Below are 55,732 nucleotides of genomic sequence, written 5' to 3' on the forward strand. Positions count from 1 at the left end.
CAGCTCTCCTTTACTTTTTTCTTTCCTAAACTTTTTCCTGCACTGCTGAACTCACTGGAGCAAAGCAATTAGGGCTTATGACATGTGCTGCTGCCAATTACTTATTTTAAACCCCGCCCCCAAGCTTTCTGCTTCAGATATAAATAAAGATAGAAGGAGGTTTCCCATTATCTTCTATAAAAAGTTACTCTCCCTCTGAGAATATCAGAGATCAGAAATTCAAGAAAACCCTATACCCAAACAGAAGCTTTGGAAAATTCATGAAGTAACCTTTCTGGAGGTAGTAAGTAAGGGTTCTTTCTTAAGTACTGCTGCAATCTGAATTGAAATCAAAATGGAATAGGATGCTTAAAAAACAGGAAAAAAAGATTAACAAAATTGTATGAAAGTGCTTCTCCAATCCTCTTCAGCCAGCAGTTTCTTTCTCCAAACTGTAGGTCTCTGCAAATGTTTAACGATTAGGAGGACATCTAATTGCAAAGTTGTAATTTTTACACAATGAAGCATACAAGAAACTTAGCCTTGGAAGTTGACAAGATGATATTAGGGTCTGTCACTCTGTCCCTTACACATCTTACAGGGTTGTTGTTGCAGGGGAGGGGAGAAGGGAAATTAGCTCTTATATTCACTTCAATAACAAATAAAAATAGTATCCTATAATGAAAATAAACGTACAAGCCTCGGATAACAGGTCTATTAACTGGTCATTAGATGGTAGCAAGAGACAATGAAAACACTAACACATGTCTCCCATCTAGTGGTTGTCTCCATTTTTACACCCCAGCCCTCATATGTGGGAGGCATGTTTGTTTGTTTGTTTGTTTGTTTGTTTGTTTATTGGAATTTGTCAAACAAAAACGAGAACAAGAATAAGAGAATAAAAATACAATGACAGGGATGATAGGCCCGTTAGTGCACTTATGCACGCCCCCTCTACTGACCACTTAAGTATGAAGTAAGGTCCACGGAAGTCAATTTGTGACTGAAACTGTGAAAATTTGTAACTGAGACAACTGAATCAGGTAGGACATTCCAGACTTTGACAACTCTATTACAGAAATCATATTTTTTACAATCAAGTTTAGAATGATTTACATTGAGTTTAAAGCGGTTGTTCGCGCGTGTATTATTGCGATTAAAACAGAAAAAGTCATTTACAGGTAAAACATTACTATGTATAATTACTATGTATAATTACTATAAAATACTACGTATAATTTTGTATGCAATATCAAGTTCTGACCGCAAGTGATGCAGTTTTAAGTTATCCAAACTGAGAATTTCTAGCCTAGTAACATTTGGTGAAGAATTAAGCATTATTACTTATTTAATGTATGCACATATCACACTAAGCAATGGGATTGCAAATTGTTTTTAAAAGCTAAGAGGGACAAATGGAAACAAATTATAACCTTGTACAAAGATTTTGGCCCTTTTAAAATTGCTCTGGTTCTTCTTGTGCCCCCCTCCCAAAAGACGGTATAGACAGATATAGAAGTAGGATACAGCCATATATCTCTAGCCACGTTTCTGGAAACAGACACTGCACATTCAGTTTTTATAAATAAAGAGTAAGAATGTCCAACAGCCTATTTAGTGTAGGCTCTTGGTTCAAATCCTTTCCTTTACCGTTCCCACTGAAGTTAAAACTATTGTTCACAATATAAAATTTGAAATTAGTTCTTACGTTCTCTCAGCATGTTAAAAATATTGTATAAAGCAATAATCATTCTATCTCTCCTAAGAATTCAAAATATTATGTTTAAATTTAAAAGGTCTCTTCCTGTACCACTATAAGTAGGTCAGTATCATTAAAACAATTAAATGGGATTTGGGCATGTCAGATTTTTTAACAGTTTGTCATGCCCATGGCCTATTGCAGAATCTATTACTTTAGAATATGCCTAAGACTTAAACCAAAGCAATTTTTTTTAAAAAATCACATCTTTTTTCTCCATTCAAGTTTGACCAGTAACTATGTCATTCTTCCCTTCACACTCACCCATATAATTATATCAATTCGCCATCTGATTTGCTAGAGATGTTCCAGTTTTTAACAGAGTGCATTTAGTTGCTTTAAGAGATTAATTTGTATTTAAGGAAATCTGAGTCTACCAATTAGTTTTGCTATTTTTAATCTTAGTTAACCACTAAGTTCAACAGCCGTACAACTTGCAAATGGTTCAACAAGCAGAGCTCTTTCCTGTCACTGCACACCACATGAAATATTGCTTCTTGAATGCAACCCGCCCAGAGTCACCTCAATAAGGGAGATGGATGGGATAAAAATTTAGTAAATAATAATTTAATAATAACAAATAGTGTCTCCATTCCAAAAAGCTCTAAGGCATCTGCCAAGACCCTATAGGAGCCACTAATAAATGAGGAAGAAAAAGCCATCCATAACCTTTCCGCTACACAAGTTTATTCATCCAAGGCCCTACACATTTTTTTCTTAAAAGAGAAAGTAAGAATATAGCCAACAACACTTCGAGCGAAAGTCCTTTGTAGATGCAATCCTGTGGCTAATAAAAGGATTCATCTGGAGACTAAAATCAGTGAACAACGAACCCATTCAGCACATGCCATTTTTTTCCAGGGTCCCCGCCGAATTTCTGCCTGCCAAGTAGCTAGGAAAAGCTAAGAATTCTGAACCAATCAATCATAATAGAGCTAGAAGGGACCTTGGAGGTCTTCTAGTCCAGCCCCCTGCTCAAGTAGGAGACCCGATACCATCTCAGACAGGTGGCTGTTCGGTCTTTCCTTAAAACCATCCAGTGATGAAGCAAGCCAAAAAAACCCAATCAATCAATCAATCAATCAATCAATCAGAATAGAGCTAGAAGGGACTTTGGAGGTCTTCTGGTCCAACCCCTACTCAAGCAGGAGACCCTATATTCTTTCCTTAAAAACCTCCAGAGATGAAGTCCCTTCAACTTCTGAAGGCAAAGTAGGTTTCTGAAACCCTGCCTGTCAAAAAAAAAAGGTTTATGTGAAAGTCAAGGGTTAGCAGGTGGGAGCTGCCAAATCCGGGACGCCAGTAATCTCTCTTTTTGCAACGGCCAGGATTTCCGCAGCCCACCTCTGGTCCCCCACAACAAAGAGCATCGTCCGATGACACACACACACACACACGCACCCACCCAGCCCTACCTGACCCTGAGAGCGGCGCTCGGAGCAAGGGACTCTTCCTGAGGGTCCGGAAAGCGGAGATGTCGCTCTGGGTGCGGCCTCTGGGTGCGGCCTCGGTGGGAAGCGGCAACCGGCGAGGCGAAGGAGCCGCGGCTTCGGCTTGAGGGCTCCCTTCTTTCCCTTCCATCGCTCCCTCCGTCTGCTTTCCTCCTCTCGCGGTCCCGGAGCTGTCTGGGCGCGCTTGGCGCCTTCTTCCGCAGCAGGTGCAGCGCCTCCCTCGAGCAGCCGCCCGGAGGGGACCCGCGCGAGAAAAGTTTTGACAAGAAGGGACCGCCCCCACTCGCTCAGTTCCCTCGCCGTCAGCCCAGCCGCCGCCGCCTCCATTGCCCGGGGTTGTTGCCGCTCAGCCATTCTCAAGCGGGAGGTTCCTCGGGGGCAGGGAGTCCTCTTCCACCCCCCAACTTACTCAGGACTCGGAGCCGAAAGCCAGAGCCCCAGGCAGGGCGGGGAGTGGGGGTGGATGGGTGGTCAAGAGAGACTCCCGACCGTCCCAACTTAGCAAAGACATCGCAGGGAATGGAAATGGGGACTTTTTCCCTTCCTCGCGCGCCGAGATGGGGGCCGCGTCCATTTATTTGACAAGAGGCGTGGTTGCCCTTCGGTGACCCTTTGAGGATTTGCACTTGGAATCCCACATGTTTCAGGGGGAGTGGGATGTTTTTAGGCAAGGCATGAATTTTGAATGCGGTGATGTGCTTTTTAAGGGAAATTGCTTCCAGGAAAGTATCCATGAGCAACACATAACATAGATAGGTTTGTGTGTCTGTGTGTATGTCTGTGTGTGTTGGCCACCTAGCCAAGTCCCTGCAGTTTTCTGTACAAGATGTCAGAAGCGGCTTGTCCTTGCCCTCGTTTTAGGGCTGAGAGAGAGGGACTGGCTAGCCCAAGGCAGCTGGCTTTGGGCTAAGGCGGAACTAGAACTCGCAACCTCCTGGCTTCTAGCCTGATCAGAGGTGGGTTTCAGCAGGTTCTGACCAGTTCTGGAGAACCGGTAGCAGAAATTTTGAGTAGTTCAAAGAACCGGTAGTAAAAATTCTGACTGGCTCCATCTCCATTGATTCTCTGCCTCCCAATTACCAGCTGATTGGGAGGAAATGGGGATTTTGCAGTAACTTTCCCCTACCACCCCCACCAAGCCACGCCCACCAAGCCATGCCACGCCCACCAAGCCACACCCACAGAACTGGTAGTAAAAAAATTTGAAACCCACCACTGAGCCTGATGCCTTGGCAGCTACCATACCTTGCCTGGAATTAAGTGTCTGGAAGAGATACAAGCAGCAATTTAATGGTTTGTGTGCTTTTTGAGGTCCTGTGGATCTACCCGGAGTCAGAAATATGGCAAGGATTTTCAGGATAGGTTCTTTCCGGGAGCAGAATGCTGTGCTTCTTTTATGGTCTTTTTGCTTTAGGTTTTATTTGTCCAAGCCTTTTAAATATGGCTTTTCTCTGTTTGACCCCAGCTTCATTCCATTTTAATATCTATTCTTCTTACGTTTATTTTACACAGTCTGCCTTATCTGGTTTTTTGGATTGAATGTGATGCACTGTATTACTTTTTTAGGGTTGAAGAGGATAGAGAAAGATTGCTAATAAATAGATCAGGGGTATGAATGTGTGTGTCATACCACAATAGAATCCAGAATGGTTGACTGTACTCATCTATTGTTAGTTCATTAAGGAAAATGGATCTTATTGCACACTCACTATTTTGTCCAATAAAAGCAAACCTGCACTTCTTTGAAAAATTGTGACATACTATACTCACTGAACTGAAATGAAGGAGGGGTTAAGTTGAACTTCATTCATAAAAATCTGACTCCACCAGAATGTCTTTCCTCAAAAACTGATTATTTATTTAAGAAATATATTCTAGCAATTTAAGGTAGCTGACAATAATAAAACTTTTACATATGAAATAGCCATAAAATAATAAAAGGAATATTGAAATAGAAGCATGTTTTCTCTCTATTGTATATTTAAATATATTATAAATACTGCTATAAAGTTACTTTTTGTCCTAAACTTGTGAACAATAACAATAAAAGTTTCAAAATGAAAAATACATTGATTCTGTGATACAAAGCACTATGGTCCTGGCCATAATCAAATCATGAACTTTAGTACAAAGATGTGCAATATCTCCTAGAATTATAAGGCTGAAAGGGATCCTGTAGGTCTTCTAATCCAACCCTCTGCCCAAGGCAAGAATCCTTATATACCATCCTTATCCTTATATACCATCCCAGACAAATTAATGCCCAATCTTTTGTTAAAAATCTCCAGCGATGGAGCAGTCATGGCAAGCTGTTCCATTGGTTAATTGCTCTGCAGGAAATTTCTCCATAATTCCAGGTAGGATCGCTCTTTAATAAGCTTCCACCTGTTACTTCTTGTCCTGTCCTCCAATGCTTTGGAGAATAAGACAACCACTGCATCTCTGTGACTACCCCTCAAGTACTAGAAGATAGCTATCATGTCACCCCCTACTCCTTCTCTTTGTTAGGCTACACATATCTAGTTCCCTTAACCATTGTTGTTTACTTTGTCAAATGCCTTAGTGAAGTCCAAGTATACTATATCCATAAAATTTCCTTGATCTTCCTTGATCTACAAATTTAGTCACTTTATCAAAGAAGGCAATACATTTGTTTGGCACAATCTGTTTTTAACAAACCAATACTGGCTTCTATTAATCACCTTGTTCATTTCTAGGTTCTCTGCTGCTTGATGATATTCTGCTGCTTGATGATATTTTCTAAGATTTTCCCAGGTATTAATGTCAAGCTGACTGCTTTGTAATTTCCTGATTCCACTTATTTCCTTTTTTGAAAATCTTCTGCAAGAGAATCGAAGATGGCTGATTCAACGTTTTAGTTTTGCTAATGACTCTGAATATATAAGTAAACTTTCTAGTATCGACATATGATATTATAATGTCTCTCTTATGTATTGCTAATGTATCTGACACTACAATCTTTGGATAGTGAATATAAAATCAATGGTTTCATTAAAATTGCATGGAAAGTGCTTTAATGTCCATTTCCAGAATCAGCAGTTACAGTATAAAATACTTTTATTCTTTTATTTTCTTGTCTTCTTGTCTTGTATTTTGATAACATAGAATATTAGCACTCTATTCACAATCTATACTACTGGAACATAGTTCGCCTATATCTGTAAGTTTATAAATATTGGGCATCTAGAACTTATCCCAAAGGACAGGATATCTTTGAGTAATCTCATATCTCATTTAGTATTTTTAAAAATATATTTTGAAAGAAATCAAAGATCACAACTTGGAAGTTCAAACACCTGTGGATATGTGTTACCTCCCTCTTCTCCTGTGGTTTTCCCAATAGGAATTGCTGTCTACCCACAACTGATACTTACCTTGTTATGGAAAACCATAAGGAAATTAATAACATCTTATGTAGGATCAGGCTTAGCATTTATTTTTTAGTCGATGTATATACAGTTAAGTGCATGTCACAAAATGTGGAATGTAACCAGTCTTTTTGCTTAGTCAATGTTTCTGGATAACATTTCTATGATGGGTTCTAATTATGATAGCTGGTTTCATCTGGGAAATTTCCTCTGCAATTGTTTTTAGGATTAGCAGTGCAGTCATAACACAGAAATAAATCCCAGAGCATCCAGGGCAGTCACTTCTATGTAAGAATGCATAGGATTGGAGCCTAAATATGTCATAGATGATGGCATTTTGCTTTATTTAATTTGAGATTGTCAAGTCTTGAAATTTCCAATCTTTTATAAGATGGCTACAAAATAAATTATTCTGGCACAATTGCATATTTGTATATCAGTCACGTTTCTTACCCGTGGTCTCAAGTGCTGAAGAAAGATAAAATGGCACTCTTAGAAACAATATTATGCCAAGCAGAGTATTTCCTTCGGTCAGCATTAGAATATGCTAAAATCAGTTACACACTCCCAATCAGAGGTGGGTTTCAGCAGGTTCTGACCACTTCTGGAGAACCAGTAGCAGAAATTTTGAGTAGTTCGGAAAACCGGAAGTAAAAATTCTGACTGGCCCCGCCCCCATCTATTATCTGCCTTCCAAGTCCCAGCTGATTGGGAGGGAATGGAGATTTTACAGTATCCTTTCTCTGCCACGCCCACCAAGCCACGCCCACCAAGCCACGCCATGCCCACCAAGCCTCACCCACAGAACCGGTAATAAAAAAAGTTGAAACCCACCATTGCTCCCAATTAATTGAGAAATTAGACAATTGACATTTCTGAATTATGTGTTTTTAGGAGTTACATGGAAACTCTTTTTCCTTATAGTAGATGAAGACAAATTTGGCCTACAACTTCTCACAGGGATTTTTCTTTTTAACCATCTTATATATTTCACTATGAATAAAATTTGAAAATATTCTTTTGAACTGTTGATATCTGCTTACTATTTTCCTCTGAATTTTTATGTGTAACATAACAATCAGTCCACACCCTTTACAAGGAGAGCTAAAACCATTCCCCCCCTCTGGATGTAAACATAAAATCATCAATGAGAAGATTTATCCATGTTGCTTCTAACACTTGACACTGACTTGATGACACATTATCTATTTATCTATTTAAGAATTATTCAAATAGTAATCTTGCAGTGTAGAGACTCCAATATATTTCTTCCCTAACTGGGTTTCTTTCATCCTAAACTATTATGCAGCATATGCAATATCTAAAAAATAAATCACTTTGAGCTCAAAGTCACTTCCACCCAGATAAGTGTTTTCAGTTTGCAGCCTTTCTTATTTCTGATGATCAAGAAGAATCTTTGGCTATTCTTTCATTCAGCTGAACATCTCAGAATTGGGCAAGATAGCCATGTCATGCTAGCTTAATTTATTTTGCTTTGTCCTACCTCAATTTTGGAGTCTTGAAACTCAAAATCATGGTTTATTCAAGTGGGTTTTTTTTACCTCAGCAACACTAATATTATCAAAAGCTGCAGTACAACTTTTCTGTATTTCCTTAACAGACATTTGTTTGTTTATTCATGTCAAAAGCATCACAATTAAAATAAGGCATATCATAAAATTTAAAATATAAAATATAAAATACAAGATTAAAATGTGTACGAATTAAACAGATCTTGCCCAGAAACTAGCAACATTGTGTTCTGTCATGTTGTCATGAGGCCTTCAATTGTACCCTGATTGGGACACAATGAGTAGGTATACAGGTATATAATTAACAGGTTATTTTTTTTATAAAAATATTGAACATTTATTTATTAGTAACATTTATATCTATCTTTCTGCCAATTGGTGGGAAGACAGGAAAGTTACAAAAGGAACACCAAGTATTAGGACTCCATTAATGGAACATCATGAATGTAATGAGACTATTAAATAATAATTGAATTTAAATGAATATTTGGCCAAGTGTGATTAGACATACATGGAATTCATCTCCAATACAGAAGCACTCAGTGTACTTGCAATTTAATAATAAAGATGTAATTAAAGATATACAGGATCCAGAAAACACTAAGATTGAATAATTATTAAATTATGCTAAGCTCACAACATATAGAACAACATCAATATAACATATAAACAATAAGTCCATATAGTTACTACTCTAGGTTGACTAATAAAGAAGACTACTGATCTACTCTTTCAGGAGGCCTATTAGAAACAAACGTTTAAAATGAAACCTGTCAGTTGGCAAAGGAGAGGCTGGTCATCATTAGGAACTGCTGGTATCATCTTGATACTCACAACGTATTTGAGTACCCCTGAGCTACCTTTTCTGCAATAGTAGATCATATAAAGAACTACAGTCAGGTCCATAAATATTGGGACATTGACACAATTCTAACATCTTTGGCTCTATACACCACCACAATGGAGTTGGAATGAAACAAACACAATGTGCTTTAACTGCAGACTGTCAGCTTTAATTTGAGGGTATGTACATCCAACTCGGGTGAACGGTGTAGGACTTACAGCAGTTTGTATATGTGCCTCCCACTTGTTAAGGGACCAAAAGTAATGGGACAATTGGCTTCTCAGCTGTTCCATGGCCAGGTGTGTGATATTCCCTCATTACCCCAATTACAATGTGCAGATAAAAGGCCCAGAGTTCATTTCAAGTGTGCTATTTGCATTTGGAATCTGTTGCTGTCAACTCTCAAAATGAGATCCAAAGAGCTGTCACTATCAGTGAAGCAAGCCATCATTAGGCTGAAGAAACAAAACAAACCCATCAGAGAGATAGCAAGAACATTAGGCATGGCCAAAACAACTGTTTGAAACATTCTCAAAAAGAAGGAATGCACCGGTGAGCTCAGCAACACCAAAAGACCCGAGAGACCACGGAAAACAAGTGTGGTGGATGACCGAAGAATTCTTCCCCTGGTGAAGAAAACACCCTTCACAACAGTTGGCCAGATCAAGAACACTCTCCAGGAGGTAGGTGTATGTGTGTCAAAGTCAACAATCAAGAGAAGACTTCACCAGAGTGAATACAGAGGGTTCACCACAAGATGTAAACCATTGGTGAGCCTCAAAAACAGGAAGGCCAGATTAGAGTTTGCCAAACAACATCTAACAAAGCCTTCACAGTTCTGGAACAAGATCCTATGGACAGATGAGACCAAGATCAACTTGTACCAGAGTGATGGGAAGAGAAGAGTATGGAGAAGGAAAGGAACTGCTCATGATCCTAAGCATACCACCTTATCAGTGAAGCATGGTGGTGGTAGTGTCATGGCGTGGGCATGTATGGCTGCCAATGGAACTGGTTCTCTTGTATTTATTGATGATGTGACTGCTGACAAAAGCAGCAGGATGAATTCTGAAGTGTTTCGGGCAATATTATCTGCTCACATTCAGCCAAATGCTGCAGAACTCATTGGATAGCGCTTCACAGTGCAGATGGACAATGACCCAAAGCATACTGCAAAAGCAACCAAAGAGTTTTTGAATGGACAGAAGTGGAATGTTATGCAATGGCCAAGTCAATCACCTGACCCGAATCCCATTGAGCATGCATTTCACTTGCTGAAGACAAAACTGAAGGGAAAATGCCCCAAGAACAAGCAGGAACTGAAGACAGTTGCAGTAGAGGCCTGGCATAGCATCACCAGGGATGAAACCCAGCGTCTGGTGATGTCTATGCGTTCCAGACTTCAAGCTGTGATTGACTGCAAAGGATTTGCAACCAAATATTAAGAAGGGAAAGTTTGATTTATGATTATTATTCTGTCCCATTACTTTTGGTCCCTTAACAAGTGGGAGGCACATATGCAAACTGCTGTAAGTCCTACACCGTTCACCTGAGTTGGATGTACATACCCTTAAATTAAAGCTGACAGTCTGCAGTTAAAGCACATTGTGTTTGTTTCATTCCAACTCCATTGTGGTGGTGTATAGAGCCAAAGATGTTAGAATTGTGTCGATGTCCCAATATTTATGGACCTGACTGTATATACAGCTTTAGAAATTCTAGTTACAGGAATTTGACTAGCATAGCTAAGTTTACTTCTCAAACGTTTGCTATATGGGCTTTTTCATAAACAGTAGGCTGATTATAACTTTGGGGGAATACAGTTACAAATTTTTCCTCCTTTGAAAGGTATATCTCGTTATTTATAGGTAAGTAGTTACATTTAATCCTAAATCACATAAGGAACCGATGCTGTGGTATAACTCAAACTTGAAAATAATGGGGAAGTTGTCCTGTTGGAATGTTTGCCTTAAACAAGGGATAAAGATAAAAATCTATTGATTTTTCACTTTGTTTTAAAGATTTTGAGAGATTGCATTTTGACTTATCACATATATAAGTTGGCAATATATACAAATGAAGTATATGCTAACTGAACAGTATACCCTGTAGGCTTTAAAAATTTCCATGACACCTGCAATTCTAACTTATTTATTTCCTTGATTGGAAACCAACAGTTCAATTTTATAAAAGGTGAAATAAAAATGTCATTTTTACATTTCAACTGTGAAAAGAAAGATTGGAGTATCAAATTTTAAAGAATAAATGGGTTTATTCATTAAAATATTAAATTTACTTAATATGATTTTTTTTTAATGATCTAAATTATTATGTTAGGTTTGCTGAAGCCCTCAAAGAATATTTAAAAATAGATGAACATTAGATCCTTGTTTATTTCCCTCAAATTATATCTTACATCTTATTAACATTCTTATTTGGAGAATTAAACTGAATTGAATGGCAGATTATAATTTTTTAAAATAAGAAACAAAAATACTTCCATTCAATTGTGTCTGATTCTCAGAGATTGCCTGGAGAACTCCCTGCAGTTTTCCTTGGCAATGTTTTTCAGAAGTGGTTTTCCATTGCTCCTTTCTAGGGCTGAGAGTGTGTGACTGGTTGTGTGGCAGGCACCTGGGCTCATGGAAGGGCTAGAACTCATGGTCTCTCTCCTGGTTTCTAAACTGCTACCTTAATCACTGCACCAAATTGGTTTTCAAATAAGAAAATAAGTAAGTTAATCGCATAAAACCAAAAGACTGAACCAACTGATTCATTGGTCGAACAATCAACATTAACTACCTGTTGTTGTTTATAAAAGAAGCCAGAGGTCATTCTATCATTATTTGAATAATTGCATTTGATGTTATGATGAATTAGTCATTGGGTCAGTTTCCCTTTTTGATACTAAATAATCAAGCAGGAGTCAATGCAAGCTAAGGTTAAGGAGGCAATCCCATCCATTAAGAAGCACTCTTCCTTTCAAAATGTAAGAGTCTGCCAATCATGCCTATAGTATTGTATAAGAAAACTATATTCAGACCATCAAAGGCACTTACTGATAAAAGGTACACTTATGCTGCATTAAACATGAGCGGCTCTTCATTCAAAGATAATTGAATGAGCAAGTAAATAGGCAAAAGTCACTCAGCTAAAGTTTCTGGCAGCATTCAAAGCTAAAGAATTTTCAAGAGATTAACATGAAACAGTTGCTTGATATCTGATAGCTGTCAGAACAGATATTCTTCAATGCAGATCGTTTATATACATGCATATGCTCCATCATATAGTTTATGTATCATTGTATAAAATTGAAAACTATGCAAAGATAGGACGGATTTAAGTCTTAAATGATCTGAAAAATCAGCCCAGCCTGTTGTGAGCTCCAGCAAGTTTCCTCTTGGGAAAATAATTGTAAGGAAAATGGTGTTCTCTAGGTATATAAACTGGAATGGGAAAGTAGCCATTTGAAATAGAGTCTTGTTCTGTCCCAAGTGCCTCTTAGTCTGCCTGTTTCTTCAGGCCAGTGTTTCCCAGCCTTGGCAACTTTATGCTGTGTGGGCTTCAACTCCCAGCATGCTAGCTAGGCAGTTCTGGGGAATTATAGTCCATACAGTTTAAAGCTGCCAAAGCTAAGAAACATTGCTTCAGGCCCCCAGCTAAACTATCCTGCTTAGCACTGGGTTTTTCAGGGTATAATAATGCCTGTGATCAATTCATATCTGAATTAGCCATGCATGGATACAAACTGATCACAAGATATCCCTAAGGACTCTGCAAAACATCAGCTATTCTGGGATCCTTCACTACTAAGATGCAATCACCAGGACTCAACAGCTGTGATGCCAATGAAGTCCTTCCTTCTTTTAACCTTGTACTTCCTTGCCATTTGTAGGCTCCTTATCATTATATCATCTCATATCCCTCTAAAATTAGCATCTGCTCTGAATAGAAAGGAACTTTGCTTGCATTTATACTTTACTGTAAGGTGTCTCAAAGGTGCTTTTTCCAAAAATTAACTGGACTTTCTAGTTTTTTTGTTTGAAAACTCTTTTGCTTCTCACCCAAGAAGCTTCTTCAGTTCTAACTGACTGGTGGGGAATGGAAGGATTTATATTATTTACTGTCATCTGGTCATCTTCAATGCATGTGAACGAGGCATCCTACATCACCTTATCTTACTTTTTTAAGCAGCATTGCAAGAAAACCTGGCCAGCTATGGTTTACACGTGTGAAACACTTGACATAGGTAGCACTTATCTGCTAGATTTATATTTCCTCCTGTTTCAATATCTGGAGGATAATATATTAAGTTAATTTCCATATTTCTTCAGGGACAGCTTGAATGGATTATAATTATAGCAAGTGCAAGCCAATGACTCTGCAAAAAGAGAAGATAAAACATTTGAAGGCGTGCTTCTGTATAATTCAGTTTATCAGCATGAATGGGCTTTTTTGTAGGATGTAGGTAATCCTTCTGAACGATCATTAGAAAGGGATGTGGTTTCAAGAAGGAGAAGTAAAAGGCAAGAGGTAGGAGAATAGAAAAATCTGACAAACAGGAACAGGAGGGACATTTAGTGCCACTAATATTATGCCATCCATGGCAATAATTTTTACATTTTTGGCCACTCCCTGGTGATTGGCCACCCTGCTTTCCAAAAAACTTTAAGGAAAATGCTCAAGATCAGTTGGATGAAAGGAATCTAAGCACCAAACTGAAAAACATACATACTTGGAGATCTCTCCTGAGATCAGAAGCAACTAAGATCAGATGCTACTAAGACTCATACAATTAGCTCACTATAGTTCTATCCTGCTGATCAGGTGGAAATAAACAATATAGCAAGAAACTATATGAATAGTATTTCTTTTGGATGGGACAGAAAAATGGATCTCAACCTGAGCAGATGATTCTATTAACTGTAGTCTGAGAGAAGCTCTCATTTTGTGGGCTGTGGAATCCAATAGAAATAAAAATTCAGGGCAGGAAACAGAAATAGATCATAGTTCTAGAAAAAGTGTGTTTAACAGATCATCCAAACTTTAACAAGAGATGTTTATAACAAAATTTTGCTGAGGAAGGTGGCAAAAACTTTAGGGCTATATAACAAAATATTAGAGACAAAAATATGCATGACAAAGAGAGTGGCAGTGAGGCCAAATGACCTTCAAATAAATACAATAGGGAAATTAGGAAGATGCAATATTCATAGCATCCGATACCTATATACTAATGCATGCAGGGGGGAAAAAAACCCAGGATGAAATTAAGATCTGAAGTCCTAATGGAACATCTAATGTATTCTTGTCTTGCTGATATGTAATTTCTGAAGAGATGGATTATATTATTTTTTAATACTAGATTTAATCCTGATCAATAAGAATGAATCCAATGAGCTTGAAATTCATGGGCTTGGTCAGAGATTTTTAGTATTAATATTAGATTTCCCGCCCCCGCCCCCATCCCCACCCCATGATCATGGGGGATGCTGCAACGTTTGTAAGTTGTAAGTAAAAAACGGTCATAAGTAACTTTTTTCAGTGCTGCTGAATGATCACTTGACTAAATGAACTGTTGTAAGTTGAGGACTATCTGTACATTAACCCCAGGCCTGGGACCAAAGCTAGGTCTTGAGGACTTTTCAGGAAAGAGGCTGGATCCTTATCTTGGAGTGGGGGCAACATCAGAGAAGGCACACTTTCTTAGTCCCACAAGATGACAATGTTTAATAGTGGGGAACCTGGGGTGCACTGCACATACTGTGGGGAACATATCTGGCAGGGAGAATTGATTGGAGACAGGCAGTCCCTGAGATATCCAGGCCCTATGTCATACAGAGTAATAGCCAACACCTTACACCACACTCGGAAGTCAACTAGCAACCAATGCAGCCTGAATAACAGTGGTGACATGTAAGCATGACAACAATACTATACTATATTGCTTGCACTGCTCTACCGCATTACAAGACAGTTGCTTCTTTCCCTTGACAGTTGAGATCAGTGTGCATGCTTAAGACAATGATCATCATTTAAAGTTAAATAAATAAAATAGTGGGAGAAATTAAAACTAGATTAAGAAGACACCTGAAATGAAGTTTTCCTCAGTATGTTTCGTTAAAAATAACTATTCAAAATTCCATACATTTTAAGATAGCTGTCCTTAGTTGCTGAAATACTTAGATGCTTATTTATTTTTTTTACCAGACTTGCATTTATTGGATTTATAAATCATTCACCAGGTTTTTATTATCTTAGAGAAAATTAAATATTAAAAGAAGAGCAGGCATTAAATCACAATAAGAGAACAGCATAAAAAACATCCTAGAGCCAGTTGCATAGTCAAGAAGGATCATATGAAAATGGCTGATGATGAAGATGGCTCACATCACAATCTTATACAATGGTAGTAGTATCTGAGTCAGTTTGGACTAGTGTTTAAGCACCATGTAGAAATTGGGAGACAGTGGGCATGAAGCCAACTGGGAGCCCTTGGGCCAGACATTCTCCCTCAGATCTAAGAAGCAGGCAATGGCAAACCATTTTTGAAAAGTGGCAGGATGTGTCCAGGAGAGAAGCAGCCTGGTATTGAGGAAACACCTCCTAACAATGAGGACAATTAACCAGTGGAACAGCTTGCCCTTCAGACATTGTGGGTGCTTCATCATTGAAGGTTTTTAAGAAGAGACTTGGCAGTTACTTATCTGAAATGGTATAGGATCTCCTGCTTGAGCAAGGGGCTGGACTAGAAGACCTCCAAGGTCCCTTCCAACTGTGTCATTCTGTTAAGATGGCACCTTTCTTTCCCTCCCACATCTAAAAGGTGGGATGAACTTGCCAATAAATGTCGAAGACGGCGCCTTAACGAACCTGCAGCCTTAGATAAACCACCCTCTCACAAAACACTTGTTACCCAACCATTGTGTGTGATTGCACAACCACCCGAGACCGGAGACAACCCTGTTCCGCAGAAAGGCAGAACTCAAAGCTTCACGGGCGGAAGCAGCAGGGCCGGCGTCCACAGCCGGTCCGGCGGCCATGTGACTCGGCGTCATATGATTCGAGGGAGGCAGAGAAGCGAAGCGGGAAACGTTGGGAGTTCAGTCCGGGTTCCCATGGCTCAGCCGGACGGTTCATCCTTTCTCCGGCGGGAGTTTCCTCGCTTCTTGCTGCCGTTACCCCCGCTGCTCATCTTCCTCCTGCTACCCTCAAGCGGCCGGGGCGGTGGCTACGATCCCACTTGGGAGTCTCTGGACTCCCGGCCGCTTCCGCCCTGGTTCGATGAAGCCAAGTTTGGGATTTTCATCCACTGGGGTGTTTTTTCCGTGCCAAGCTTCGGCAGCGAGTGGTTTTGGTGAGGTTCCCCTCTGCCAGCTCTGCCATGCGTTTTCTCTGACCTCGCCTCCCTGTTTTATTTATTACCCGCCTCGGTTACTTGCAACTAGCAGTGTGTGCTTTAAGGATTCTTCTCTGCTGGGAAGACGGGCATAAAACGAAACGGGCATGAGTTGCTCTGAATCTCATTGCAATTCCATCCCCACCCCCCCTTGGGGTAATGTGAGAATCCGTCTCACACCAAAGTACTGGCCCCCTTCTAATTCTATAGAAAAGCACTCTACAGACTGTCTTGGTCTGGAGGTTTGGAAATCATGGGTGTTTGCAGAACACTTTGAAGATTCAGGGAGAGACACCCGTAGGCATTGTATTGCCTATTCCCCGTTTGAAAATGAATATCTTGAATAGCGGGATTTCCCCTTCATCCTTTACTTTTTTTTTTCCAGCTAACGTTCTCAGCTGATTTCATTATTCTTGAACCTTTGGAGAACTCTGTCATTCTTAGTTCTCCTAGGCAACTTCTGCTTTTATTTCTATTTTTAATTTAAAGGTTTGTGTATGCTTGCATGCTAGGGAAATGCCTGCGTTTGACATAATTTTTGCTGCTTGTACTCGCAAGGATAAGCAACAAAATGGATTTTGAAGTGTATCTTATGTATTAATTTTAAGATGTGAATAACTCAGTGTGAACCCTGGAAGTGGGTCAAAGACAGAACTGGAGGTTGTCAAGCCAGGAAGTTGAAATCATTATCAAACCAGGCTTTGCTTGCCTTGAAGGATTTTCCTGTCTAAAGGGAACATTTTATAATAATATAATAAACACTGCTGTTAATTGCCCTGTCACTTTGCTCTCAAATATGTATAGTTTAAATCAACAGTCATGTCCATTTCTTCTGTACTTTATTTCCTAGAGGAATTACTGTTATAGCAGATTGGTTCTACATGGGGTATGAACAATATTCAGATACAGAATGCAATGGTACACAGTTTGCAATGCATCAATATTTATCCATATGACACCATTTTTGTACAAGATGCACTAGCTCCCTGTAGATTTCCAAATGCAATTGAAGATGCTGGTTACCACCTTTAAAATCCTGCGTGGCATAGGACCATCCATCTCCAATGGTTTCAACTATAGGACTCAGGAGACAGGCCTTCTTTGTTGCAATACCTATCCTATGAAACAGCTTCCCCCTGAGAGTGGATAGCCTGATCCTACTGGCCTTCTGGAAGGTTGTAAAAACCTGGTTTTTCCCTCAGGCATTGATAGATTGATTATGTGCCATCAACTCAGTATTGTCTCCTAGCAACCACATAGATAATTTTTCCCCATCCTAATATATCCTTAAAATGGTATTTCATGTCTTCCAAAGTTATACTTATCACCACTATAACTGAGTCCATCCGATTTGCTACTGATCGTCTTATTTCTTTCCATGTTTCCCAGCATCTTTTCTCAGTGTTCTTGGGAAAGTTAGCAAATTGAACCGAATTATACTCTGCTTACCTCAAACTTTAGATTTTTATATTTATCATCGAAAGCTATATTTCCAGAATTCTGTGGGCTATCAGGCTTTGAATTTTATTCATTTTATTTATTTATTTATTTATTTATTTATTTATTTATTTATTTATTTATTTATTTATTATTTTATTATTTTATTCAATTTGTATACCGCCCTTCTCCTAGTGGACCCAGAACTAAAACACATACCAATACAAAATTTAAAATTATTAAAAGAATTACATACTTTGGCCCCAAATTTAAAACAATTCGAATTAAAACCCATTTACAAATTAAAAGCTAAAAAACTAAAAAAGACTAAAAGAGGGGGGGTTCAGGCCAGCCCTGCTTGATGGAAAAGAAAAGTTTTCAGGGCACGACGAAAGACCCGGAGATCCGATATCCTTCGTATCTCCGGGGGCAAATCGTTCCAGAGGGCAGGAGCTGCCACAGAGAAGGCCCTCCCCCTGGGGGTCACCAGCCAACATTGCCTGGCTGACGGCACCCTGAGGAGTCCCTCTCTGTGGGAGCGTACTGGCGGTGGGAGGCTATCGGCGGCAGAAGGCAGTCCCGCAAATACCCAGGTCCTATGCCATGGAGCGCTTTAAAGGTGGTAACCAACACCTTGAAGCGCACCCGGAAGACCACTGGAAGCCAATGCAGCTCACGTAGGAGAGGTGTCACATGGGAGCGCCTCCTCGCTCCCATAATCCCCCGCGCGGCCGCATTCTGCACCAGTTGGAGCCTCCGGGTGCTCCTCAAGGGGAGCCCCATGTAGAGAGCATTGCAGTAGTCCAGGCGAGAAGTGACAAGTGCCTGAGTGACTGTGCGTAAGGAGTCCCGATCCAGAAAAGGACGCAACTGGCGATGCATTTAGAGAATGCATCTTGAGATTATCAGAAAAAATATTTTAAAATACTGGTTCTGCACTTGCACAAAGCTTGCACATATAATACTATGTTCAAGATATGTGTAAGAATTTGCTTTAGTCTTATCTTTGTTAGTCCTTCTGTCATTGTATGCAGATACATGGGATGTTGTTCCTTTGCAGGTGGTATTGGCAAGCGGAAAAGAAGGAACCTTATGTAACTTTTATGAAGAAAAACTACCATCCTGGATTCACTTATGAAGATTTTGGCCCTATGTTTACAGCTGAGTTGTTTGATGCCAAGCAGTGGGCAGATATTCTGAGTGCTTCAGGTGCCAAATACATTGTCTTGACTTCAAAACATCATGAAGGTAAAGTGGCCACAGTTCTTTTGGATCTCAATTGGCTCAGTTTAGTTATTTTACCAGATGAAAGGCTTGGGTAAGATATCCTCATTATATTCCAAATAAAAAGAAAAAGATGACTGAAAGTAATGTTATAATGCTAAGCCAGGTTGATGAAGATGATTAAGATGAAGAGGATGCAATGAAAGAAATCAGGCAGCAGATAGCAAAAGTAGATAGCCCTATCTTAGAAGCTAAGTTGAATTGGCTCTGGTTGACATTTGGATACAGAATTACTGGAAAATCTCAAAAGTAAAAATTAATGGAAGAAAGCAATGGCAAGCCATTTCTGTAACCCAGCCAAAAAGGATTCCAGTTCAATATCTTTACACCCTTCTATAGAAAAAGCCAAAATGGTTTGGTTTGTGTGCTAATCTGTAAAGGATGGAGTTATATGTCATGCTGGGCTCAAAATAAGCATATTGTGTGCTTGGTATGATGTGTTAATAATAAATCACATCTTACACTTTCTCCTATGATACTGCAGAGAGGGTCGAAATAATGTAGGACAAGCGATCCTGTATTATCTAGTGATAACTAAATTTAGATCATCTTGTTGAAGATGCCTTATACAGTGCAGTCTCATTAGTCTCATATCAGGAGATAACAATGGCAAAAAAAAAAAAGCGTGAAACAAAGGTTTCCAGAACATATACTGTACACACCCAAAATAGTTCATTCCTAACCATTTTCTTTCTTTGACCAGGTTTTACTCTGTGGGGGTCGAAATATTCCTGGGCTTGGAACAGTGTGGATGTGGGACCAAAACGGGACCTTGTGGGAGAGTTAGCTACATCCATTAGAAACCAGACAAGCTTACGTTTCGGGCTATATCACTCATTGTTTGAATGGTTCAACCCTCTCTTCTGTGATGATGCTGCTAGCAAATTCAAGAAACAACAGTTTCCAAATGTCAAAACTCTCCCAGAGCTTTATGAGATTGTGATGCGATATCAGCCAGAGGTTCTGTGGTCAGATGGCGATGGGAATGCTCCAGATACTTACTGGAATAGCACTGCCTTCCTAGCATGGCTTTATAATGAGAGGTATGTGTTATTTTCGTATTGAAATAGTGCATTTCACCTAAATATTTAGAAGGAAATTGTGCCCTAATCATAATGTTGTATAATTGATTGCTTTAAAGCTGCAGTCCTGGTTCACGTTGCTCCCTTATTTTTAAATAGTACTAAGATTAGAGTATTGCTTCTAAAATAATTTAATTGGATTCTATGATCTAAAACAGTATCTTGATGGTGAGAAAAAAAATGAAACATTTCACATGTCACTTAGGAATATTTCTTGTGACCATCCAATCACAGTCAGCTTTGGAAAAAGTCTGGCCCTCTCTTCATAGAGCTGCTACATAGTTTAATCTTTGAGTTACTTGCATAGTTTATACTGTTGGTAATGAGTTAGAGCAGCTTCTCTGGGGTTTAACACTACTTTTTGGCATCTGTTGAAGCCTTATCTTCCCAGCCATTAATATTTCTTTTAGAACTTCATACCGTTTATTTTGTTGATAGTTTTACTCTAGTTTTATGTGTTGCATTTTATTACTACTGCATTTTTATTACCGTTCTTGCAGCTTCTTATCTTAGTTTTATGATGCTTTTTTCATTATTTCTTTATTTGGCATTTTATGTTCTCAATTTGTAGTGGCTACAAAGATGAATTCGGGTACAGGATGAATTAACAGTTTAATGCATAACTCCCTCCTTTCCTTCACCCTGCTTAAAGTCAGAGATTTAATCCAGAGCCTGCTGGGAACTATTGCCTAAATACATCATAAGATTGCAACTCCTGCATTTCAATTTTCTGCCTTCCACAAACATTGTTCTTTCTGTTTGCAAAGATTTGCAGTTCCACTGTGTTATGTTTATATTTACTGTTTTATCTCTGATTTTATATTTAATTATCTTGTGTTTAAAACATTTGCAATATGCTTACAAGTGGGCCTCCCAAAAATCAAGTATCAGACAATCGAGAACTGGCACTTCTTCAAAATTGATGGAGAAGCAATGGATTTAAAACTGGCATTTCTAAAAATTCTAACCCAAGAATTCATAATTGTTTTGAGAAACCTACGTTTTCTGGAAATGTGTCAGAATGAGAGTATATTATTTGGCAGAGAATTTCAGAATAGCAAATTGCATGTGTTAAGTTCTTCTGTGCCCTTTGTTAAAGTGAACCATGCACAAGATTATAGATAAATGCACTTTGAGTATTTTCAGTCTGAAAACTTCATGTATGTGATAAGTTTGCCTTCATTATTATGCCCCTTTGAACATTACTTTTGCTTGAAGAAAGAGAAGGGCCAAGACTAGTGGTATAACCACACTGCTCAGCATCTCTCACATTGCCACAGGAGCTGATGGGCAATAAAATTAAGGCCATCTGGCAGGTCACCGATTCCTATCTCTGCTAAATTGGTGCCACAGGCTCACACCACAGTGTTGTACTATCATTTTGCGAGTTCCGCCTCTTAGGGAAACTGTGCAACAGCACAACCCATGTAGAAAAAGAGCATGGCTTGCATCACCATGTGATACTGCTTGTGTTATTTTGATCCCTCTCTCCCTTTCCCTACAGACATCACTGCTCTGCTCTGCTCTGAAGGACCACTATATAGCAAGGAGGAAAGAATTAGACAATAGAAGTAACATCAGGCATTTATTGTTTTAAAATTCTGAAAATCAGAATGGAAGAAAAATTAATCTGACGTGCATATTCAGGGAACAAATAACATTAAATTTGACCAGGGACAATTTTAAGATTTTACCTAATTGTTAAAGATACGATTACAGTGAAAGCTTGATTTTTCCAGACCTCAGTACAACAGACTTCGCATGCAAATGAGATTATGTAAATGCCAGTTTGGGTCATTTGTGTAATAATATCATCTAAATAATGCCGATTATGTCATTTGTATTAGTTTGTATCAAAGGAATGACATTGGTCATTTGTATCATTGGCAGCATAATAGAGTTAGCTTTGACAAGATGGGCAGCATATAAATTCAGGGAGTCCCTGGGTTGCAATTGTTTGACTGTTCAATTTTACAGTGGCGCTGAATGAAAAGTACTTATGACTGGTACTTGGAATTCTGTCTGTCATAACATCCCAGTGGATACATGATTGCAGTTTCTTATATTCCTGTCTGCTTCCCACAGAGTCAATGGGGGAGGCGGTAGGGAATCAAAATCATGTGAGGTCCCTCTTAATGACCTTTGAGATGCTCAGGTTATGATGGCAACCGGGAATGCCAGAATTCCCATTACTAAGTGACACAGTTGCATGATGTTGTGCTTTACAACTGCATTCCTTACAATGGAAATTATGGTCCCGATCATCTTTGTAACCTGAAGATTACTTGACAGAAACTGATCTGACATTTGGGAATAATGGATCTATTCTTTTAGTTCAGTTGAAGTAAGTTTCCCTATATCCTACCTTTCCTCTCAAGTTTATTTTTTATATTCAGTGAAGAATATAAATGAAGAAATGTGCCTGCAGGTTTGAGTTGGCACCACATGCCAACAATGTGTTTTAATTTTTCAGCCCTGTTCAGAAAACAGTTGTAACAAACGATCGCTGGGGAGCTGGCACAATATGCAAACACGGAGGTTTTTTCACTTGTGCAGATCGATACAGCCCTAAACATCTCTTGTCCCATAAGTGGGAGGACTGTATGACAATTGACAGAAAGTCTTGGGGATACCGAAGGGATGCACAATTAAGTGATTATCTGACTATTGAAGCTCTCATACAGGTAAGGCAAGTCAAAATGGTACCTGTAATTGTATGGGGACTACTAGTTCTTATTTTTTCCGAAAACATGAATAGCTTATTTCAAAAATGTAACAAATTATATATTTAGTTAGAATAACTAATTAACAGAACACCTTACTGTCCTCGTGCATATCCTATACATAGGTCAGGAAGCAATAGTATGGACAGAATACAGTGAAGTAGTCTGGCTCTAGATTGGCAAAGGAGTGAGAGAAGGCTGTATCTTCTCCCCTTATTTATCAAACCTATATGCTGAATACATATTAAGGATAGATGGATTGGAAGAAAATGGCGGAAGACGTATCACTAATCTGCCCCAAGCTGATGATACCCTTCTGATAGGTGAAAACACAAAGGACCTGCGAATTCTAGTAATAAAAACCAAGGGCACAGTGAAAAAAATGAGACTAAAATTAAAAGATGACTGGTATAGAACCGGCCTCAGAATTGACAATGAAGACAGTGGATGGCTCCTGCCTTTTAGGATCAATTTTCAACTGTTCCAGAACCAGCAGAAATAAGTCACATGTTTGCATTTGGCAGAGTAGCAATAAAGACTTTGGAAAGTATATTCATATACTAGAACGTGTTTATATCTACAGTTAATCAGACTTGTGTAGGCAGTGTTTTTCTCTGTAAGAAATGAAGGTTTCTATTGGAAGTGAAAACTGTAATTTAAAGAAGTAGGCTAGGAGTATTGATATTTTTGAATTTTGGTGTTGTAAAAGACTTTAAAATTATGTGGTTAGCAAAGAGAACAAATAGATGGATCATCAAAAAAATGAACCCAAAGTTCCAGCTTGAGGCACAGATCACTAGTAATCCAAGATCTAACCCTTTGGAGAAATCTATAACGTTGGGACAGCAGTATGACTTGCAGTAAAGTGGATGGATTCATTTACAGCAGTGGCTTCACCATTGGAAGACCTGAAGGAGTAGGCTGAGGACAGATTATCCTGGATAAAATCTATTTATGTGGTCAATAAGAATCAACACAGATTATAAACTAATTTATAAACTAATTAAACCCTACAGTTTGTTATCCTAGAGTTGCAAAAAGTTCTTAAATGGGAATATTTCCCATCTTTTCACTCATCTTTTCTCCCCAATTTCACTCCACATTTTACTCTTTCTGTTTTGGTTTGTTTCTTTGATTTGTATGAGAAACTTTGCAAATACAGGATGTAGGTACTATACAATCTGATTTAGAACCATTATCTTATTGATATCATGTTACAAAATTTAAATCAGAGTACTATGTGATCTGTTTTCTCAAATACAAAGAGAAGCGAGAATATATTCAGTTTTTGCTAGCCAATTCCCAAAGAACATCCAGATCCATTCAAAACCCTGATCTTTTACATCTATCATGTCTTAGATTTATATGTTCAAACATTGCACTGAACCATAAATCATGGTACAAAAATTACAATCCCTTGGTTCATAAAATCAAACCAAATAAGCATAAATGGGCTTAGCTCAAATGTGTGATCCAGCTGTATCACCTCTGTTTGTATAAAGTTCTATGGTTTAAAATGCTGTACTAGAAATTTATTTTATGTTCAATCATCAGGTCAATTCCAATAAGAAACAAAGTTCTCTCAGCAGAAACCTTGAGGTTATCTCTTCGAGCAATTTGGCAATTGCTAGAAGCAGCTCCTCATAATCCTGAATATGTTATTCTGTAACTTCATAATTTCAGCCTTGGAAAAAGCTGTACAAATGCTTAAGTTTAAGATTACTTTATTGTCATTGCACCTCGTACAACAAAATTAAATGCCATTTCAATGCACATTATACATAAAAAATAAAAAAACACACATCCTTCACATTCTATGCACTTGAATTGAAAATCCCTGATATTGCATTAATATTAATATATTAAGTTAATATATATTAATATTATATATTATTTAGATAATATATATTATAATTAGTATTAAAATAATAAGTTTTAACTAGTTTACGTTTTTATGAATTCAGCGGATTTTAAATAGATCTAGGTATGGGAACTTTGCAGTTGTAATCTGTAAGTAATCTGCTAAATGTGTATCCCTCTAGAATGGGTGTCAAACTCAAGGCCCAGGGGCTGAATCCAGGCCCCGGGGTGCTTAGATCTGGCCCACGGGGCTACCCTGGAAACAGCAAAGGACTGGCCCACAGTGTGTCTGCCAGGGAAATGGAGCTTGGGAGAGCCGTCCCAGGCTCTGTTTTCTGCCACGACAGCCTCCTGCAGCTCTCTGCCAGCAAAAACGGAGTAGCACGTGACATGGAGCTCCCCCCCCCCCCCAGCACACACACCTGGTCCTGCATGTCAAATACAACCCTGATGCGGCCCTCAATGAAATCAAGTTTCACACCCCTGCTCTAGAACATAGACCTGTTCTTCAGTCAAATGAGCAAAAGGAAATACCAGGAAGTAAGAGAAACCTGACCTACTAGGTAGGTGAACTGAGCTTGCCAATGCCACACATAGGGCAAAAGGACAATGTAAAGTACAGAGCAGGATGTTGATGAGCTCATGAATAAGTTTGTAGTGATTCATAGAACTGGCAACTCCACTTGAATAGTTGTACTTTGCTTCAACCTACAGCAGTGCACTGGCAGCATTATAACAGAAATATTGATTTAGACCGGAAAAACTCAAAACACACGTTTTGAATTTTAGAATCTTGTGTTGATCATTTTTTAAAATTGTTTCAGCAACTTGTAGAGACAGTAGCATGTGGAGGAAATCTTTTGGTGAATATTGGGCCCACCCATGATGGTCGCATTCCTATTATATTTGAAGAGCGTCTGAAGCAAATGGGGACTTGGTTGGCATTGAACGGTGAAGCTATTTTCAGCACTAAACCTTGGAGAGCCCAAAATGATAGTATAACACCAGGAGTCTGGTGAGTTCATGAGATATTACAATATTAAAGTAACTAAGTAGCTTTAAACATGTTTAAACTGAACAAGATTTACTTGTGAGTAACCTGGGCCTTACATTGCAATCATACAGGTAGGGTTATATTGTTAAAATTGTGCAAGATTGCACCTGAATTTTTATATTTAGATGGCTGCAAAAGTGGGAGGAAACCAAAATAGATGCTCAGCTAAAGATGAACAGTTACAATTTCCTAATTATTCATATTTGGTTTGGCTTTGAACATACATAAAACTTGCTGCTCAATATTTCATCAGCGGAAAATGCTCTGAAAACATAACTTGCAGATAACATAGTTTTTAAAAATTCTGTCAGAAATAAGAATGTGCAGGGCAGTAATGATTAGATAAAAAGCTACATTTAAAATTGAGTGAATTAAAAGAAAACATACATTTAGATGTTTCCAGTAGGATTGGTTATATATGGATTGGTAGATTATTGGCTACAGACATCAATTGCTAATTCATACTTGTACATTGTTTGATCTCTAATATGTTTTGAAAGAAGTAGATACAAGATTTGAAAGAAGTAGATATAAGGGCTAAATATATGTGGGAGAGACGCTATTTATTTTGATCCAAATTAATCACTTCCTGAGACTGCTGTTTGCTTCAAGATGCGATTTCAAGATGTGCTTCCTTCCTGATGTTAGATAACAACCCTAGATTGCTATAATATGTTCCAGAATATGCCCTGGCTCCCATCACCTCCAATCTGCTACTTATTAGGACTTTTGGTACATATATTTCAGTCTCGGTGTTATTAGCATTTCTAAAATCTGCAAGCTATTAATGAACATTTTTTTTCTTCTTCCTTCACAAAAATGCAGTTTTAGAACATTTAATGACCAAGTATTGGTAGACTATTAGATATTTGTTGGTGGAAATAATCATCACAAAACTCAATCCTCATTTTATTCTCTCTTCACACATCAGGTGTCCCCATTTGGGATAACAAGCGGGGGGAGGGGATCTGCTGTTTTTTGCTCCTAGATTTTCCTTTCGCCCCAAAAAACTTTAAACTGTTTAAAATATCTGTTATAGTTTTATTACTGTAACTTCTCAGAGGTCTTGGAAAGATGTTTATTCTGAAAGACTAAAGATACATAATAGAATAAAATATCCCCATCAGGTACACATTCAAACCAAAAGAAAACATTCTATATGCCATTTTCCTTAAGTGGCCAACTTCCGGAACTCTGACGCTGGGTGAACCAAAAGCTATTCTTGGGAAAACAAAGGTAAGCAATTCTGATTATAGCTGAAGACATCAGAAAATGCCAATAGGCAGCCTCCTTGCAAACTATAGATCCTTCATATTGATCCACTTACTCTTCCAGTGAATAGGGGTTGTTATGTCTATCTTTTTGGGGTTTTGTGAGCATGGATTAAGGTTATTTTTATTGATGCTTAGATGTAACTTTGGAAAAATAGTTAGCACTAGCATACAGAACATGCTGTGTCAGACTGGACTATGTTAAGTACCACCACTAACTCTGATCTTTCAGTAAATCAGAAACATCTGATAATTGATGCAACTGCTCATCTCTATCACCATGTCCTACTCCACCCTCAAATTTCCTTTCAGAAATCTAAATGGGAAACTAGAATGTGTAATAAGTTTCAGGAACCAAATAGCCTAGGCATGAGTGGTTTCACAGTGCTGAGACAAAGACCATAATAGCACAGGGTAGCAATAACAAGTTTACATGATAGAATGACTTATTTTCAAGTATGCTTAAACCAAAGATGCATGATAACTCTTGTAGTCAAAACAAATTTTATTTCAGTGGAAGAAGTTTGAAGGACGGGGACTTCCTAGAACTTTATTTGGGTGTGTAATTTAGCAATCTCTCTGCATGAAACTTAAGTCACCACCAAGCATATGTGCAGAACGCTACTAAATTTACATAATGAGGTTTGGTGTTTTTTTTTTTTACTTAATATGCTATGTGGAAGGTGGATGAAAAAACAGAGTTTTAGACTGTCAAATCAAGATAGCCATTAGCTTACCACTACCACTGTGGCTGAGGATGATATATGGACAGAGATCCATAGTTTTAGTTCCTGGTTTGTTTTTGTGGCTCAATGTCTGTAGAGATCCTTAGTCATCCTGGTCAGTTGCCCCAAAGTTGCTTTCTTTCAAAAGGCAACTGGATTTTCTTGTTTTGCTTGAAGATGTTTCGCTACTCATCCAAGAAGCTTCTTCAGTTCTGACTGAATGGTGGAGAATGGAAGGATTTATATTCCTTGCAGTCATATGGTCATTAGCTCTTTCTGAAAGTTGTTGAAGCCACTTGGAGGTTTATCTGTGTCCTCAGGGTCACCTAAATCCTGTAGTCTTGCAATTCTCCATTCAGTCAGAACTGAAGAAGCTTCTTGGATGAGAAGTGAAATGTCTTCAAGCAAAGCAAGAAAGACCAGTTGCCTTTTGAAAGAAAGTACTTTTGGGATAACCATCACCTGGATGACTGAGAATCTACAGAGACATTTAGCTGTCTGTTTTGTGATGAACTCCCTTCGAATGTTGTGGGAATTTGAACGGTTTTTCAGGGGGAAAAACACCAGTTAACGTATTTCTAATTTAAATTGTACTTCAAACAAGCCATGATTTTATGTAATCCATGAAAGCAGCTAATTATTTCTTCTTATTACACATGAATCCATTTATCATTTGAAAAGCTTTCTTCCTACTTTCCTCCCATTTATAATAGCTTTTTAAAATTTCAGGTGAAACTAATAGGATATGAAGAATCATTGCCCTGGATTTCTACGGGAGAAAAAGGAATGATGATGGCTGCACCTCTGTTACCATTCAACAAATATCCCTATCAGTGGGCCTGGACTCTACAGCTTACTAATATACAGTAGTGACAGAATCTTGCTCTGCTGAATTTTTGTAACTGGAGAAATAAGGATAGATTTAAAATAGAAAATAATTCAGGCACCAATCTTCTTTTCTTCTCTTAATATTTTTAAAGCAAGGTTGATGGAAGAATGCATATAGCAATCACAAAAGCTGAATAGGAAAGGTTAAGTAAATTTATATTGTCCAGTGAATGCTGAGGTACTGAAATAGCAATAGCAGATTTATATACCACTTCACAGTGCTTTAGAGCCCTCTCTAAGCAGTTTACGGAGTCAGCATATTGCCCCCAACAATCTGGATCCTCATTTTACTGACCTCGGAAGGTTGGAAGGCTGAGTCAACCTTGAACTGGTGAGAGATTTGAACTGCTGGTAGCCAGCAGTCAGCAGAAGTAACCTGCAGTACTGTGTTCTAACCACCATGTCTCTTGATAGACATAACAGAAGTATTGAAGTTTATGGTGTTAAATACAGTTCTTAATACAATCTTGCTTTTGTGAAATAGAATACTGAATTCAGTAAAAGATGTTACCATGGAAGGGAGTTTCAGAATTGTTTTAAAATTGGGGCTTTAATCTTTCCCCCCACAATAAGCTTTTATCGTACTTATTTTGACTACCTCAGAGAATTCCAAAGAGGTTAAAACTTGTCTATTGGCGCTTAGATCTTAGTTTTGAGGCGATAAAAGTGATCTAGTACTCTGAATACACGTTTAAAGCCCCGCATGGGATGGGTGCAGGCTACTTGGACCGTCCTGATGGGACTGGCCTGCCTCACATACGCTGGCAGAGGGGTTATGATACAGATTCTGTCAGGCAAGGAATTCTGGCTGGTGGGATCCAGGAGAAGAGCCTTCTATGCCATGGTTCCTGCCCTCTGAACATCTTACTCCCTGAGGCAAGATTGGCTCCCACCCTCCTGACTTAGAGCCTTAAGTCCTGGCTCTGCCAGATACTTGGAGACCTAAAGAGGAAACTTCACACTGGATGTGTTTGACTGAAACCTAATCCCACCTCTCCCCATGCATCCTTTGCCATCCTGTGTTGATGATTTTATCTGTTGTGTTTATTTTATAAATGATGATTTTAATGTTTTTTTAAAATATTTTTATGTTACAAGCCACCCAGAGTTATCGGATATGAAATGAGCAGCAAATAAATGTCATAATAAATAAATAAATACAGTGGTTATAGAAAATCCTGTTAAACACAGCCCTGTTAAAATGTCAGATTTTTAAGATGTAAAAAAATCAAGACCAAGATAAATTACATCAGAATACCTTTAATATAACACATAAACTGTACAATTCATTTGAAAAGCAAACTAAAATCTTCCTGGGGAGGAATAAATAGCTTAACATGATTAATAACATGATTGCATAAAGGTACACACCCTCCTATAAGCAGGGATGTGGCTATGTTCAGAATTAACTGTTCACGTTCAAAATGTGGTTAAATAGTAGTACACAGTAGTGATTAAAATGATTGATCAAGCCCATTTTCAACTGTTCTAGTAGGATTTTTTGACATTTACTCAGCTGCCTCTTACAGCAAAATCCATGGTGTTTCAACAATTATTAGTTTAAAGGTGTGCACACTTACGCAACCACATTATTGTATGTTTTTTTATTTTTCCCCCCTGAAAGATTTCAGTTTTTCAATTGAATTGTACAGCTTGTATTTTCGATAAAAGTTGGAAAAAATTCTGAAGTAATTTATCTTGGTCTGATTTTTTTTCAAAAACCTGGCATTTTAATAGGGCTGTATAGACTTTCTATATGCACTCTTATTTCTAAGTGATCTAGTTCATACTTTAAAATACAGAGATTATTACCATTAAAAATAAGTTTTTAATTTAAATGTTTATAATATATGTCTGTGCAGAGCATCACTAGTGAAATTGTCTACAATTCACTAGCTTCAAAAGGAATAAATTCATTTTGAGATTTAGCTACTGTTACCTCCTATTGTTACATTAGATCTTTTATTATTTGTATTAACTGATTGCACTGCAGCTTTGCAACTATCTGATGTTTTACTCTATATTCAAAGAACTGGGGATACGTTCTAAACAATAAATTCCTAATTCCATAAACAGCACTGATCAGGACAGCATGTAATCTGTCAAAATATTTTATTGTGATTCAGATATTTTGTAGAGCTTCAAGTAAATACAAATTAAAAATATTTACAAAATGAATGTATACAGCAATAGCCATTTATAAACAGTGTAAACATAATTTTTGCTAGAAACAATACATTTCAACTCCAAACTCATACAGCAAGCTCAACATTGCACTTTTCAGATACCAACAGATCTTTAGCATAGTTAGTAGTCCCAGTTTGAAGAACCTAAAACTTTAAAAGCCATCTAAGCCCACTGCTGGGTTGCTTATCTGCTCCCCCAAGTCTTAAGAAACTTAAGACTTAAGAAAAACATTTCGGTGGTTAAAAGAGAGAAAAGCATAATTACTCATCCACCACCAGAAATATAATAGGAGTATATGATGATCTTTTGATCAAAGCCCCTTTTACTCAGTTGTAGAGCGAGAATTGTATAGTGGTTTTGTGGCAAGAGAAACTTTAACTAAAAGCCATTCTCATTTACCGAAGGAGAAAAATGGTGACATGTATACCAGAGCTGGCCTTGGTTATTCTTGTTCCATTTGCCCACTGTCAAGTTGTGTTTCTGATACAACTAATAAGTTGCTGAATTGGAGAGACTGCAGAAAGATTTTATTACTCCAGACTGAAAATCAACTGGACATAGTTTTCCCATCATACTATTTTTGTGGTAGTTTGCGCAATTATAAAAACTGCCATTAATCTTCAGAAACCATCTGTTGACACAGTGCTTATTGCACTGGTTTTGTTTTGTTTTTGTAAACAAGTTATTCAAAATTGACTGCCTCAATGCAAAGGCTTACAGCACAAAGATTTTTTTATATTAATAATTACTTAAGTCAGCTTTAGGAATTCCAGTATAAAAAATTTGGAAATGAACTTTTTAAAATGTGTTTGTTTTACAAGGATAGTCATTCTACGGCACTTGTTAATGAGTTTCATTATCAAAATGAATAGTCACAATAACTGGATACTAAATAGTATATTCTGTACATATTGAACAGCAGTTTACTTCTCTAGTTGTTGTGGGGTACTGAAGGCTTCATATACATTAGCAGCAAAGTTTTTCACTTGTTCCATCATTAATAAGTCCTAAAAAGAATATTCAGATCAGTTTTTGCTCTGCTTTATTATGGTGTACTATTTTTACCATGATATCAAGAACGGAAATTGAACCTTTGCAGTATTAGTATATCTACACTAAAGCAGTGCAAGTGCTTAAAATCAAAATTAAAATATAATGAATAGAAGAGATGTAAAACATTTAGGAAGGGGTGGGAATATAAAGGAAACCTAAAGACTTTTTTCTGTGTCAAAAAGATTAGGCTTTCCTCCTTTATTGCTGTCTAATCATGAGAATAAAGAATAGGCTGATAAAATATTTCACTTTAATTATGAATATCTTAATTTACTCATGATTTGAGGTAATGGTCCCTATTCCTGTTATTTTAATTTTGTTAAAACTCATTGGAATTTAGATTTAGCAAGGATGATATATAACTTTAAAATAGACTAAGTGCTAAACACACTTACTTAAGAATAAATCCTACCAAACTAAATCAGACTTATTTTCAAACAGTTGAATTCATTTTAAAACAAATAAAATAGAGGCTTTCTTACCTGAACAAAATGGCTAGGTGTTTCACTGCAGACTGAATGGATCTGTCCATTTATTATTGGGATTATCTTGGCTAGAGGAAGACTGGCACTGGAAAGACTAGGATAGGAAAAAAAATACAGAAGACGTTTGTCTGTTTAATTACTTTCACAATATACTGATATCACAGCCACCGTAAGATTGCAAATATTGAATATTGACATCAAGAACATATGCAATACAAACTGTCCCTATGCAATGCAACAGTGATAAACAGGTGGGAATTCAAATAAATCGATCCCAACTCTTCCATTTACACGCTCAGCATTTCTCAATCTCTGTATGAGCTGAGTATACGCATCACAGTTTTTTGTTGGCTGCCAAGCAGATTCTACTAAAATGTTAGAACAAGAAAAGACACATTCCACATTAATACAACCCTGCTCAAAAGATTTTTGGCAATGGAAAAATGCAAGAGCAGCCATTTATGTGTGGCTCTTCCTAGACTGGAACAGAAAAAGTTGCTTTTCTACATTTTACCTAAATTGACAGCTTGTGATAAAAACAAAATGAGAGACAGTAACTAGAAAATACTCTAGCTTATAAGGGTTGTAAAATATGTAATGGGATAATTCAGTTCGAAGTAATCATGTTGTACAACCACTCTATGCCTCTTGCCTACTTTGCACACAGTGAAAACACTTTCATTAGAACTATAGTGGAAGCTGTTGTGATGGACATCTTCCATGCATCTACTTTAAATAACTTTTTCTGATTCTTTGAGATGATTTGCAGGGAGTTTTTCTTGAAATACCACTGTGAAATTGCCATTCCACTTTTAGTGGATAGAAAAAAAACTACTATTCTCTAATAACAGCTGGAAGCATTTGTAATATTAAAATCAGTTTTACCTGTTCACAGAGCCAGCATGGCATATGTCCAGTTCAGTAGGTCTGAAGAATTCTGCCATGTTATCCAGTAATCGACTAAAACCTCTATTTAAGCAACTGCTCAAAACTCTATTAAAATCTGGGCTGGAATGAAGAAAAAATTCCCTCGTATTATTCATAATTCTTGGGGAAAAACTGAAGTTGTATCATACTACCTTTTTATGCACAAACTGAACTTTTCAGTTGCAGTTCCCAAACCCTGATGGGTCATAGGCTATACAACATAGGCAGTACATGTTCTAGGGCAGTGATGGTTAACCTTTTTCAGACCGAGTGCTGAAAGCATGTGCGCATAAGCAGCCAAACCCCCAAAATGCAATGTGTGCGTGCCCCGCATGCGTAGGTGCCCCCACACACATCCTGCCCCGCATGTGTGCTCCCCCATTGCATGTGTGCAGCCCCCCACACGTGTTAGCAGCCCCACCCACGCGAACCATCCCCTATGAATGTGTGCATGCCCCCCATGCATGCGTGAGTGCCCTCCCACATGCCCCGCCCCCCACGATTGCACAGCATAGACCCAATGACCAGCTGGCCAGCGGGACGCACGCGCAGAGGCACGCACGCATGCATGGCAGAGCTGAGCTGGGGTGATGGCTTGCATGCCCAGAAAAAGGGTGCTGCGTGCCACCTATGGCACGCGTGCCATAGGTTCGCCATCACAGTTCTAGGGAATTATAGATGTTACATATTGGGGGACAGAAGTTCCATTCCACCCTCCTACCACACATATAAAGGAAATAAACTCAACACCATAGTTCAAAATGATATTTGCCAGTAAACTCATATAGAAACATCCATTTCATTTATCAGCACAAAATGCCAATTAAGGCAACTGTTTAACTTTTCATGTCAAAGCTTCCAACAACTATATACATTTCTCCTCAGTTTTACTGTATGAATCAGTTTGCTTGTCACTCCGACAATAATAAACAAGTTTCAGTAACCAAATTGCAGGCCATTGGGTTACAATAATAATTATGGTTTGGCCCAGCAACATCCACAGGAACCTGCGTTTTGGATCATTTGTGCAATTTGCAATGAAGGGTCTGCAATGCTGTTGATGCAAATCTGATCTCCATCCACACCCCTTGTCCATGATGATATTGATTTGCTCAACACAGAAGTGAAAATTAAAGTATCTTAGGGCATGAAGGGGATGTAAGGCACAAAGGTTACTGGATTTCTCTCTTGAAGTCTTATAATTATTGTCTGTTATTTGTATAAATGGATCTTTCATTTGTAAAGATTTATAGAAAATACCGTTAAAACTACTAACATCTTAAATGTTGAAAATATCCAAATTTCAATTCATTAACATTTCTGTTTCTTCTTGTTTGTCATAGGATGTTTAGCATTAACTCAGGTTCAAGTCCTCAAACTTTGGCTACTTACCTTTCTAACATATCTCTTGTTTCATTAAGTAACTTAATGGTAGCAACATCTTTTTCTGTCAGTTCATTAGCCTAGAAAGACAGAGAATAAAGGCAACCTGAATGTTTTCACAATTAGGGTAACTGACTTTATCTGCCTTGAATTCCACCATGATTGTTGTGACCCTACTCAAGAGCTGTTCCGGAGTAGAATTTACTGTCTATACCAGGGGTGTCAAACTCACGTCGTCAACCCCTTCGCTAAACCAGGCATGGGTGTGGCCAGCTCATGACGCATCCGGCCCATGGGCCACGAGTTTGACAGCCCTGGCCTATACGTGATGTTGCCAAAGACATTGTTTGTGACAGATGAGGAAATCATTGACAAACCATTGCACACCGTAATGTGTTTTTTCCCTATCCTAGTTTGGAAAAGCTGAAGTCAAATAAAAGATGTTAGATTCAAGATAAGTTCCAATTCTATGAAAAACATACAGAACCAACCCCCAATTGTAGTTCAGAGTCAGACCGATTCCCTGCTGTTAATAACATGCAAAATACCTGGAAAGCTAAAGGATTCTCTTCATCCGGCATCATGTAATGACATAGCTTGGATTGTGTTGCAGTTTCTTCAGAGGCAGAAACATCAGGCTGTTCAATTACCTTTCTAATTTCTCTTAGCTTCTGTTCCAGTTCCAAGAGGGAAAGGGCATGCTTGAGAGAAACACTGCAAGGAGAAGAGTTAAACTTAGTAGTGTGCATTCAAACCAAGTAGTTTAGATTTTTAAAAGACCCTATTATACCTCTCAAATACATTCTGCACAGTCTTCTTAATCACACTTATTAATTCGGTCAAGCCTACGGTAGAAGAGGAAGAATGATTGAAGATCAATTCCCACTAGTTCAAACGTCATAATATTATTTTACGTAAAATTGTTTTATAGATAACTTACCATCTCCTAGGAGGTGTTGAATACTTGATAAATATTGTTGTTGAACTTCTGGGGGAGCTAAAAGTGTCTGCAAGAAGAAAGATATTCTGTATCATTTCTGCTACCTAAGAAACACTACTGTCCTGCATATCTTGCAGTAAATCAGAACACAGACTTCTTCCTTTACCTCTTCAGTCGCTGCTAAAAACTTCTTAAAGGGCTCCTGTCATCTTTTAAAGTAGAACAGAACAATTCATTCCCCCTCCCCGCCCCCTCTTAAAAGCTACATGAAAGCTATCTTGGAAGCACAGCTAGATCAAAGGCAGGCAATCCATAGCCTTCCTGGGGTTCTTGTAGCCACTGAAAGCCCAATTTTATGCTGCTAAAATTTGGTAGCAAACAAGAATAGCACTTCTTTTTTTTTTTTTTTTTTTTTTACAAAAAAAGGTGTATTAAACCTCCAATGAGAACCAGATTAGTGTAATGATTTAAGGCATCGGGCTAAAAATCAGGAGATGGCAAATTCCAGTCAACTAAGGCAACTACGAGACCGCCTTCTGCCGCCAATAGCCTCCCACTGGCCAGTTCGCTCGCACAGAGAGGGCCTTTTCAGGGTGCCGTCGGCCAGACAATGTCGGCTGGCGACCCCCAGGGGGAGCCTTCTCTGTGGCGGTACCTGCCCTCTGGAACGACCTACCCCCAGAGATACGCACGATACCAGACCTCCGGACTTTTCGTCGGGTCCTGAAAACACATCTATTTCATCTAGCCGGGCTGGCTTGATCCCATCCTTTCGGTTTTAATTTGAAATTGGTTTTAACTGGGTTGTTTTAAATTGAGGGCCAAAATTATTTAATGTCTTTTAAACTGTTTTTTAAATTTTATATGTTATGTTTTATCTCGGCTGTTCACCGCCCTGAGTCCTGTTGGAGAAGGACGGTATAAAAATCAAATAAATAAATAAATAATAATAATAATAATAACTGAGTGACTTTGAGCCAGTCGGTCTCTCTCAATCCTAGGAAAAAGGCAATGGCAAACCACTTCTCAAAATGTTACCAGAAAACAGGGATTTGTCTAGGCACCTGCCAGAGGTATAAAATGCCACACACAAAAAGCCTACCCTCTGACAGGTTTCTTTTACTTTACAATAAATCTTGATTTCTCCCCTACCCCCCACCCCACTCCTGGTCCAAATGATGAAAAAGAGCTGAATCTCTCCAAGGCTCAAGGTTGACTCAGCCTTCCATCCTTTCTAAGGTAGGTGAAATGAGGACCCAGTTTGTGGGGGCAATAAGCTGACTTTGTATAAAAATATACAAAAGAATGAAGGCTATTGCTTAACGCATTGTAAGCCGCCCTGAGTCTCCGGAGAAGGGCGGCATATAAATCAAATTAAAAAAAAAATTGTAATCACATCTCTTTAACGGTGCCATGGCATCACAACCATATCCTCTGCAGTCCTCCTGAAAAACTGTTTAAAAGCAGTTTCCAGATATAAAGGGTGATTGGTGCCAGGTTACAATATAGTCTTTTGAAGGTATTTTAATATTGGTATTCCATGCTTTTTGGTCATCATTCCATTTTAAAAAATTAAATCTCCATCTTACATAGTTTCATTTCAGTAATCATAAGTATTTTCAGCATGGGTCTGTTTCAATGAGATTTAAGCAAGCATAAAAATATACTACAGTATTCAAAGTATAATTTCCTTTCTGAGTTTTCAACCCAGAAATTTTATCTATTTGAAAACAATCTACTTACCGTGCCATTTTTGCAAACTGCTGCATTGTCTAAGTAAATGTATCCACCAATAATATTTAATTGGACTCGGAGAAGAACTACAAGCATGCATGTGCTGTATACTGCTACAATACTCCTTGTAAAACCTTTAATAAAACAAAAAAATTATATGAAATTCTGAAGTTATCTTTAAAAATAATATATTTTATTAATAACATCAAATTGTAATGGTGCTTTTAAGAGACTTAAGTCAGGGCTATACTTCTATAAATTATTTGGAGGGCAAATTTCCATTTTATTTATTTTTCTAAAAATATCTTTAAAGGAACAGCATAATTTGAATCTCAAGCTAATCAAAGCACTAGATTTGGCTAAATAAAAGCTATTATATCCATGGATTTATTGAAGCAATAGACTTAAAAAACAAGATTTTACTTAAAATGCAAAAAATGGAGGAAACAAAAAATCCACAATTCCCAAAAGGATTCCCAAAGGGGAAAATCTCAAAAATTTTACATTATTCTATGTAACATTATTCTCACTATTATGACACATTCTAATTAATTATGACAACCATAAATTGTGTTTTTACTATTGCAATACATCCTTTTGAACTGAGGTAAATATAATATCATCATGTTCATGTGTTAAGGAGACTCCTGATAAGATTGCTTCTATTGGATAGTAGCTGATGGAACAAAACTATCTTTAAACATCACAATTAGATGTACAATATAAGTTGAAGGAAAGAGTATTTTGGTGTAACTGAATCTGATGACTTGTTGAGACTGAAGATATGTGTGTCCAGGCAGGAGACACAGGTAGCAAAGATGACACCAAAGAGGAAGCATCATGAAGCACATGTTGAAAAATCTTGAAGACAAAGGTCAAGCAGAAAGAAAGGTTAAGTCACTAATAAGCTCTTCTTCCTGTAATTTTGGATAAAAGGCATATTGGCCACTAGGACCACAGTGAGGACAAAGCAATACCAAGGTTGGCCACAGTTTCTAACATAATACACAGAGGGTGTAGCAGCTGGAGTTCAAGTCCTTGCCACATCCTGGTGATGGTCACTTAAGGTAAGCAGGCTTTTACAAAGGCACAAGACAAAGACATGGCAAGAGTCTCTCGGAGCAAGCAGCTATATTAAACAAGAATAATAATAATACATAACACCCCAGGCTTAAAATTGTTGATAAGAAAGACAAAAAGTTTGGATGTTGCAGTACCTGGAGACAGCAGAACAGAAGAAGAAAGAACTGGAGAAAATCACAAAATACAAACACCTGCAAATACAAGTAGAACGACTGTGGCAAAAGAAAGCAAAGATTCTACCAATAGAAAGAGGCACCTTGGATGTAATCCCAAAACATCTGGTGCACCACTGAACACCAGCAGCACTGATAAAATTACCATCAGTCAATTGCAAAAGGCAACTTTATTTGGAACAGGGTACATCTTGGGACAATATCTCTAACACTAAACAACACCTGCTTATTACAAGTCTTTGGAAATGACTGTTTTCTACTCAGCCAAGCTACCATCCCAACTGCTCTTGACAATAGAGTGAAGAAAGAGTTTAAAGGACACAGAATTAAAATTTCAATTATGCTTTGTGTTGGTGAGCTGAGATTCCTACTTAATTTTAAATGATACTATGTGGTAAAGGCTGAAATGAGAGAGAGGATATTTTTTTAAAAAAACATTACAAACAGAAGGTTTAAAATTAGAGAAAATAAAATAAGGTGGAAAATAACTACACATCTAAGGCAGTGGCGAAATCCATTTTTTTTTACTACCGGTTCTGTGGGCGTGGCTTGGTGAGCGTGATGTGGCTTGGTAGGCGTGGCTTGGTGGCATGGCAGGGGAAGGATACTGCAAAATCTCCATTCCCACCCCACTCCAGGGGAAGAATACTGCAAAATCTCCATTCCCACTCTGGGGCCAGCCAGAGGTGGCATTTGCTGGTTCTCTGAACTACTCAAAATTTCCGCTACCAGTTTTCTGAACTGCTCAAAATTTCTGCTACCGGTTCTCTGAACTCAAAATTTCTGCTACCGGTTCTCCAGAACCTGCTGGATTTCACCCCTGATCTATGGATAGAAATCACTGATTCAGGAGAGATAACTATGGCCATTATGAGAATTCAAAATTAATTCAACAGAGTTCCACTTAACAAAAGTAAGGCTTACTTTTGAATAAATATGCTTTCTTCATGACAAATTATAATGTTTATTGGGATAGTGTTTGAAGCACAATAGCCAATAATGAAGAAAGAAAAGTCTCATTTTATGTACACCTAAAGAGGCTCAGTGGATCACAAGCACAATGGTTCATTTGACTTACTTATAATCTTCAATTCTTCCCATATTTCTAACTTATTGGCTGGCCTACAGAAAGAGCAGAATAAACACATTTATAATTAATTGAAGAGTTCCATCACATGTGAAGAGCATGCACATCAAACAAAACAAAAAAATCAAACATAAAAATATGATGGAGAAAAATACTGGGATTTTGGAAAGTAATACTGTAATAAGGAGAACGCTTGCAAAGCACAGGAACTTATGCAATGATGCCATTCAGTTGAGAGATTCAGTTGGATTCTTAATCCTACCCATTCTTCTGCACACATTGGAAAGGAACAGGAAGTTCAACTGCATAAGCACGATTGCTCATATAGCACTGGAATAACTCACAATTTTTTTGTGATACTGAAAAAAATACAAATGTGTAGCCCTAGGTTGCCTTGGTAATAAGTATTTCAGAAGACATGTAAAAAAAAAAGTAATTTAACCAGAATGCAGAATCATCTATGAATTTCATGCATAAAATAATAGCATGAAAAAAGGATTCAGACACTTCAATGGCAAAGTTTTCCTCCCCTAAAGTCAATAGAGTGTTAACAGAAAACAAATAGTTTTGTCCATGCTAACGTTATGTACATACACACTACCAAAATCTAAAAGACAGACATTCAAAACAAACTATAATAATCTCTTGATAATTTATGCTTACTTGTTTTTCAGCAGCGAAGTGAGACTCTCAGAATTCAGCTGATACATCAAAGTGTCTCTTAAAGTTGGAAGCATTGATAGTACTAAAAAGTAGATGATAGGAAGAACTGTTTGAAGGCACGGAGCATCATCAACAAAATAAAAATAATAACTTGAATATAATAGTGAGGATGTTACTGTAGAACTGAATGTAAAGATCTCTATAACATAAATCTAACATTGGGAAAATATTTAAGGCTTATTTAAAATAACTTTTAGAAAACAATAAATGTAAGGATCACTGACAGCCCATCAGTTTCAAAAGGAATCTGCTATGTGAGATTATACAATACTGGTAAAAAAAAAAAGAGCCCTCCTGAAAATGCAGAACTAGACATACAACTTTCTGAATCCTATTTATTATACTAACCTGTCCATATTAGCATGACTAACCGTACCAATGTAGTTCACACATAGTACCAAACTACTGTTAAAGCTAATCATGTTTTGCATGTTAAATTGCTCAGTTATGATTTATAGTCAATTAACAATTTAGAAATATAAAAAATAGCTTACAAATCTATTTGTATTTATGGTAGTTACATTTTGATGATCTGTCTGAGTTAGCAAACATTGTTCTAAGCATTGTTTCGTCTGTAGCAGTGGTGAAATCTAAAATTTGTTACTACGGGTTCTGTGGGCGTGGCTTGGTGGGGGGTAATGTGACTGGGTGGGCGTGGCCTTTTTTTTTTTTTTAACTTTTAAAACCATTTTTTCTACAACTTCTTTGGCGAAGAGGTTGTAAAAAAGTGCTTTCAAAAGGCTCTGACGATCCCAGTGAGTTGCCTGATTGGCAGAGACAGTTTTTCTTTTAAATGCCTCTGACGATCAGGCAACTCAGCTTGGATCATCAGAGGCATTTAAAAGAAAAAAAGGGTTTTTTTCTTTTAAAAGCCTTTGATGATCCCAGCTGAGCCACGCGATCATCAGAGGCTTTTTTTTTTTTACTTTTAAAAGCATTTTTTCTGCCAAAGAGGTTGTAGAAAAAATGCTTTTAAAAGTAAAAAAAAAAGCCTCTGATGATTGTGTGGCTCAGCTGGGCATGGGGGGGGGAACAGGGATTTTTACTACCGGTTCTCCGAACGACCTGCCTCCATCACTACTGGATTGGGCGATCCGGTCCAAACTGGGAGCATTTCACCCCTGGTCTGTAGCAATTGTTTCATTAAAGAAACAGGAGTTAGATGTTAAAACAAGTACCAAAAAAAGGGAATTTGACAGCAAGCTTCAGACTTTGGTCTCTTTGACAAACAAAATAGCTACAGTACCACCTTACCTGTCATGTTGCAAGTCCTCTGATTGCTTTCAAAATGATACTGCCTTCTTGCTTGTGCTATATATTCTGCTGCTTCTCTTTCTTGAATTTCTTTCATTTTTTTCTGGCCATATTTTCCAAGTACATAAACCCCTACAAAAGACATACACACATACATATCACACTACACTCTCTGAAATACCAAGCTACTAACAATTAGGAATATGGTTGATCAGCCCAAGAATAATATTCGTCCAGAGAAGCATTAAACAAAGAACTTTTTGTGAGTTTTTATGTGTTTTAATATGGCTGTACACCGCCCTGAGTTCTTTGGGAGAAGGGCGGTATAAAAGTTTAATAAATTCAATTCAATTCAATTCAACTGCATTTGGCAAGACCAAAGCTTCTGTATTTAGTGGTGAAGTGGTGAAGCTTCTGTATATAGAAAAAAAAATGATACTTTCTCAAGTGGGTGACAAGATACACTTGGAACAGGAAAATATTGTACAAGTCTGTTCATGCAATTGTGAATGAAGGAGGAGGTTGCAGAGCATGTGAACTAATTAAAGAATCTGTCTGAACTTGAACCTCTTTCATCAGTAGGATCTACATCTCCATTGGGAGAACTTCTCAGGCAAGATAAATTCTTAACTAAGCATTCCTTAACCAAGCACTCTCCCGATGTACTATGTATCAGTTTCCATTTCATTATTTATTTATTGTAAACTGGCAACTTGGTTTCCTTTAATTACAAATCCCCATTCAATGAAACATCTTTATGAATCCAGAATCTTCTAGTGAGAGAGATTTTAAACTCAGTTGCAAAAGCAAATACTATCATCAACAGTGCTTCAAGACAGGTTTTGAAACATTGCCTTTAATCCACACCTTCATCCAGGCCTAGCAAATGTGACTGTAGCTCTCTATCTATCTTCCTTTCCTTCATTGTCCTATTTGTACAAGGGCCCAGGTAAAAAAACAACAACAACCTGTCACTTATTTTTCAGAGCAACAGAAAATTATTTTTTCTCTCTTCTACTAAAGATAATGCTCTTGGAATTACAGCTAAATTTGCCTGGTTCGTAACTCTTATCTAAAGGGAAAATTGTTTCAAGCCGATGCTGGCAAATAAGAGCTCAGGTAAAGCACATGGCTGTTTAAATTGCCCAGCCTGGACTGATGGAATTTTGATTTTTAATGTATTTTAATATACGTTTAACATGTTTCTTACTTGGATTGAGATTGTATATCTTAATTGCTGTGAGCCGCCCTGAGTCCTATGGAGATAGGGCGGCATATAAATCTAATTAAAATAAATAAATAAATATGCTTGAATCTTCTTTCCTCCTGTTCATTACTGCTTTGAGTTTATTTTAACTTGGTTTGCTGTAACCAATGCTACGTAAATAAATTCACCCTAGTATATTTATTTAGATTATCCACTGGAAAAAGGCAGAAATATCAGGGTATGTACAACACGGAGCAAGAAAGACCGTCTCGAAAGGAGGAAAGTGGGGTCAGTAAGTGGGGTCACTCTCCCCATATCTCCTGCAAGATTTTATTTATTTATTTATTTATTTTTATTTACTTATTTTGTCAAGCATATATAAGATAACAGTATAAACATAATTTGAATACATGAAAAGAGTTAAGTAAAAAGGAATATTAGGACAGGGACGGTAGGCACGCTGGTGCACTTATGCACGCCCTCTTAGGAATGGGGTGATGATGATGATGATGATTTTTAGCCAACCTAGGTGAACACACACAGAACCTAAGAAGAAAATCGGTAAATTAATCAGGAGTGAAGGTGGCAATCCTCATGCATGCACCCATCCTTGGGAGCAAGCTCACTCGGCATAGATAAACGAAGCCAAACTTAAAAGGGGCGAGCAGGAAACGTCCTGCAGATTTTAGGGGGCGGACGCTTCTGGCTCTGGGGCAGCAGGAAGAGCGCAGGAGGCGCTCGGGATCAGATAGAGGGGGGGATGCTTGTTTAACAGCTGTTTCTGGGCAGCAAAGCGTAGCAAACCAAGGCTCGGAAAATGCCCGGGTTGGGGGGGGGGAAGAGAAACTCACCGCCCAGAAAAGCGCCCAAGAAGACGCATTTCTTTTTGTGACGCTTCAGGAAGCCCCACACGGCCAGCAGCATCGCGGCGGCGGCGGCAGATGAGGATTCTCAGTCGAGCCGCCGCTCCGCCCACTCGTCCCCAGCACGCCGCAGGAAGCCCCGCCCATCGTCTCCGACGCCGGCTTCATTCGGCCCACGGTCCACCCCGCAATTCGAGTCCCCCTCCCCTTCTCCCCCCCCCACACCAGCAGCTTGGTTCTCCCTTCATTTCTTTCCCCCTCGGATCTGTTCCCCCTTCACTTTTCGTTCCGTAAGCAAGCGAGGCTTGCTTTTTTTCCTTTCCAGAGATGATGGAAGCGGCGAAGAGGTGGCGGGTGAGCGCGGGGGAAACGGAGGCCTGGATGGACAGAGCTGTAGATATGGTGAGGGCGGCTCTCTCGCAGAGAAGCAACCGAAAGGGGTTGTTGTAAGAAGGGCGGTCGTCCCGCTAGAAAAAGAAAGAAGGAAGGAAGGAAGGAAGGAAGGAAGGAAGAAGAAAGAAAGAAAGAAAGAAAGAAAGAAAGAAAGAAAGAAAGAAAGAAAGAAAGAAAGAAAGAAAGAAAGAAAGAAAGAAAGAAAGAAAGAAAGAAAGAAAGAAAGAAAGAAAGACAAACGGGTTTCGGGGTTGCCAGCATTTCGGAACTTGGGAGATAGTGGGGGTGGAAAAGACTAACGCATTTAATGGGCGACATCCACGCGTGAATTGTTTGGGAGTTTCCCTGATAACATATTTAACAGATTAACAGAGTTGGAAGGGATCTTGTAGGCCAGTGTTTCTCAACCTTGGTAGCTTGAAGATGGGTGGACTTCAACTCCCAGAATCCCCCAGCCAGGGGTATTCAACTCCCAGAATCCCCCAGCGCTGCTGGCTGGGGGATTCTGGGAGTTGAAGCCCACCCATCTTCAAGCTTCCAAGGTTGAGAAACATTGTTGTAGGCCATTTAGTCCAATCTCTCTGGCCAAGCAGGAGACCCTACATCATTTCTGACAAATGGCAGTCCAGCCTCTTCTTGAAAGCTTGCAGTGATGAAGCTCCCAAAACTACTACTACTACTATTTTTTTTTTACACAAACAAACACATAATACATCAATCCTTCCATGTGTCATCTCGGTGTTTCTTCAGTAACTTCTTCTTTTTGATTACTCCTCCTATCTTCATTTCTTCCCTTATAATTCCCATTTCTCTATTAACAATATTTCCCCCCCAAGGACAATACATTTAATATAAATATTCTCCTATTTTGTTATCAACATCTTTTATCTATTTCTCTTTTCTAACCAATCATAAAATTTCCCCCATATCTTAAAATATTCCGTATCTTCTCTCTCTTTAATCATCAAGGTTAATCTATTCATTTCTGCACAATTTTTTTAATTACTTCCCCTTCCAATGGGATTTTCTCTACTTTCCATCTTTGCGCAAATACTATCTTCGCTGTAGTTATTATATGAATAATCAAATATACATTTTCTTTATTAATTTTCTCTGGTAGGATACCCAGTAGGAACAGCTCCGGTTTTAAATCAATATGTTGGGTCATTTCCTCTAACCAAGTCTTAATTCTGTTCCAATAGACTTTAGCTTCTAAACATGTCCACCACATATGATAATAAGATCCTGGTATTTGATGGCATTTCAAATGCCTAACTGAAACTACATTCCACAAATGCCTTTCTGTACATTGTGTCCTAGGTTACTGGAGTCAGCAGGGTTTCACAACCTGCCAATGTGGTCAGTTGGAGAATGTGATTTATGACATGCCCAGGGAGGAGGGGGAAGACAGGGTCATGGGGCCGGTAAATTTATGTGAGGTCAGTTCTGACTCCATCAGAGTATTCCCAGAATGGTGCTCCTAATAAATGACTGTATTTCTTTTGAAGTTTGGCTCATGGCTCATAAATTAATTAGGGCATCTTTCGGAAACTTCACAGAACTCAGGTGGTGAAAATATACAACACACCTTCCTCCTCTTATTTTCCCCACAATCTGTGAGGTGGGTTGAGCTGAGAAAAAGTGACTGGCCCAAAATCAGGTAGTTGATTTTCATGGCTAAAGTGGGACTAGAACTCACAATCTCCCAGTTTCTAGCCTGGTGCCTTAACCACTAGACTAAGCAAATCATGCCACATTACATGAGTAGCAGTTGCTTTGACTGATTAAACAAAGTCATTGTAAATGAAAATGTAATTAAACCAGAGTAAACTATTGTTTCAGGTATAGCTCAGCCAATAAATCACAGTTGTGTGTGGTGTTTTCTTGCTATGTATTAATTTCGGTTTGTTTTTCTTTTGAGAACTTTGGGGGGGGGAAGAGGTAACTGCCTCTGCACTTTGTCCTTTATTTTGCTATGTATGTGATCCATTCAGTCAGAAATGTTGGTTTCTTATAGGCATTGTTGTATATTATTGTTCTTGCATTAGGAAAAACAGTTGCATAGATAGACCTTGTTTACTGACTGTCTCATGCAGCGACTGTTTCCCCTTTTCTTGCAGAGAAGAGAGATTGGAGAAGAAAGGATTATAGGAGAATAAACAGGCACACAGTGGAGAATACATATCAAAAGGAATGTGCTAGCACTGGTTGTTTGCCAATGCATTCCTTTTTGATGTGTTTTTCCATTGTATGCTTGCTTACTTTCTTTTAATGTTTTCCTCTACAATGAATGTAAATCAATTCCCTTATTAATTATCCCTGCACCTGGGTGAGCATTCTGAAGGGCTGGGGAGTGGGAAAAGGGAAAGCTGAAATTAAGTCATAAGCATAGTCTGAGTCTTATGATTTTCCACTTAGTGTCTTGTGTCACTTATTGACCCAAGTTTCTGGTCCCAGACTACCTGTGATGGAGTAAATGCAGTTGGATGTGTTATGCTTCTGAATTTGCAATCTGTGATAAATATGACACCGTATCCTTCTTAACAATGCTGTTGCTAATTACTTTGTATTGATAGGCTAAAGATGCACTTGAGAATGGTGAAGTACCTGTTGGTTGCCTCATGGTCTACAATAATGAGATTGTGGGGAAAGGAAGGAATGAAGTTAATGAAACAAAAAATGTAAGTGAGAATCCTGTCCTTTGCACTGCATATATAAATAGAAAGATCCTCAAGAAATTCCTCTACTTCAGCTGTGTTTAAAACCTGCCTTGTATAATTTGGGAATTGTATAGCAAATTACTGTTTTGGAATTTTTTTGTTTTGAGTTCCTGTTTTCTAAAATTCTAGTAAAAAAATGCTGTGTTCTCTATAAACATATCTCAACACATCCAAACTCAATTCTGGAAAACCATTTTATATTTTTCTTTTCTCAATTCTCAATTCTCTAAACTCAATTCTGAAAAACCATTTTATATTTTTCTTACTTTACAAGTAGTCTTGGTCTTGAATAAAGGGTACCCATGACTGGTCCTCAAAGTTTGACTGTTACTGTTGTACTCTGAGGCCTACCTGTAATTAAGGGGGACATGGTAACTTTTTTTGTAATAAAAATGTTTTGTCTTGATCTCTGAATGCTAGTGAACTTCAGTTATTAGTATTTTTTTATTTGTGGATTGTTTTCTTTTTCTTTTATCAAATGTTCCACATTTTGTTTTGTTACTGTTACCTAGACAAGACCAAGTTTCAAAATGTAGTGATAATATTTGAAAGTGCCCCAATTTTCAAATGTATTTTAATTCCCACAATACCTCAGACAGAATAGCCATTGGCTGAGGATCATGGGAACTGAATTTTAGCAAGATTGAGAAAGACTGGTGGATATATTACATCAATATATATTACATGTATAATGAAATAAAAACTGAAAGAGTTCAAACAATAAAAGTTAAACTTTCAGTATGTCATAATAAACTAGAAACCCATGACCCATTGAGTCATTTTTTCAGAGATATTTCCTTAACTAAACAGAGAAATGGAATGACCAAGGATGGGCAAAAAATAGTGGGAGCAGGAGTGACTTCTGACTTTGCACTGACTGTACCATTGAATTTCCTTACGGGAATCTGGCAGGGACCAAGGGATTGTGAGACTGCCTGAGAAACTCTCACAAAATGTTGAAAATGAAGATCATGTGACTACAGTGGCATCACAACAGCAGCCAGTAGCCACAACTTTCCCAAAGTTTGGAAGTACAATGCAGAAATAAACATGTCATGAATTTCACAAGAAGATTCTAATTTGCAAAAGACTGTACAGATTCGATCGTTATGGGGTTATTCATCTACATGGAATGGGAAGAGAACAAGTACAACAATAAGAACAATTGCCAAACCTGGCTTGAATACATGTTTGTTTGTTTGTTCATGATGATGAACTATAACCCTACCCCTGCCCCTTGAGAAGTCTTCAGCATAGTTGGAGATGATGAAAACTTCGATGTCCATGGCAATTCATTCAAAACAATGAACTCTATCTAACTGATTTTATGAGGGGAGAATTTTAACAGTTCTTAATAAGAACAGAGAGCATTTTAAGTCAGGAATTCTGCCAGCTCTCGGGAAGCGATTGTAGTTGCACCCTAGAGTGTGTTATAGCATTTATGGCACCTGCTAAGCACAATCTCTTGAAGGACTATTCACATTAAAATTAATTTGTAAGATGGTATTATAACAATAGATTATAGCTAAATGCATTCTATTTGCTTCACATTTGCTATCTATTACATATGTTCAGTTCCTTTTATTGAATAGCATTCTTTGATATACTTAAGAATTAACTAGGCCGTTGTTTTCAATTTATACTTACAAATTTATAGTATGAAGCATATCGTGAAATACATAAGCTATTTAAAAAAACAGTAAGGGTAGAATCTTAAATATCTAGACTGTGCATACTTTGCTAAACAAAAATCATTTCCTATTTTGTAACTATATGTTTTATTAAACATTTAGAGTGGTATTACAAATCACCCTTCTTTGAAAGTGATACATTGACCAAATGATGCAGTTTTGCGTAATTGTTCTATGGGCAATGTTTTGATCATGAGCTGTCTTTCGGATTAGTTGGAAACTACAGGAAATTCAGAATGGAACAACGAGATTGCTGAATAAACATAAACAGAGAGATCATATCCTGCTAATTTGAAAAAAGGTGTAACTAACTCTTAGTTACCAGGCACAATTCATAAAGGTGTTTGTTTAAATAACTTTTTTCCTGAACGCCTTCAGGGCTCCCTTCACCTGCTTAAATCTACCAAATACTACAATTATTTTCAAAACTTTTTCTAAGATCCTTCCTGCCACTGAAGGTAAAGCTGCAGGAAGTTCTGGATTTTACTGATGATTTTTATCCTTGCTCTGCTTTTTATTTTCTTGATGTGATGACTGCTGTTTTTATCTTTATAAATTGCTTTGAGAATCTTGTCAACCTCAAATGAAGCTGTGTGCGTGTGCACACGCACCTGCTCCACGCACAAAACTATCCCCTCTTCCCCACCCACCCCTGTACTGGGCCGCCAACCCAGAAAGGTTAGGGACCGCTGATGTAGATTATACAATACGGTGCCAAATGCTGCCATAATTGGGGGAAAAAACAGGTGATGTAATCCATGAACACGCATAAAGCTCATAAGAGCATTTCCTATGCTATCTATTTGGTTTTTATGACTGGTAGATCAATTTTTTCTTTGCATTAATTGTTGGAAAGATTAAATAGAAAATATGAACTTAATCCCTGACAGATAGAGGAGAAAGCTTGCTTGTGGTCAATCCTGTTTTTGATCAAACAGCTGTTTTTCTCCTGTCCTCTTTGCCCTTACTTGTTTCAGACACTGAGAAGGAAAAGAAAGCAAAGCAGAGACACAACTCCATGCCTTTGGTTTTTGTTTTGTTTTTTGATGATCTTTATTGTTTTGACACTGAATTTCTGTGGCTCTTGCAGGTTTTTTTGTTCTGTTCTGGGATTGGCTTTTGGAATTGCTCCAGTAAAATAAAAACAAAAGGCACTGTATAAAATAACATCAGTGTGGTGAAATAAGGCCTCACCTATATTGGTTGTCATTGACCTTCCCTACCCTACAGTGGAAATTTTGAGAATACATTATAAAAAAGAATTGCAACCACTGCAGCTGTTTGGTTTGTGTAGGTGCTTTAAATATTGTGCTCTATTCTACAATGACTTTTGTTTTTGTTTTTTTTAATGAGGCCTGGATTTTGATAGGCTGCTTTGATAGTATGAAGATACTTACCGTATTTTTCGGAGTATAAGGTGCACCGGAGTATAAGATGCACCTACTTTTTTTGGTGAGGAAAAGGAGAAAAAGAAATCTGCCTTTGCCTCTAAGCAATTTTGCCTCATTGCAGCAAACAGCCTGCTTTGCTTTCATTTTCGTTTTCAGCATAGTTTGATTAGCACAAGGGGGGAAGAAATCTGCTCCAGCAATTTACCTCTTTGCAGCAAACAGCAGAGCCCTGCGCAAAACAGCTGAGAGCAAATCAGCTGAGAGTCGGAAGCCGATCCAATCAACTTGTGCTAATTAGGCTGTGCTGAAGCTGAAAGGAGCTGTTTTTTTTTGCTGTTTGCTTGCAAGGAAGTAACTGCTGCAAGGCAAAGGCCAAAGGGTGGGGGCCAGTGGGTGGGCGGGGCTACATTCGGTGTATAAGACGCACCTAAATTTTCACCCTCTTTTAGGAGGAAAAAAGGTGCGTTTTATATTCCGAAAAATACGGTATATGACAGCCAGGAGGCTTAGAGTGACAGTCTAGGATTGGGGAAGCTTAAGCTGAAGTCTACTCTCAGCCACCAAAATTTCCTGAATGACCTGGCCAGTTGTTCTCTTTCAGTCAAAGAGCCAGCATGGTATACTTTTGAAGGCATTGGGTTGACACCAGCATTTGCCCTCAGCCATGGAGGCTTCCTGGGTGATTTGGAACCAATTATCATCTCTCAGCTCAACCTACCTCACAAGGCTGTTGTGAAAAACAGTTGAAGGAGAGGATGCTGTGTAGACCATCTTGAGCTTCCGATGAAACGGCAGGATATAAACCTAGCAAATAAATAAATAAATTGTAACAAATTTCCAACAAGAGCCAGTCTTATGTGTGTTATTTTGTTTTATTTTGCTTATAAAGCAAATTCTAAAAGACATTGAGTTATAAACTTGCCCTTGTCTCTTGATATAATATAGCAAGCATCCTCAGGCATAAGACAGGATTTCACTCCATGCTTCAGTGAATTGTTTTAATTGCCTTAATCCAAACAGAACCAAGCACATCAGTTTTCATCTTTTGGGAACTGTGGCAAGCATGGAGAATACAATTGCAGAGCTAAGGAAAACTAACCTTTCTCAACTAGTGGCCATACTGTCTTGTAATACTGAGAATGCTCACCTCCATACACTAGAGGGCAGTAAATTGAGGAAAACTGTCCTAGGCCATTTTGTCCAAACTGTAGTTCCTGTAATTTTATTAAAAAATAAAGAGTTATTTTTCCTTATATGTGTGTTTTCCTTATTTTATTAAATTTGTTTGCTGCCCATCTTATCACAGTGTAACAGTTGGCGCCTTATAATATTAAAAAGAATAAAACTATACAAAGCATGTATATAACAAGAATAAAGTGCTATAAAAGCATAAATTATTAACTCTAACTAAAAGTTGGGGAGGGTGGGAGTAGGATGGGTAGAGGGAGTGTTTGGATCTGTTATTAATCTATCCATCACCTCCAATGTGACCCTATTGGAGCACCAGGCCAATTGGCAATGCCAGGTTTTGAGGCTTTTACCGAAGGTCAGGCTACTTTATATGCAAAGTAACCCATTTTATGTGGCACCAATTCTGATTTTTTTTTTTCTTTATTCCCATAGGCTACTCGCCATGCAGAAATGGTAGCAATTGATCAGGTCTTAGATTGGTGTCAACAACACAAGAAGCAACCTGAGGAAGTTTTTATACACACAGTATTATACGTCACAGTTGAGCCCTGTATTATGTGTGCAGCTGCGCTTCGAATGATGAGTATCCTTCTCCAAATGTTGATCACTTAATCCTTAATACGGGATTCTGTTTCCCACCTTGGGGAACCTCTATGCTACTGTTCTTCAACTGGGTATTTGGAGTTATACGAACTCTGAATTTTTATTAGCAAATGTTGATATGGATAGGATAGAAAAGAAGGTGACATTTAGGGTCAAGTCTACATCAGGCGGGACAAGTGCTTGTGTGGTATATGAAATTTTGGAATTTTCCTACGACAGGAATACATTAATTTAAGCTTCTTTTCTTTAAAACATTTTGTTAAATGTCTGGATATTTTTGTCCTCAATTTATGGGTGGAAGATATCTTTTGTCCAAGCAGGGGAAAATGAGAAATATTTTATCTGGGGAAGTTATCACTTTTGTAATAATATGTCTAAGGAAAGGATGAATGTATGTATTGTAAATGAAAGGAGATTATTATACATTGCTTTTTGCTTGTAATGTTGTATTTTGGGGTCATTGGGAATTGGGCAGTACTACATACAAATGTAACTAATAATGATAATTATTTAATAATAATATAAATTATAAATAGCAATAGAAATTCTGAAAATGGAATACCAAAAAATGAAACAATCCATGAATGAAACAAGACTATATTAAAAATGCTGGATGGATAAAAGAACTTGAAGATGGATTGAGTAAAAATCAAATGGAAGAACTATTGTATTAATAACAGCACAAATGGTTAAAAATCACGTGAAACGGATTGATGAAAAATTGGTGAGAACATATAATTGAAAAAGTTGTTGAAAATGAGCAAGTTAAAATATTTTGGGAATTCCAAATGCAAACTGATAAAGCCTTGGCTGATAACACCCCAGATTTAACCGTGGTTGAAAAGAAGGAAATGTGGAAAATTGATATGGCAATACTAGGAGATAGTAGAATAGAAGACAAGGACCTGGAGATTACAAGACTATCGAGATCTGAAAATCAAAGATGAAAGATTATGGTATAAACCAGCTGTGGTAATCTCTGGTTATTGGCATACGAAAAAAATCTTGGATAGCATTTAGAAAATCTGTGCATTGTCAAAATTTCCATTTGTCAATCACAAAAATACCCCACTGATTGGATCTGAACATTTACCATGCCAATATGGTCCAATATCCTAGGTCCTCAGGAAGAACTCGGTGTGTATGAAGGCCCAGCTAAAAACTGGCAGCTGTGATTTCACGTATTGATGATGGTGGTGGTAGTGGTGGAAAGTGGGCATATCAAAATAGCTGGACTATCAAACAGGATTGTTACATTTGTATATTATATACTATCTGTGTAGGATTTCTTATCTAACCTAGTTAATGCCTTAATTGATCTGCATAAATCCCGTTGGTTGTATATGGTTGCCAAAATGAACGGTTTGGAGGCTGCGGCTCAGTTCTGAATATCTCTTCTGCTACCTTAACAGATACAGGAGAACCATTTCAAGTGAGTACTTCATTACGGTGCCTTTCTATATGTACATAAGAATGTGATATATCAAAGTGATACAGCAATGAAGAGCTTGCTCTAGAACCGTGATGGCGAACCTATGGCACGCGTACCAGAAGTGGCACGCAGCGCCCTCTCTATGGGCACGTGAGCCATCGCCCCAGTTCAGCTCCGCCGCACATGCGCATGTACATGCACCTCACACCGGCCGCCTAGTCTTCAGGTCTCTGCTGTGCATGCATGGGGGTGGGTGGCGGGCGGGATGTTAGATATCCACTTAAATAGTTTTATTTCCAATCATAGCTATCTGGACTCTGAAAAAACTTATTTAAGAATTTGTGCCAGTCAAATGAAGGAGAAAAAGATTATAAAAATGCCCTCCCCCCCAAAAAAAAATCGTCACCCTAAATTCCCATGAAATGTAACTGCTGGGAAAAAAAACACCCTCTTCTGATAACATCTATATCCTTCTCCCACTTTTTTTGTTCTGTGCTTTCTTCTTGTGCTAATCAAAAGTCATACATGCATTCCTCTGCCTTTAAAAGTTACCTAGTAAACAATGTTTAATAGGTTGGTCTTATTCTAACATTCCAGCGTAGCAACAACAGAAGCTATGTTACTCCCACTTTTGAGTTCTTAAAAATAATGAAGTCTTAACCGAAAAATTCTGCTGATGGTGTATCTTCATTTCAGATGCATTTGTGAACAACATGTTTAATTTCTTTAGTGCATAGCCGGTTATCGATCTGAAGAAGCTGTGGAGATGCTGAAAACCTTTTACAGACAAGAGAATCCAAATGGTAAAAACTTCATATCAGCATTTTAGACGTGTATAGATTTGAATATTGAATAGATTTGAATATTAGTGACCTCAGGTTTTTTTTCTTCTTTTTGGCAGCACCAAAATCAAAAGTTCGGAAAAAGGAATTCAGTAAATGAGAGGCTGTTGTAAAGTTAACCAGTCTAGAAGAAGAATAAATCCTTGAATGATCTTCACGATGCTGACCTTTGCTGGACTAAATTATTTAGCTCCAGGAGGTAGAAAATGACATACTTGTCCCTCTTTAATATATGGTTGAATATAATATGCAAGTTATAATAAATTAACAAATACAGTTGTGGGTCAAAATGTCTAGTTTGTTTTCCCCTGAGTGCCAACTGGAAAGGTATTATTGAAAGAACAATACCAGCTAAGGCTGAACTCTTGCAACTATTGATTTTGAACTTGACAAGAGGTTCAGCTAATTAGGATAATGCATGCTTTGCCAGTACAGACTCTTGCTGATTTCTATTGTCTTGTAAATTATTTGGATAAGAACTCTCTATAAAACTCTCTGTCATCTTCCAGTTTGCTAAGTTGTTCACTAAGTTATACATGCTGAATCAAGCTTTCCAGGTCACCTGCTACATTGGAATTTCTCTTGGGAACTAGTCTGATTAGTATTAGGACTTTATTAAGGTATAATATAGTCCAGGTATTTAGTCATTTTAATCTACTTGACTCTGTTCTAGTGCTAACAGAGGCTTTTCTGTAATTTCCTATGTGTGATATATTCAACTGGAAATACCGAAGATAAGAAGGGGACCGTCTACATAAAAACCATGTACCGGTACTCTTTCAGTGAAATAATCCAAATATGTATAAATGTCTAATTTGTACCATATTCTTCAGTGCATCACAAGGCAAGTTTAGATCTTCCTATAGACTACAGCGTTCAGATCTTGGTAGAAAATTTTGGCATTATTAAACTTAATATTGTGATAATTGAATTGAAAGGCTTGTACTCATGCCTGATCAGTTGCTGCCATACTTGCTCTTTTCAGATTAATTCCTGTTGTGGTAGCAATCACCATTAAGGATCAGTTGATTTAGTTATATTTTAATATATTTGCAATAGAAAACTCCTTATAATATTGAAGGCAAGCTGTTCAGGTTAGCAGCATCTATCCGATCTTGGACAGTATTGAAAAGCTCAGCAGGGCCAGATAGTTTCTTCTTTGGAAATTCCAGAACTGTTGGACTGACTGCAAAGTTGAAAAAACATTCCAGAAAAAAAAAAGGCAAGAGAAAACCACTTCTGTAATGTTGCTGAGAAAATAACATGAGTGTGACCATGAAGTCACCAGGAGTCATGGTAAACCTGAGGGAATTTATTGAATGAATTACAAATACAGGACTTGTGTACCTGTGTTCACTTACAATAATACCTTATTTGTAAGGACTACCTTTTCTGAACATATGGGTAGCTGAAATGTTGAAGTTATATTTAAATATGCTAGTGTTGCCCAGTCTTAAATTCAGTTATTTTAATAATGACTGTATAGGAAGTTAATTATATTGCCAAAATACAATATTTGGAAAAGGGCCATACAGAAGGCAGCAGAAGTAATGTTACTGAAGGAATACATTGTTGTCAACAGCACCATTTTTGAGCTTCCTTCTTACACCTTCTCCCTCTTCTCCTTCCCTATGCCAGAAAAAAATATGTGGAGTTTGTTGATGTTTTGGGGAGGAGGAAGGAACTATTTGTC

At 38.0% G+C, this 55,732-nt stretch overlaps 3 protein-coding genes across 3 annotated transcripts; 2 read left to right on the forward strand and 1 right to left on the reverse strand.

Moving 5' to 3' along the window:
- The first annotated feature begins 16,012 nt into the window (after positions 1-16,012).
- Positions 16,013-29,245, forward strand: FUCA2 (alpha-L-fucosidase 2). Its single transcript, XM_070952125.1, has 7 exons — positions 16,013-16,311; positions 18,851-19,038; positions 19,778-20,117; positions 22,630-22,840; positions 25,564-25,754; positions 26,921-27,029; positions 28,519-29,245. The coding sequence occupies exons 1-7, from the start codon at positions 16,013-16,015 to the stop codon at positions 28,657-28,659; spliced, it is 1,479 nt and encodes a 492-aa protein (XP_070808226.1). The 3' UTR covers positions 28,660-29,245.
- Positions 29,246-30,788: 1,543 nt separating this feature from the next.
- Positions 30,789-43,874, reverse strand: PEX3 (peroxisomal biogenesis factor 3). The gene is made up of 12 exons (XM_070952135.1): positions 43,765-43,874; positions 41,707-41,838; positions 40,393-40,474; positions 39,721-39,764; positions 37,396-37,520; positions 35,653-35,719; positions 35,503-35,557; positions 35,261-35,426; positions 34,722-34,792; positions 33,288-33,410; positions 32,400-32,496; positions 30,789-31,871 (listed from the first exon to the last, which is right to left on the reverse strand). The coding sequence occupies exons 1-12, from the start codon at positions 43,835-43,837 to the stop codon at positions 31,788-31,790; spliced, it is 1,119 nt and encodes a 372-aa protein (XP_070808236.1). The 5' UTR covers positions 43,838-43,874; the 3' UTR covers positions 30,789-31,787.
- Positions 43,875-44,103: 229 nt separating this feature from the next.
- On the forward strand, positions 44,104-54,335 carry ADAT2 (adenosine deaminase tRNA specific 2). Its single transcript, XM_070952149.1, has 6 exons — positions 44,104-44,178; positions 46,746-46,850; positions 51,595-51,745; positions 53,091-53,197; positions 53,928-54,000; positions 54,099-54,335. The coding sequence occupies exons 1-6, from the start codon at positions 44,104-44,106 to the stop codon at positions 54,137-54,139; spliced, it is 552 nt and encodes a 183-aa protein (XP_070808250.1). The 3' UTR covers positions 54,140-54,335.
- Positions 54,336-55,732: the final 1,397 nt, after the last annotated feature.

This window comes from Pituophis catenifer, unplaced genomic scaffold (genome assembly GCF_029215685.1).
Source record: "Pituophis catenifer annectens isolate HBS135680 unplaced genomic scaffold, rPitCat1.0.hap2 SCAF_1, whole genome shotgun sequence".
NCBI classification, from domain to species: Eukaryota; Metazoa; Chordata; class Lepidosauria; order Squamata; family Colubridae; genus Pituophis; species Pituophis catenifer.

What these genes read in the sequence shown, in the direction of transcription:
- FUCA2 (XM_070952125.1), top strand. Translation starts at nt 16,013, where the DNA reads ATGATTCGAGGGAGGCAGAGAAGCGAAGCGGGAAACGTTGGGAGTTCA. An exon ending in GCATGGCTTTATAATGAGAG is followed by an intron (nt 20,118 to 22,629) that starts GTATGTGTTATT and finishes TTAATTTTTCAG; the next exon opens with CCCTGTTCAGAAAACAGTTG. An exon ending in CTATTGAAGCTCTCATACAG is followed by an intron (nt 22,841 to 25,563) that starts GTAAGGCAAGTC and finishes AAATTGTTTCAG; the next exon opens with CAACTTGTAGAGACAGTAGC.
- PEX3 (XM_070952135.1), bottom strand. Translation starts at nt 43,837, where the DNA reads ATGCTGCTGGCCGTGTGGGGCTTCCTGAAGCGTCACAAAAAGAAATGC. An exon ending in CTTGGGCGCTTTTCTGGGCG is followed by an intron (nt 41,839 to 43,764) that starts GTGAGTTTCTCT and finishes TGTCTTTTGTAG; the next exon opens with GGGTTTATGTACTTGGAAAA. An exon ending in GAGGACTTGCAACATGACAG is followed by an intron (nt 40,475 to 41,706) that starts GTAAGGTGGTAC and finishes TCTACTTTTTAG; the next exon opens with TACTATCAATGCTTCCAACT.
- ADAT2 (XM_070952149.1), top strand. Translation starts at nt 44,104, where the DNA reads ATGATGGAAGCGGCGAAGAGGTGGCGGGTGAGCGCGGGGGAAACGGAG. An exon ending in AAGTTAATGAAACAAAAAAT is followed by an intron (nt 46,851 to 51,594) that starts GTAAGTGAGAAT and finishes TTATTCCCATAG; the next exon opens with GCTACTCGCCATGCAGAAAT. An exon ending in CAGACAAGAGAATCCAAATG is followed by an intron (nt 54,001 to 54,098) that starts GTAAAAACTTCA and finishes TCTTTTTGGCAG; the next exon opens with CACCAAAATCAAAAGTTCGG.